The 72,089-nt window shown below is 39.8% G+C and overlaps 1 pseudogene across 1 annotated transcript; it reads left to right on the top strand.

Annotated features, from left to right (window-relative positions):
* The first annotated feature begins 21,474 nt into the window (after positions 1–21,474).
* Positions 21,475–25,262, top strand: LOC307105307 (protein FAM91A1-like; annotated as a pseudogene). The gene is made up of 3 exons: positions 21,475–21,904; positions 23,038–23,683; positions 23,876–25,262. The product of its transcript is annotated as a protein FAM91A1-like (transcript).
* Positions 25,263–72,089: the final 46,827 nt, after the last annotated feature.

Below are 72,089 nucleotides of genomic sequence, written 5' to 3'. Positions count from 1 at the left end.
AACAAATTCAAACAAATGGCGGCAGAATGGAGCTTGAGAGAGCAGGCCAGGGTTGCCGCCGGCAACAGGGGAAGCAAAGCTTTCCGCACACCCTGGCCAGGCTCACCCGCTTAAGGCTACAAAATTTCAATTGTAGAAGGTGAATTAACTGCCACAGAAATGGCTGCCGGAGCCCCAGGCTTGGCTCCGCTCCAGGCTACAAAGTTTCAATTGTAGAAGGAAAATAAATTCCAGATACCAGGGCCTCCCCTTGGGTTGCCGGGGGCGTGGCTGGCCTGCAAACCACCACAGGCCCCTCGCTCAGGCCACCCTATGCCCCAAGGGAACCCCTACCCTTATCTGTGACATCCTTCAGGGCAAACCAGCTGGCCCCCACCCGTGCACCAGTCCTCTATCCTATCTAATAAAAGAGTGATATACAAATTGACCATCACTGCAACACTCAATACAGCTGCCCCCATGTGGTCAAAGATCCTGCCCCCATGTGGACACAAGATGGCCACTACAAGATGGCCAGCAGGGGAGGGCAGTTGGGAGGCACCCGGCCTGCAAGGGAGGGCAGTTGTGAGGGACCAGGCCTGCAAGGGAGGGCAGTTGAGAGGGACCAGGCTTGCAAGGGAGGGCAGTTGGAGGTGATCAACCCTGCAGGAGAGGGCAGTTAGGGGTTACCAGGCTGGCAGAGGAGGGAAGTTGGGGGCAAACAGGCTGGCAGGGGAGCAGTTAAGCATCAACCAGGCTGGCAGCGGAGTGGTTAGGGGGTGATCAGGCTGGCAGGCAGAAGCGGTTAGGGGCAATTAGGAAGGCAGGCAGGCAAGCAGTTGGGAGCCAGCAGTCCTGGATTGTGAGAGGGATGTCCGACTGCCCGTTTAGGCCCAATCCCACCAGGATCGGGCCTAAACGGGCAGTCGGACATCCCTCCAGGAGTCCCAGATTTGAGAGGGTACAGGCTGGGCTGAGGGACAACCCCCTGCCGTGCACGAATTTCGTGCACCGGGCTTCTAGTTTTGGTTATAAAATCCTTAATTTGGGGTATTTGGTGTTTCCTTCAGACTTGAACCCATTTCAAATTGTTACCATGGAGCTATTGGCATTATATCTTGCATCATTATTATAGTGATAAATAATTTGGATTCTTAATTTGTAGAGAATTCATTTCTTTGAATTATGTGATGGTTGAATGCTATATGTGCTTTGTAAAGAAAAGGGAGAGTCTATTTCTTTTTAATAGACACAATGAATAAAGTCTGTTTAATACTTGAATGTAATCCAATTGTTCTCCATAGGTTATTTGATTTAATAAAGAAATATGATAAATTAGATTATTAGTTGATTACTTTAATTTGTAGTTATGTGTATATTTTTCTTCAAATTACTTCTGAGTTCCTTAAAGGCAGGACAATGTTAACAACTTGGTTTCAGTATACCTTGTGCTAGGTGTACCAATTAATAATGAGGATATTTTTCAAGAGATGGAGTTACACATATGTTAATATATATGTGATTTGATATGTATGCTATTTTGTTGTATTGACAGCAAGCTTCAAAACTTCATATGTCAAATTTGCTGAAGGTGTAACATCATATTTTTATGCTTAAAAATGTCGAATTTTGTGCCAAAAAAAGAGTCATCAGTAAAATGTTGCTTCAATGGCACAAAAGAAAGTCTTTTTTGCATCGAATTGTGACTGGCGATGAAAAGTGGATTTATTTTGAGAATCCCAAACACACAAAATCATGGGTTGATCCAGGTCAACCATCAACATCGACTGCAAGGCCAAATTGCTTCAGAAAGAAGACAATGCTCTGCGTTTGGTGGGATCAGGAAGGTGTGGTGTATTATGAGTTTCTAAAACCAGGTGAAATTGTTAATACTGATCACTACCAACAACAAATAATCAAGTTGAAGCACACTTTGATTGTGAAATGACCAGAATGTGCCAGAAGACACGGCAAAGTAATTTTGCTTCATGATGATGCACTATCACACACTTCAAAACCAGTTAAAGACATGTTAAAAGATCTTGCCTGGGAAGTATCAACCCACCCACCTTGTATTCACCAGACCTTGCTCCTTCAGATGACCACTTGTTCTGATCGATGGCACACGCACTTTCTGAGCAACACTTCAAAACATACGAAGAGGGGAGGAACCAAGATGGAGGCAAAGGTAAACAACTAAACTGCCACCTCGCACAACAATTTCAAAACTACAACTAAAAGACAAAACGTCTATCACCCAGAACCACGGGAAAGCTGGCTGAATGGAAGATTTACAACTAAGAAGGAAAGAGAAAGGAGCACAAATGCGGAAAAGCTGAGGTACGGAGGCGCGCGAATCGGGCTGGTGGCGGGCGACTGGGCGCGCAGCTTTTTTTCAACCCGAAGGGAGACAAGCTCCCGATCACTCTGAAATCCAGTTTCTGGGGACACGTGGGGGGCCCAGACGCCTATGGGGATAAGCTGGACTCTCGGCCATTGGGTCTGAAAGTGAGAGTGACTTTTTTGCAGAGGTGCACCCAGCAATCATTGTTTACTGAGCTGGAGGGTGAGACGCAGGGACTTGGAAACGAGGACAGGCAGAGATGGCTGAAAGCAGCCATCGCCCTAGCCTAGTGACGCCCTGAGACCCCGCCCCGCCCTGCCCTGAGACCCCGCCCCACACATTCTACAAACCAGCCCAGGCTCCACACAGTGGCTTTTGCATATAAATGGCCTGTTCTGTGGAAGCTTAACCAAATTAACTGCAGCTCCAGTCAGACTGCTCCACAACCGCCAAACCCCAAGCAAGGAGGAGAGAACTGTAGTTCTTGCTGTAGCTCCTGCTGGGTGGCCTCAGACAGTAGTTGACCTGCACCCCATTGGAGATCCAGACACTAGTGTATCTAGTGGTCGGTGTGAGACGACACCAGATTTCAACCACTCTCATAAGGGACACATTCAAGAGGCTGATTCAGTGAGCACCAAAGCCCTACTGGAACAAGTCCTGCCCCATAATCGTATCTCCAGCACAGCAATTCTTCTGTTATAGAAACAGCGGGTCCTCACAGCCAATTGGCCTGGAGGTCAATTCCTCCCAGTGACACCAACAACAATCAAGACAACTACAATAAGGCTGTACACACAGTCCACAAAGGGGTGCACCAAGAGTGTCCACCTCAGGTAACTGGGAGGCTGACCCGTTGAACCAATAGGACACCTAGTACACAAAGCTACCCTACCAACTCAGGGAAGCAGCGAAAATGAGGAGGCAAGGAAACAGATCACAAATGAAAGAAATGGAGGAGAACAAATGAATGGACATAGAGTTCAAAACCACAGTTAAAAGGTTTTTCAAGAATTTCATGGAAAAGGCCGATAAATTTAATGAGACCCTCGAGGATATGAAAAAGGACCAACTAGAAATTAAACATACACTGACTAAAATAAAAAATATTATACAGAGACCCAACAGCAGACTAGAGGAATGCAAGAATCAAGGCAAAGATTTGGAATACAAAGAGGAAAAGGACCCAGAGAAGCAAGAAGAGAAGAGAATTCAGAAAGTTGAAGATAGTGTAAGAAGCCTCTGGGACAACTTCAAGCGTACCAACATCAGAATTATGGGGGTGCCAGAAGAAGAGAGAGAGCAAGACGCTGAAAACCTATTTGAAGAAATAATGACAGAAAACTTCCCCCACCTGGTAAAAGAAATAGACTTACAAGTCCAGGAAGCACACAGAACCCCAAACAAAAGGAATGCAAAGAGGACCACACCAAGACACATCATAATTAAAATGCCAAGGGCAAAAGACAAAGAGAGAATCTTACAAGCAGCAAGAGAAAAACAGTTAGTTACCTACAAGGGAGCACCCATACGATTATCAGCTGATTTCTCAACAGAAACTATGCAGGCCAGATGGGAGTGGCAAGAAATATTCAAAGTGATGAATAGCAAGAACCTACCACCAAGACTAATCTACCCAGCAAAGTTATCATTCAGAATTGAAGGACAGATAAAGAGCTTCACAGATAAGAAAAAGCTAAAGGAGTTCATCACCACCAAACCAGTATTATATGAAATGCTGAAAGGTATTCTTTAAAAAGAGGAAAAAGAAAAAAAAAGTAAAGATAAAAATTATGAACAGCAAATACATATCTATCAACAAGTGAATCTAAAAGTCAAGTGAATTAAAAATCTGAGGAACAGAATAAACTGGTGAACATAATAGAATCAGGTGTATAAAATGGGAGTGGATTGATAATTCTCAGGGGGAAAGGGGTGTCTGTGTGGGGGGTATGGGAAGAGACTGGACAAAAATCATACACCTATGGATAAGGACAACGGGGGGAGGTTGGTGCAGAGGGGGGCGGGTGGGAACCGGGTAGAGGGGAGATATGGGGGGAAAAAAGGAGAAACAATTGTAATAATCTGAACAATAAAGATTTATTTAAAAAACCAAACCCCCCCCCCCAAAAAAAAAAACATACGAAGAAGTAGAAAATTGGGTCTCTGAATGGTTCGCCTCAAAACAAGAAAAGTTCTATTGGGACGGTATCCACAAATTACATGAAATATGGGGCAAATGTGTAGCTAGCGATGGACATTACTTTGAATAAAGCACTTTTGATGTTTCTCTTGAAATTATCGTGTTTTCTTTGATTACAAAACCCGCATTATTAACCGGTGCACCTGGTATACAGTAGATGTTCATTAATACTTGTTGAATACACATTGGAAAATCATACTTTAAAATAAGCCCTGTTTCCAAAATCCTTTCTCTGTAAAAAATGCAAAGGTAGAGTTTCCTAGTCTACCAAAGTTATTGCTTGTTTCTAATTAGGAAAATTCAGACAGATCGTTTTATTAAAACTGCAGAAATGAAAAAATGCTAGTTTATCAAGGCACTGTATATGTTTTCTGCTTTTAAGGAATATTTAATAAGGTAGATAGCATGCTTTTCTAACATGTATTTTTATATCTGAAGCTAAAGCAAAACGTCCTGTGCACTGGGTGAAAAGGGCCGGCTTTAATGTGTATACTGATTGCAGTGAAAAATACTGTATTTATAACTTCAGACTTTGGAATTTGAACAGGTGCCAGTGTTCCTGCCTCTCTTCATATGGGAAACGAAAATTCCTTTGAAAATCATTTGAAGCTAGGACAAAAATTCCATAGCTGTATTCTGAGGCTCACTCGGGTGTCTTCATTATCCAGGTAACACAGGGGAAGCTTCAATTCAAACTTTTAGAGAAGACACTCCAGCTCTCATGATCTCATCGGCCAGGAGAATGTTGGTGGCAATCACAGTGCAGGCCTGAAGAAGCGGTTTCTTTACAGAATATTGCCCCAATGCCTACTTCTGCTCCCCTGTGTTCAAGTCCATCCCCACAAGTTGACCTGATTCTGAATTTCTGCTTGAACTTTAACTAGTGTTCCCTGGAGGTCAAAACCAGAATTCTGAGCTAGAACCTTGGGAATAATGAGCAAATGAGAACCAGCAAATGCTTGAACTCCAAGTTGGGCTATCTATCTATCATCTATCTATATCTGTTTATCTGTCTATCATCTATCTATCTATCTATCTATCTATCTATCTATCTATCTATCTATCACCATCATTATCTATCTATAATCTATGTATCTATCTATGTATCTATCTATGTATCTATCTATCTATCTATCTATCTATCTATCTATCTATCATCATCTATCTCTATAATTTTTTTGTTAATCCTTACCGAAGGATATTTTTCCATTGATTTTTAGAGACAGTGGAAAGGAGGGGGAGAGACAGAGAGAAACATCAATGTGAGAGAGACACATAGATTGATTGTCTCTAACACGAGCCTGCAGCCCAGGTATGTTCCCTTAATCGGAATCAAATCTGGGACCCAAACTGGCTAGGGCGAGCCCTGCTCTTTACAGTGGGCTAATGTTTAATCAGGGATTCTGCCATTGCCACTTCCACTGTACCAGCACCTGGAACTACACATCCATCAAGAGCATTTTTAACAGCCTCAAGCCTCTTGGATTGCACCTTTGATTTCAGTGAGTGTGTGCTCATTGGCCCTTTGACCATTAATGTGACAGACTGAGGATTGCTACATTTCTCAATAAAGGGGAACTTTCCTTTTCCCAATGTATGCTCATAGACAAGCCCTGCATGTCCCAACCAATCAGGACTTTAGTCATCAAAAGAATTTAGAGCTACCCCCCTGCAAGCAAGAGTCAGCCTTCCCATATTTCTCTGTTTAGCTCTGTGTACAGTTAGCATGCCTCCTTTTGCAAGAGCATTTAAAGAAAATGGACCAATTCCCTATTGATTAATAACAATAAATCCTTTATCTGAGTCACCACAGACTTTCTTAGTTCTATTATTTTTAACTTCACCTTCAATGAATTTTCTCTTAGCTTTTACTAGTTTCCCTCTTTCCTGCACTCTGGTAAAAAAGCTAGAATTTACCGTATTTTCCAGCGTATAAGACGACTGGGTGTATAAGATTTTCCTGGGTTAAAAAGTCGTCTTATATGCCGGAAAATACAGTAAATATCTATGCAGTTTTGAGCACAAGTCACTTCACCTCTAAGATGGAAATACCATATTTTCCAGCATATAAGACAACTTTTTAACCCAGGAAAATCTTATACGCCCAGTCGTCTTATACGCCGGAAAATACGGTACTTTAAGTTTTACATATTATAATGATACTAGGGGCTTGGTGCATGAAATTCGTGCACTGGGGAGTGGGGGTCCCTCAGCCCAGCCTGCACCCTCTTGCAGCCCGGGACTCCTTGCTGCTTACCACCTGCCTGCTTGCTGCTCCCTACCACTCACTTGGCTCACTGCTCCTTAGTGCTGCCGTGGAGATGGGAGAGGCTCCCGCCACCACCGCTGTGCTCACCAGCCATGAGCCCGGCTTCTGGTTGAGCAGTGCTCCCCCTGTGGGAATGCACTGACCACCAGGGGGCAGCTCCTGCATTGAACATCTGCCCCCTGGTGGTCAGTGCATGTCATAGCAACTGGTCATTCTGGTTGTTCCACCATAATGGTTGCTTAGGCTTTTATTATATAGACTAGAGACCCAGTGCACGAAATTTGTGCACGGTGTGTGTGTGTGTCCCACAACCCAGCCTGCACCCTCTCCAATCTGGGACTCCTCGAGGAATGTCTGACTGCCCGGTGGGATTGGGCCTAAACAGGCAGTTGGAAATCCCTTTCACAATCTAGGACTGCTGGCTCCCAACAGCTTGCCTGCCTGCCTGCCTGATTGCCCCAACCGCTTCTGCCTGCCAGCCTGATCACCCCCTAACACTTCCCTGCCAGCCTGATTGACGCCTAACTGCTCCCTTGCTGGCCCCTAACTGCCTTCCCCTGCCGGCCTGGTCACCCCAAACTGCCCTCCCCTGCTGGCCCGGTCACCCTAACTGCCCTCCCTTGCCAGCCTGGTTGCCCCTAACTGCCCTCTCCTGCAGGCCTGGTCCCCCCAAACTGCCCTCCCCTTCAGGTCTGGTCACCCCCAACTGCCCTCCCCTGCATGCCTGGTCATCCCTAACTGCCCTCACCTGCTGGCCTGGTCATCTTCAACTGCCCTCTCCTACAGGCCTGGTTCCCCCAACTGCCCTTCCTTGCAGGCCTGGTCCCGCCCAACTCCCCTCTCCTGCTGGCCTGGTTGCCCCCAACTGTCCTCCCCTACAGGCCTGGTCGCCCCCAACTTCCCTCCTCTGCTGCCTGGTTACCCATAATTGCCCTCCCCTGAAGGCCTGGTCCCCCAAACTGCCCTCCCCTTCAGGCCTGGTCACCCCCAACTGCCCTCCCCTGCAGGCCTGATTGCCCCCAACTGCCCTCCCCTGCAGGCCTGGTTGCCCCCAACTGCCCTCCCTGATGGCCTGATTGCCCACAACTGCCCTTCCCTGCCGGCCATCTTGTGGTGGCCATCTCGTGTCCTCGTGGGGGCGGCCATCTTTGACCACATGGGGGTGGCCATCTTGTGTGTTGGAGTGATGGTCAATTTGCATATTACCTCTTTATTATATGATATTGCATGTGAGGCTGTATGTATCTTTTACTTTTTTTTCATAGCTGGATGCTAATGGCACTGTCCATTTTCTAAGTGTCTGCTCATGGTTCACCACTGTAAACTTGTGTAAGAAGGGGCTATCGCACTCCAGTAGAGAACCGAATCAAGAAGTTTTAATGCCTGCGTTGTAAATTGTGTTTACTCTTAGGCTTTGTCTCTGTAGTAATACTGAGGAATAATCTCCTTTGTGTATCCAGGTTGCTTATGCTCTGGGGAGGCTGCTGGCTTGTTTATTTTCCCTTTTTTGTTTTGTTATTGTTTAGTCACCCATGTCAGACCTGTTTGTCACTGAGAAAGAGCTTCCTTTGTGAATGAGAGTATAGACACCTTTCCTTGCATGGGAAAGTAGAGAATTAAGGCTCAGAGAGCTTAACTGACATCCCTAAATAATTAATTAAAGAAGAGTAAAAAATCAGACAAGAAACACGTTCCTCAATTTTAAATCCAATTCTTTCCACAACATCATATCATGTCACTTGCTTACGGGCATTTTATGTGGGTCTTCAGACTGCCACAGAGCCTCCGGTCCCTATGTCTCACTCTCTTGATTGCCCGTCATTCAAAACACTACTTTATCCAAAAGGAAGTCTATTCCTCCCTACTTGTTGAGCCTGCTTCTTACCTAAGGGAAGGGAGACGTAGGAGCTCTTATCCGAGGAGCAGGAGCTCTGGGGAAAATTTAAGACTGCCAATTACCTATTTGTTCAGCTAGAAAAATGAAATGTAGAATGTATAGGGTAGCCACTCTCAATTGCTTGGTAGTCTGGGCGTGGGTTATTGTTCCCTAGGCCTGATATCCAGAGGACAAAGGGACTAGATGTGCTGGATTGTGGTTAGTGGGCTCTGTTCTGTTGCTCTCCAGCACTTTTAGCAAATGTTTATTGTATTTGAGTATCAAGGACAGTGACATGCAGCAAGTACTTCATGATTCCCTGTCCTTTCCTCTGCAGCTGGTGGTTCTAGAGAGATCTTTAGGGAGAAACAGTAGGACCACCATTCTCCGTGAGGCTATGGTAGACTTGAGGCATTGGTACTAGAGGTGAGGACTTCTTTCCTCTTGAAGCCTGGGGAAATCACCAGGATTTCCTGGTTCTTTGAGGGAGCGCAGCATGGGAAAACTGTGAAGCCCTTGGGAAAGGCTATTCTTTTCTGCTCATTTGCATTCCTGGGAGAATATTCTTGTTCCTGCCTGTCTTGCTGGGCCAAATTTCTCTCACTTCTTACAGTTAGGAAAAAACTGGTTGCAGGGAGACCCAGAAGCAAGGATCCTTTCTTATCGTGTCTCAGTATAAGAACAAGGATTTTCTATTTTGTATACAAATAGCAAATATGAGCCAGTGCTGATAAGAATTCCATGGGATAGTGATTGTCAATGACTGAGAAATCCTTGAATTTAATAGTTAATCTGATGACTTAAGGCAAATTATCCTGAACAAGTAAATAAAGAAAGATATTTCACTCAAAAACCATATGGAGGAAAACCAAGTTGAATGTCTAAAATATATTTTCTAGTAAAGTAGAACTAATTAAAATCTTAGATAAGATTTTTTTAAAAGCGAGTCAAAATAAATCTAACAAATTATTTGAATTTAGCATGAGTTTGGTGATGACATTTTAGATGTAACACACCAAAGACATGATTCATGAAAGAAATAATTGATAAACTGAACTTTATTAAAATTAAAAAAAACTTTTGTGAAAAACACCAAAAAAAAAAAAAAATGAGAAGAGAAACCACATAGTGGGAAAAGACAAATCTGATAATGACCTGCTACTAAAAATATACAAATAATTTTTTAAACAACAATAAGAAAAGGAACAACCCAAATAAAAATGGACAAAAAATCTCAACACCCGACCAAAGAAGATAAATAAATGGCAAATAAACATACGAATAGATACTCCACATCAAATATCATCAGGGAAATGTAAATTAAAACAACAACAAAATATCACTAACACTTTTTAGCATAGCCCAAAACGCTGACGTCAAGTGCAAGGATGTAGAGCAACAGGAACTGTCATTCATTGCTGGTAGAAATGTAAATGGTACAGCAACTTTGGAAGAGAGATTGTTAGTTTCTTACAAAACTAAACGTACTCTTACCATATGATCCAGCAAACCAAAGGAGTTAAAAACATGTCCACACAAAAACCTGCATGTGGATGTTTATAGCAGCGTTATTCATAGTTGCCAAAACTTGGAAACAACCAAGGTGCCCTTCAGAGGTGAATGGATAAATAAACTGGTACATCCAGACAGTGGAATATTATACAGCACTAAGAGAATATGAGCTATGATTTCAATTCTCAAGAATAAAAAGAAGAACAAACTGACCTCAGAGTTAGCAGCAGAAGAAAATAATAAAGATTAGAGCAGAACTAAATTGAATAGAAAACAGGAAATAATAGAAAAGATTAACAAACTAAAGTTGGTTCTTTGAAAATCTACAAATCTTTAGCTAGATTAACCAAGTAAAAAAGAAAGAGGATGCAAATCAACAAAATTATAAATGAAAGAGGAAACATTACATCTAATATCACAGAAATACAAAGGATCATAAGAAGCCCCTATGAACAACTATGCACCAACAAACTGGAAAGCTTAGAATAAATGAGAAAAACATACATTTTACTAAGACTCAAAATACTAAGAATAGAACTGTCATATGATTCAGCAATTCTACTTCTGGGAATATATCCAAAGGAAATGAAAACGACAATGCATCTGCATCCCCATGTTTATACCAACATTATCTGTTAACAGCCAACAGATGGAAACAACCTATATGTTCCTCAATGGCTGAATGGATAAAGAAGAATTCACACACACACACACACACACACACACACACACACACACACACACACACATACACACACACACTCACAGGAATATTATTCAACCATTAAAAAGGAAACCTTGCTATTTGTGACAACATGGTTGGACATTGAGGGCATTATGCTAAGTGAAATAAGTCAGACAAAGACAAATACTGTATAATCTCTATATGTGGAATCTAAAAAACCTCAAACTCATAGAGAAAGAGATTAGATTTGTGGTTAGGGGGTGGGGGAATTGAATGAAGGTGGTCAAAAGTTATAAACTTCCAGTTATAAAATAAATGAGTACTGGGGATGTAATGTACATGATGACTATAGTTAATACTGCTGTATGGCATTGAAAGTTGTTTAAAAAGTAGATCCCAAGATTTCCTATTGCAGGAAAAAAAATTCTTTTTCTTTTTGCATCTTTTTGAGATGAAGGTTGTGAACTAAACTTACTAAGGTAACCACTTCACAATATATGCAAATCAAATCAATATGCTTCAAACCTTAAAGATACACGTATGGGCTGTACATCAATTTTATATAAATAAAACTAGAAAAAAGAGCTATCAAGTAATGAAAAGACAAGGGGGAAATGTAAGTGCATATTACTGCATAAAAGAAGTCAATTTGAAAAGACTCCACACTATATGATTTCAAGTATATGATATTCTGTAAAGGCAAACTTTGGAGACATTGAAATTATCAGAGGTTGTGGAGAGGGAGGGATGAATAGGTAAAGCACAGAGTTTTCTAGGGCAACAAAACTATTTTGTGTGATACTGTACTGTAATGGTGAATACATGTTATACATTTGTCAAAACCCATAGAATGTACACCACCAAGAGTGAACTTAATGTAAAACTATGGGCTTTGGGAGCTATTGATAAGTCAATGTAGGTTAATTGATTGTAACACATGTACCACTCTGGTGCAGAATATCAATCGGGGTGGAGGGGGAAGCTATACAAGTGTGGAACCAGAGGATATATGGACACTCTGTACTGTCCACTCAATTTTTCTGTGAAAGGTAAAACACTAAGAATAGAAACACAAAGGAAAATAAACTTTGAGGTTAGACCTAGTTGATCAAACAAGAGAATACTAGGATGGACACGAACAACAGTGTGGTGACTGCCAGGTGGGGAGGGATAGGGGAAGTGAAGTAGGGTATAGTCGGGGGGAATAAATGGTGATGAATGGAGACTTGACTTGGAGTGGTGAATGCACAATACAGTGTACAAAAGATGTGTTGTGGAATTGTGTACCTAAAACCTTATAATTTTGTTAAGCAGTGTCATCCCAATAAATTAAATAAAAAGCAATTTTTCTGATGAAAAAGAGAATACTGGGAGACCCAGAAGGGTATAAAAGAACAGATGAAATAATAAATTAACATTTCCTGAACTGAAGAAAGACCCAAGATTATAGATTGAAAGGGCTGACCGAGTGCCAGTCATACCTTGGTAAAATTCTTCAATTCCAAAGATAAAGGCATAATTTTAAAGGCTTCTAGTAAAAAACAATAATCTATGTGTGATGGAAAGAGAGTATAAGAATCATCTGATTTCTCATCAGCAACACTTGAAGTATTAAGGTGGTAGAATAACATTAATATTGGTAATTTAGAAAATAGCTTTATAATCCAATAAACCTATACCCAGCCAAGGTTAAAATTCATTAGTCAGATAGAATAAAAAAATCAGGCACACTTTCAAAGTGCACACCATTCTTATGTGCTGTTTCAGGAAAATATTGGAAATGGACAATTTTAATAAAGTTTTCATGATAGGGGAAGAGGAAATGGTGCAGATCAACAAACTGGATACTCTCTTCATCAACCTTCATTTAATGAATGCTGAATTTCCATCCACTGGGGTAAAGTTCTAACTGATGCTCATGAGACTAATAGACTACTCTATACTTGGTCCATTAATTTCAACTCTCATCACTTCAGTCATATGCTTCATGAGAATCATGTTTGTTCTCAAAATATTTTGTGCCAGTTGTCCTTGTTTTGATATGCAATTTAGCAAACCAATGTATTATATTGGAAAAAGAAGTTAGTTCTATAAGAATGAATATGGAAAATAATTACCCAATAAGAATTCTATGCCTAGTAACAATATTCTACAAAATGATACCAGATTTATCATTCTTTTTAAAAATAAATCTTTATTGTTCAGATTATTACAGGTGTTCCTCTTCCCGCCCCCCCATAGCTCCCCTCCACCTGATTCCCCACCCCATGCCCTTACCCCCCGCCACTGTCTTCATCCATAGGTGTAAGACTTTTGTCCAATCTCTTTCCACACCCCTCAGACCCCTTCCCCCTGAGAATTGTCAGTCCACTCCCTTTCTATGTCCCTGATTCCATTATATTCACCAGTCCATTCTGTTCTTCAGACTTTTTATTCACTTGATTTTTAGCTTCACTTGTTGGTAGGTATGTATTTGATGTCTTTTTGTTGTTCATAATTTTTATCTTTACCTTTTTCTTCTTCTTCCTCTTCTTAAAGAATACCCTTCAGCATTTCATGTAATCCTGGTTTGGTGGTGATGAACTCCTATAGCGTTTTCTTATCTGTGAAGCTCTTTATCTGCCCTTCAATTCTGAATAATAACTTTTCTGGGTAGAGTAATCTTGGTTGTAGGTTCTTGCTGTTCATCACTTTGAATATTTCTTGCCACTCCCTTCTGGACTGCATAGTTTCTGTTGAAAAATCAGCTGACAGTCGTATGGGTGCTCCCTTGTAGGTAACTAACTGTTTTTCTCTTGTGGCTTGTAATATTCTCTCTTTGTCTTTTGCTCTTGGCATTTTAATTATGATGTGTCTTGGTGTGGTCCTCTTTGGATTCCTCTTGTTTGAGGTTCTGTGCGCTTCCTCAACTTGTAAGTCTATTTCTTTCACCAGGTAGGGGAAGTTTTCTGTCATTATTTCTTCTAATAGGTTTTCAATATTTTGCTCTCTCTCTTCTTCTGGCACCCCCAAAATTCAGATGTTGGTATGCTTAAAGTTGTCCCAGAGGCTCCTTACATTATCTTCATATTTTTGGATCCTTTTTTCTTTTTGTTTTTCTGGTTGGGTGTTTTTTGTTTCCTCATATTTCAGATCTTTGGTTTGATTCTTGGGGTACGTTGATCTACAGTTGACTTTCTGTATATTCTTTATTTCAGACAGTGTATGCTTAATTTCTGACTGGTCCTTTTCCATTTTTTGGGCATTCTCATTAAGGTCCTTGAAGGTCTCATCAAGTTTCTCAGCGGTTTTTAGAAGATTCTTGAGTAACCTTATAAATGTGGTTTTGACTCTATGTCGTTCCCTAGTTTGCTTTCCTCCATTTCTTTCATTCGTGACATGTTTCTGTGTCTCCGCATTTTGGCTGCTTCCCTGTGTTGATGGAGCAGCTTTGTGTGGTAGGTGACCTATAGGGGCCAGTAGCTCAGCCTCCCCAATCACCTGAGGTGGACGGTCTTGGTACACCCCTTTGTGGGCTGAGTGCAAAGTCTTGGTATAGTTAAGCCTTGATTGCTGTTGGTACACTGGGAGGAATTGTCCTCCAAGCCAATTGGCTGTGGGGACCCCCTGTATTTATAATGGAAGAACTGCTGCGTTGGAGACATGCTTATGGTGCAGGACTTGTTTCAGTGGGGCTTTGGTGCTCACTGAGTCTGCCTCTTGAATGTGTCACTTATGGATGTAAGGAGTTGAAATCTGTGTCTCACACTGACCACTAGGTACACTGGCTTCTGGATCTCCAATGGGGTGCAGGTCAGCTACGGTCTGAGGCCACCCTACAGGAGCTACAGTGAGAACTACAGTCCTCTCCTCCCTGCTTGGGATTTGTAGATTATGGAGCTGTCTGAACCGGTTTGCAAGTTTGCTAGGTTAAGCAGCGATAGTGAAGGCCATTCATATGCAAAAGCTGCTGCTTGGAGCTTGGGTGGGTTTGTAAGTTGTGCGGGGCGGGGTCTCAGGGCGTCACTAGGCTAGGGCGTGGCAAACAGCAATGGCTGGCAGCACACCATCCCATGCCTCCGACCGCGCCCCCGTGTCTTGCGCCCTAGTGCAGCAAACAATTATTCCTCTGCGCAGCTCTGCAAGCAAGCCACCCTCACTTTCCGACCTGATAGCAGACGTTCCAGCTTCTCCCCGTAGGAGTTTGGGTCCCGCGCATCTCCCCAGAAACTGGATTTCAGAGAAATTGGGAGCTTGTCTCCCTTCGGGTTGAAGAAAGCAACGCCCACCACCAGCCGGGATCTGCCGCCAGCCTGTATCGCGTGCATCCCCGTAACTCAGCTTTTCAGCATTTGTGCACTGAATACTCTTTTCTCTTTCCATCTAGTTGTAAAACTTCCACTCAGCCAGCCCTCCCGTGGCTCTGGGTAATAGATGTTTTGTCTTTTAGTTATAGTTTTGAAATTGTTATGCGAGGCAGCAGTTTAGGTGTTTACCTATGCCGCCATCTTGGGTTCCTCCAGATTTATTATTCTTACTAATTCCTTCATTTCCTAATGTGCAGAAGAAGTATTAGCTTTGCTATCAAAAGGGAATTATTAACTTCATTTCACAGAGCCTTTGTGTGTCTTTTTTCCCCTTTTTTTTTTAAAAAAAAACTTTATTGTTGAAAGTATTACATATGAGTGGCCAGATTATTATGCATACAGAGATCATAATAATCTGGACACTCAGTGTATGTCATCATGACCAAGTTTGGTTTATTCCAGGAATGCAAGATTAATTTAACATTCAGAAGGTGCAATCACTGTAGTTGATCCTAATAATGGACTAAGAATAACATGCACACACCCACACACCCCAAATAACAAGTATGGGATCATCTCAATAGATATAGAAAAAAGCATTTGATAAATATAAAATATATTCATATTAAAAAGTAAACTAGAAATAGAAGAGAAGGCCAAAGCACAAACAGCAAATACCATACATATGACTGAAATGTTGACAGTTTTCCCTCTGCATTTAATAACAAGATAATGATTGCCACTGCAACTTTAATTCAGAGCTCCTAGCCAATGCAAGAAGACAAAAAGAAATAAAATGCTAAACATGGCAATTGCATTTGCAGAAGAAGAAATAAAACTCTCAGTGTTTGCAGATGACCTGGTTGTAAACGTAGAAAATTAAAATTAATGTGTATGCAAATTATTCAAATAATAGATGAATTTATCAAAGTTTCAGTATATAAAATCAGTATACAAATTTTATTTTAAAAACAAAACAAATGAATTTTAAAAGGACATAATTTACAACAATGTCAACATTTATTAACTTACTAGGGTAAATATAATAAAAGTGCAAGACCTCAACACAAGAAACTATAAAACCTTACTAAGAAAAATTAAAGGAGAAGGAACCAAGATGGTGGTGTAGGTGAACACCTGTACTCACAGCTCCCCACAATCACATTTAAATTACAACTAAAATTCAGAACAGCCATCATCCAGAACTGCCTGAAAGCTGGCTGAATGGAAGTCCTACAACTAGAGAAGTAAAGAAGAAGCACACTGAGACTGGCAGGAGGGGCAGAGGCGCAGATCGGGCTAGACCAGCACCCATGTGGGCTGCTTTTTTAATCAAGAGGGAGATCGTCCTTGTGGAGGCCACCTGGAGGAGTAAGGGCTCCCAGCCCCACACCAGACCCCCAGCCCAGGGTCCCAGAGCTGGGAAAAGAAGTCCCCATAACTATGGGCTATAAAAACCAGTGGGGGTTGGGGCTCAGTGACACAGAGGCTGCTGGAGACCCAGCTAATCCTCTCAAAGGGCCGGCACAGGGACTGAACTCCCTCTGAGCTCCAGCACCTGGGTGAGGCTCTGGGGAACACAGACACTTATGAGAGGAACTGGATTGTCCGGCATCGGGGCAGGAACTCAGGGGTGGCTTTCTCCCAGATGGAGGTACTCCCAGGGGGTCATTGTTCCTGTCCTGGGACCTCCCCAGTCGCAGGGCTGATTGGCAGCCATTTCTGTTTGCCCCACCCTGGTGAATCCCTGGGGCCTCGCCCCTTCCAATTTGCAGCTCCACCCAACCTGCGTGCAGCAGCTTTTCCATATGAATGGCCTGTCCTGGATCAGGCTTCAGACTCTGCTAAAATCTCCCAAATAAGCTGCAGCTGGGTCAGGGAGCCCCAAACCTATCAATAAAAGGCCCAAGACCCAGAACTAACACCAGCCTGCCTTGCTTCACAGCTGAGCCTCGCCTCAGCACTTCCAAACCCAATACAAATAGGAGGAGTCTGCAGATCTCTCTGTAGCTCCTGCTAGGTGACCCCAGGCAGTGGCTGACTTTATACCTCCCTGGAGACTCAAGAGCCAGGGTACCTAGCAGTCAGCATCTGACAACTGTAAAAAAAAAAAAAAAATAGTGTCATTGAGGAGGCAACTGCAGATTTAGCAACTAAGCAAAAAGCAGTTTGTTTATATATGAAACAATTAAAAAAAAAGAAAAATTAAAGAAAAATATATGAGAAGAAAAAAATCTTACTAATGAGTTGGAAGACTCATTATTATAAAGATGCAAATTATTCCCAAATTAACTACAGATTCTATGCAAGTCTAAACAAAATTCTTGCAAATTCTTTTCTTTTCTTTTCTTTCCTTTCCTTTTCTTTTCTTTTCTTTTCGTGTGTGTGTGTGTGTGTGTGTGTGTGTGTATGTGACTTAAAAAGTTAATTCTAAAATTTATATGGAAATTTAAAGGCCAAGAATGGTCAAGACTATTTAAGAGAAACAAAAATGTAAAAGAACTCTATTAGTTACCAAGACATTATATTACAGTAATTATTATTGTGAGATATTGATGCAAAGATTAAAAAAAAAAGATCAATGGAACAGAAAAGAATGCCAGAAATATACTAACAGTTGATTTACAACAAATGCTACAATACAAAATTACTGGTTATAACAGTCTTTTCAAATGATTTGATTTAGCTGAATATATGGGAGAAAAATACGTTTTCAGTTGGATAATAGATCTAAATGTATTGAAGGTAAGACAATAAAACTCCTAAAATATAGCATAAGAGAATATTTTCATGGCCTGACGGTAGGAAATAATTTCCAAAATAGAATATTAAAGCATTAATAATCAGAGAAATTCATGATTGGGGTCACACTATAATTAAGAACTTGTACTCATCAAAAGTTCAAGTGTCCATCAGTGGACAAGTGGGTAAAATAGCTGTGATACATTTATTCAATGGAATATTACTCAGCTGTAAAAGAAAAAGAAGGAAATATTACATTTTGCAACAGCATGGAGAGACCGTGAGGGTATTATGCTAAGCAAAATAAGCCAGTCAGAGAAAGACAAATACCATATTATTTCACTTATATGTGGAATTCCAGTGAATAAAATAAACTGATGAACAAAATAGAAATAGAGGCATGAATACATGGGTCAGACTGACAGAGGTCAGATGGGAGGGTAATGGGGGGCTGGGTGAAAAAGGTAAAGTGATTAAACAAAAAAAACCATCCCAAATGTACAGACACAGACAACAGTATGATGATTAGCAGAGGGAAAGGAGTTGAGGGAGGTAGAAAAAGGTTAAGGGGAGATAAATTGTGACAGAAGATTTGACTTTGGGTGCTGAACACACAATGCAATATACAGATGACACATTATAGAATTGTATACTTGAAACCTATATAATTTTATTAACCAACTAGATGCCCGATGCACGAAGATTCGTGCAAGAATGAGCCTTCCTTCCCCTGGCTGCTGGCACTGCCGGAGCCGCCTTTCTGCCTTCACTCTGGCCTGGAGCCACATTTCCGCCTTCCCACATGCCCAGAGGCCTGGAGTGGCTGGGGCAGTGTGGAACGCCTGTGTCGTCACCAGTGCAACAACGCAAGTATCCCGCCCCCCGCCACTCTGCGCCTGAGTATGCAAATTAACCCACCATCTTTGTTGGGTTAATTTGCATACTCACTCCTGATTGGCTGGTGGACGTCACAAAGGTATGGTCAATTTGCATTTTCTCTTTTATTAGTGTAGATGCCACCCCAATAAGTTCAATATAAACTTAAAAAGTTGAATGAAAAGGTAAGCCAGAGAGTTGGAGAAAACACATCACATAGAGGTGACTTAATTAGCTATAAAAGAAAAAACCCACAATCAATAAGGAAAAGATAGACAACCCATTAACAATGGCCAAGATGCTTGAACTGGTACTTTAAAAAAAGTTAATTTAATTTAATATTTTCCATCACCTTTTATCCCCTCTAGGACCTTGAACTGGTACTTTTTAAAAGAGGCTGTCCAAATAGCTATCAAACATATAAAAAATGCAGCAATCACAGAAATGCATTTTAAAATGATAATGAAAGATTTCTGCTTTTAGTCATGATGGGGTAAGAGAATGGATTTTCATTCCCACAGTAAACAGCTAGTAAAACTGAACAAAATAGATATAAAAACTGTTTTCAGACGTTGAACAATAGGCAGCATAGAGCTGTGATTCCTGAGAGTCGTGAAACAAAGTAAGCCTTGGGATTCCAAACTTTACTACTGAAGGCACATTGTTGACTATAAAGCAAGGAAAGGAGGTATCAAGCATGGAAGTCTTGCTGAGTTGCTGAGTCTGAAATCAGGGTTTGGGGAGACTTCCTGAGCTGGAAGTTGCTGGATAAAGTTCCAGAGGGAAGAGATCTATGCAGAAACAGAGCTCCAAAAATATGCATGGAAGTCCCTTGAATCTTAGCTAAATACTGAGACATGTATAGGGCAAAACTCCATGAGGCTAAAAGTGACTGGGGAATTAGGAGTGGAATGGTTCCTAGAGCTCACACTAGAATGGGAAGATCTGAGTTCCATTTGTCAGAACGGAGAGTTCTCGATCTCCCAGAGCATTCTGTAGAGACTCAGATTGTTAGTAGTGAGGTTAAACTATCAGGATCAAACTCAGCTGTACCATACCACTTGCAAAAACAAAGCCTACTTTCTTTAAAAGAACAAACAAGCCCTAACTGGTTTGGTTCAGTGGATAGAGCATCGGCCTGTGGACTGAAGGACCCCAGGTTCAATTCCAGTCAAGGGCATGTACCTTGGTTGCAGGCACATCCCTAGTGGGAGGTGTGCAGGAGGCAGCTGATCAATGTTTCTCTCTCATGGATGTTTCTAACTCTCTATCCCTCTCCCTTCTTCTCTGTAAAAAATCAATAAAATATATTAAAAAAATAAAAGAACAAACAAAATCCAGGCAATAATGGAAGACATATATTATTCAGCATTCAATCCATATTTACTAGGCAAAATAAAGAAAATATGACCCACAACCGGGAGAAAAATCAGTAGGAACAGACTCAGAAATGATAGAGATTCAATTACTGAAAAAGATGTTAAAACACCAATTAGAGTTATGTTCAAACATTTAGAGAAGAATGGGAACATTGTGAGGAAATTGAACTAATGTAGAATGGAACTAATGTAAATAATAGTGACAAGTATATATGAAATAAAAAACTGAATAGGATTAACAGCAATTAGTCGCAGCAGAACAAAAGATCAGTGAACTTGAAGATATCACAATAGTTATTAGGCAAATAAAGCACAGAGAGAAAAAAGAACAGTCGGACAGCATTGAACAGTCTAACTGATGTATAGCTCTAGAATTATAATTCCAGAATTACAGAAATGAGAGGAAATGGAGATGGAGACAGAAAAAAATCCCGTATAATAAAAGGGTAACATGCAAATCTACCGAATGGCCAAACAACCCGTCACTATGATGTGCACTGACCACCAGGGGGCAGACGCTCAATGCAGGAGCTGTCCCCTGGTGGTCAGTGTGCTCCCACAGGGGGAGTGCCACTCAGCCACAATCCAAGCAAAGGGCTGGTGAGCACAGCGGCCCGCCTCTGTGGCAGTGCTAAGGATGTCCTACTGACCGCTTAGGTCCAGAGGGCCTAAGCCTCAGTCAGACATTCCCCAAGTGCTCCCCCGGACTGTGAAAGGGTGCAGGGCGGGCTGAGGGACCCCCCCTCCCCTGTGCACGAATGTCGTGCACTGGGCCTCTAGTACTTAAAGAAATAGTAGCCAAGATTTTATCCAGCGGGCGAAACTAGGAAGAAACTTGAAGCTGCCAAGGCTTCCCTGTGCCCGTCCCAGCTGCTCCTGGGCCCCGTGGTTCTGGCCAAGGGGCTGTGCGGGCCATGGGCGGTGTGAGCGGGTCCTGGCCAAGGGGCTGTGCAAGCCATGGGCAGTGTGAGCGTGGTCCTGGCCAAGGGGCTGTGCGGGCCATGGGCGGTGTGAGCGTGGTCCTGGCCAAGGGGCTGTGTGGGCCATGGGCGGTGTGAGCGTGGTCCTGGCCAAGGGGCTGTGCGGGCCATGGGCGGTGTGAGCGTGGCCCTGGCCAAGGGGCTGTGCGGGCCATGGGCAGTGTGAGTGTGGTCCTGGCCAAGGGGCTGTGCGGGCCATGGGCAGTGTGAGCGTGGTCCTGGCCAAGGGGCTGTGTGGGCCATGGGCAGTGTGAGCGTGGTCCTGGCCAAGGGGCTGTGTGGGCCATGGACAGTGTGAGCATGGGCCCCGGGCACCCCCCGCCGGCCAAGGGATCAGGGCATCATGAACATAGACGTGGAGTTCCACATGTGCCACAACTACCCCCGGAGCAAGTGCCGGCCAACATGAGGCAGAGTCTTGGAAATTCACAGAATATGAAAAGCAGGTTGTCCTGTACAGCATCCGCAATCAGTTACGATATAGAAATAACTTAAACATGTCAAGAAAGATGAACGCAGAAGCTATGAGGACCTACTAAAGGACAGTCGAGACCATCTCATGCTGTACCCTTGCCATTTATCAGATATTATGGGAAAGGGCCTGAGGACGACACCATTTCCATGTTACACTGGGGTTATGGAGGACATTGTGAACAGTGAGAAAAGTTCTGATTCTCTGCCCAGTTTTACTGCTGCTGACTGTCTACTGTAAGGCTTCTTGGCAGAGGAAGAAACCAGTACATCAATCTAATGAGTCAGTGTAGATCAAGCATGTCTAACTCGCAGCCCACAGCGAATATTTTTGCGGCCCAGTCAATATAATGGTATGCAAGAAGGGGTTTAATACAAATTTTGTAACTTAATTTTTACAATGTCCTGTTATACATAATCTATACTATATATAAAAGGCTAAGTGACCGTCACATCCAAAACAACTGAACAGACGACTGAACAGGCTGTGTGGGGAGACCAGGCCCGCAGGGGGGGGGAATTTGGGGGCAAACAGGCTGGCAGGAGGGGGGCAGTGAGGGGCAACCAGGTTGGCAGAGTGGGGCAGTGAAGGGTGACCAGGTTGGCTGGGGGGGGGGGCAGTTGCGGGCAACCAGGCCAGCAGGGAGTGGCACTAAGTGGCGACCAGGCTGGTGGGGGGGAAGTTAGGGGTGACTAGGCCAGCGGGGGGGGGGGGGGGTGGGGCAATTAGGAGCAATTAGGCAGGCAGGCAGGTGAGCAGTTAGAAGCCAGTGGTCCTGGATTGTGAGAGGGATGTCCGACTGCCAGTTTACCTGATCCCCAGGATTGGGCCTAAACTGGCAGTTGGACATCCCCTGAGGGGTCCTGGATTGGAGAGGGTGCAGGCTGGGCTGGGGGAACCCCCCCAACCCCCCGCCCCGTGCACGAATTTTGTGCACCGGGCCTCTAGTTATTAATAACTAACTACAACGTTTGCTAATGACTGATTACTATAATTGTGTTGCATTCATTTCCCTTAGGCACCTTAAGTGCAGGCGCACCATTTCTCTCCACTAATACTGGCAGAGAATATTTTAGCAGCCGACTGCCACATCATTAGTCTTGGACTGACTTGTTTGGTGTGCACAACAGGAAATATTTCGCTTCTAAGAACAAGAAAAATAGGTTTATTTACGTTACGCTTATTACTTTGTGCAGTTATTCAGTGTCTGGTAAGTTAGGGTTCAAGAAAAAATATTAATTTTTATCAAAATGTTCTATTATTTTATGTTAATGATTACTCATTTATTTTAGCCCTTTGTATTCAGCATGTCTCTATCGAAATAAACCTACGTTTCTATTAAAATTGAAGCTTTTGTTTTTTTGCGGCCCGCAAAAACTTACACCTTGTTTATTTGGCTCATGTTAGCCTTTTACTTTGACATGCTTGGTGTAGATCATCAAAAATTTTTTTCAGAAGGAAAATAGCCTGTGATCTTCTACCAGTAAAGCCGGTGGGAATTGCCATAGAGATGTGGTGGGTGGTGCAGGCTGGATATATCTCGGAAGAGGACATGAAGATATGCACTTTGCCTGAGAAATGCGCTATTGATAAGGTCATCAATGCAGGCCCTCAGCTCTCTGGATCACTAGATTACAATGTAGTACACAGTTTATATAACAAAGGATTTATTTATCTGGATGTACCAATATCTGATGACAGTAATATAGCAGTTCCTCCTCTTGAAGGTTTTGTAATGAATCGAATGCAAGGTCATTATTTTGAAACTCTGCTCTATAAGGTATTTGTTTCAATAGATGAGCATACTAATGACGCAGAGCTTGCAAATGTCCTTGAGAGAGACTTATCTCGGGTTAAGAAAGCTGTTTCGATGTATTGCCGATTGGGCTTTGCCCATAGAAGGGACAAGTAATACATTTGGATCAGCTTCACTCACCGTGGAGAAATGTTCCTTCTATAAACAGATTAAAAGGTACATTAGATCCTCAGAAGATGCTCCTGTCCTGGCACAGTGGGGAGAGCAGGAGTCCTGTACAGGAAGCGCCATCGGCTACTGACACTGATACAGTCAAGAGCAGGGGTCCTCAAACTTTTTAAACAGGGGGCCAGTTCACTGTCCCTCAGACCGTTGGAGGGCCGGACTACAGTTTAAAAAAAACTATGAACAAATTCCTATGCACACTGCACATATCTTATTTTGAAGTAAAAAAACAAAACGGCAAAAACACCCGCATGTGGCCCGCGGGCTGGAGTTTGAGGACGCCTGGTCAAGAGGATGCAGCCAACGCAGCCAGTGTAAGCAACTTGTTTATATATGAAGCATTTCTGTTTGACTCAACTCTCACTGCCTTTTTAATGATGGGAAATCTGTCACCAAACTTGAAAAGCCATGCAGTCACGTGTTCGAGGTTGTCACTCTCAGATGAGTCTCTGGACAGCTTTCTTACAGAACTGGGCACGGTTCGGAGCACTGGCGAAGGAGCACAGAGATATTTGACCACGCACTCACTCTGAGAAACACGCTACTGTTTCTTCATCACAATGAAGACCTATTTGCACAAACTGCGCAGCCAGCCCAGCCCAATTATGGTTTTCCTCTGGACCGCCTACGCTGTGAAAACCTCCTGGGTTTGGACCCTGCCACTGGCTGCAGAGTTCTAAACAAAAGTCACACACTTGTTTCCCTGCTCCTCTCACCGATGAAATTCGGCCTGTCAGCAGCTGCCCTCCTCAGCGTATTGGACCAGCTATCCCAGCAGTCAGCTCTGTCTGGTTTAAACTGCACATTTACCATGTCACCGGGCAGGGACACCATCCCTTTTGCTGTCCAAAGGTACAAGACTTCGAAAGCTGCCAGATATTTCCCAGGCTTCTGATCGGTTACTAATAGCATTTGGGGTCATGATCCTGGGGTAAATGTGCTCACGATGTTGACTGATGCTTTAAACATTCGGGGTTTTGATTCAGGGACATGGTTTCCACAGGACAGAGAACCTGTCCACATGCCATTTCCATTGGATGAGACAGAGCTACAAGGAGAGTTACTCATGTCCATAGGGGTGTTCATAAAGCATTGGAAATACTAAGGGACAAGGCGGACTTGCAGCATTTCTGTGGACATATCACCATGTTGAATGCTTTGAGCCACTTGCAAGCAGAAAACTCAGTGACGCTCCTGGTGAGAGAGGTGCGCCCGATTTGGCCCCTGGCTCGGATGGAAATGAAGTACAGAGTCATGTGAAATGGTCATGGAGGAGGCAACTGCAGATTCAGCAACTAAGCAAAACTCCGGTGCCACACAGAAGTGGATGGGGTTCCTCTCGAGCTGTGCTTGGAATTCCACTGATTCGTTCTGAATGACACCGGAAAGTTTGTAGAAAAATTGCTACCCACGGCCTTTGCAGGGAAGAGAGTCTTCGAAACCTCTTACGTTCCAGTAGAAACCTTCTCCATGAGCCCTAGGCTGTTCACTCATTCCAGGAAGGCCTTCAGCGCTGGATACGCACCCAGAGGCCCGCCTTCCATCTGCTCCCCAGTCACCCGTGCAGATCTGGGAGCCCACTTCCCCTGAAGAATGCAGTATGTACAGGTGGCATCTTACCGGAATGAGGGGACGGTCACCCTCCTCACTGCGCATCGCTAGTCTGCATTTGCAATGATTTGGTTGCACCGTTTGTTGCTCACACTTTCTGCCTTTTTTCTTTCTGAAGGTTAGCTTTATAGCGCCAGCCCTGGAAAGCATCCTGCCGCCGCTTACCTGGTGCTCAAAGTTTGGGGAACACGTTCACGGTTTCTGAAGTTCTCCTCATTGCACCTCCTCATGCAACCAAGAGCTTTTTGGCAGCCTGCACTGTATTTTTTACCTTAAGACAATCTGCGTTTCTTTTGTAAAACAGGATCTGCTTTAGGGGCTTTATGACGACTGTATGTTTATAAGCAGTCACTATGAATACTGCAGTGTAATTTTATGTTAGGTTATCAAACGCAAATCCTGTTTAGTTTTATATTTTGTTACCTGCTCTTTAGGGGATCATGGGAAGAGTGGAACTCTTCCTCTTCAAAGGCTTCTTGGTACTTCAAGGAGCAAAACTATGAAACATGGACACCCGGGACTGAGAGATGATGTGGCGGGGCATTAAGAACCCCTGTGGCTGCCTGTAAGTTATGTATGTCAGTTGAACATTGCTGAAGGTTTGTAAAGCAGCATAGTTCTGTAGAACTTACCCTTAATTTATAAGGTCTTAACTCCAACTCTGACTCTACATTAACATCTCATGAGAAGCTTTGGAAAGCATTCTATTTTTATTTTATTGTTTAAAGTATTACAAATAATAGTACATGTCTCCTTTTTCCCCTATTGACCTCCCTTCAACCTCCCTCACCCCCTTAGTGTCTGTGTCCATTGGTTATGCTTATACTAGAGGCCTGATGCACGAAATTAGTGCAAGGGGCTTGGCCCTCGCAGCCGTGGCGGCTGCCCTCGGCCCTTGGAAGATCGTTCAGCTGTCCAGTCTAATTAGCATACTACGTTTTTATTATTATATATGCATGCATACAAGTTCTTTGGTTGATCACTTACCCCCACCCCCACCCTCTCCTGCCTTCCTGCTGAAGTTGGACAGTCTGTTCGATGCTTCTTTGTCTCTGTATCTGTTTTTGTTCATCAGTTTATGTTGTTCATTATATTCCATATATGAATGAGATCATGTGATATTTAGCTCTCTCCAGCTGGCTTATTTCGCTTAGCATAATGCTCTCCAGTTCCATCCATGTTGTTACAAATGGTAAGAGTTCTTTACTTTTTTTTTTTTTACAGCAGCGTAGTATTCCATTGTGTAGATGTACCACAGTTTTCTGATCCAGTCATCTGCTGACGGGCACTTAGGCTGTTTCCAAATCTTAGCTATGGTGAATTGTGCTGCTGTGAACATAGGGGTGCATATATCCTTTCTGATTGGTGTTTCTGATTTCTTGGGATATATTTCTAGAAGTGGGATCACTGGGTCAAATGGAAGTTTCATTTTTAATTCTTTGAGGAAACACCATACTGTTCTCCACAGTGGCTGCACCTATCTGCATTCCCACCAGCAGTGCACGAGGGTTCCTTTTTCTCCACATCCTCGCCAACACTTCTCATTTGTTGATTTGTTGATGATAGCCATTCTGACAGGTGTGAGATGGCACCTCATTGTCGTTTTGATTTGCATCTCTTGGATGATTAGTGACTTTGAGCGTGTTTTCATATGTCTCTTGGCCTTCTGTAAGCATTCTATTTTTTTATTGTTTAAAGTATTACAAATAGTAGAACATATGTCTCCTTTTTTCCCTATTGACCTCCCCCCAATTCCCCTCCTCTCCCCTCCCTGGCACATGCCCTCATCCCCCTAGTTTCTGTGTCCATTTGTTATGTAAGCTTTCTATTTTAAGACAACATTTATATGTGGACTTCTGTTGTCACTCACTTTGGGCTTTATATTTTCATAGAATCTTTCTGGAAAAAAAATTTTTATTTTCTGTTCTCGTAGCTGTGGCTGCTGCACATTTCACCATGACTTATTTTTTGTTTGTAGCTTTACCAATTAATTGTTATAAAATTGAATTTGATGTTCTCAAACAAAGGGTTGTGATTTTAGGTTAGAATTATATAATAGAAGCATTAAAGCTATGTCTTCTGATCAAAACGCTTTAGTGAAAAGCCTACTTTGAAGATATATTCTTAGGTAGTTTGGATCTTAAGTTTATGTGAATAGTTTGGGGAGGAAACGATAAAGGAAAATTGTGTAATTTCCAAATGTTTCTTGAGTCATTGATTCTTTTAGTGTCTCCAATGTTAATTAGAATAATTGGAATCACTTTTTAGATTTTTCAGGTTACCTTGGGAAGTTTGTTCAGTGTTATAGTTTAGTTTAGCTCTTCTCCTAGGATAATGATTTGCTAGTTTAAAACTGTAACCAAATGAACTGATCAAAGAACATATATCTAAAACACTTAAGGCATTAGAAAATTTGGGAATGCTAAAACCTAAACATTTTTGCTAATAATTTTTGTTATTTATAGAACTGATACTTGTGGATTTTAACATACTTCTGGAAATATATTCCTTTTTAAAAACTGTTAACATAGCCATGCATTCAGCCCCATGGCCTACCCACAGAATTGGATCTTTTGGAGCAGGTTACCTGTGGCAAGTCAGTGCCGTGTTTAGGTAAATGCAGCTAACTTTTAGTTTCCTACTTTCTCTTACATGAGACAGAAATCAGTGTATCTTATAAATGTTTGTCTATAAAAGGAACAATACACACTAATATTAAAATAATTTCTTATGACTGTGAATCACTCATTCTCCTACCCCTAATAATTGATATTGGACATTCCTAGTGCTATTAGGTATGTACGTAACTTTTACAGTTTTTCAACTGAAAATTGTAAGTATTTCATTTGATCAGGGCTCTTTAATCTCATTTGCTTTGTTTGAATTAATTGTAGTTATTTTATTTATTCCTATATTACCAATATAAGCCTATTGTGGTGACATGTACACTAATAAAGAATAAAATATTTGTAAAATAAATAAACAAATAAATAAAAAGAAATAGTAGCCAAGAAATTTTCGAAGTTGAGAAAAATTATGACCCACAGATCCAAGAAGCGCCATAAATCCCAAGCAGAAAGAATATGAAGGAAGCCACACCAATACACACCATAATCAAATTGTTGAAATCCAGCAATAAACAGAAAATCTTTAAAGCAACCAGAGGAAAAGTTAAATTTCATACAGAAGAACAAAGTAAGTGTTGTCATAGACATATTGTCAGAAACTCTTTAAGCCAGAAGACAATGGAACAGCATCTTTAAAGTCTTGAGAAAAAGTCCACCTAGAATTCTATTTTCAGAAACAATATCTTTCAAAACTGAAGGTGAAATGGATTATTTTTTCTGAGATAAAAGCTGAGGGGATTTGTCTCTAGCAGACTTTCATATAGAAAATATTAAAATAAATTATAAAGCCAGAAAAAATCACACCAGATGTAAATTGGGCTCACACAGGAGAAAGAGAGCTCCAGAAATGGTGAATATATGGGTACATAAAATGTCTTTTGTTTTCTCATTAAAATAATTGACTATTTAAAAATTTTTTAACTATTTTGTTGTTTACACTATTACATATGTCCCTATTTCCCCCTAATATCCTTTGACCTGCTCCACCAATTTCTAGCCACTTCCCCTCCCCCCGCCACCCCTGACTCTGGCCGTCACCACACTGTTGCCTGTGTCCATGGGTTATGCATATATGTTCTTTGGCTAATCTCTTCACCTTCTTTCATCCAGTGCCTCCTCCCTGTCCCTGCTGCCAGCTGCCAGTCTGTTCCACGTATCCATGCCTCTGATTCTATTTTGTCCATTAGTTAGTTTATTTTGTTCATTCGATTACACAAATAAATGAGATCATATAGTATTTGCCTTTCACTGACTGGCTCATTTCACTTAGCACAATATTCTCTAGGCCCATACATTCTGCAGAAAAGGCCGCATAGCGTTCCATTGTGTAAATGTACCACAGCTTTTTTATCCATTCATCTACTGATGAGCACTTGGGCTCTTTCCAAATCTTGGCTATTGTAAATAATTCTGCTATGAACATAGGGGTGCATACATTCTTTCTGATTGATGTTTTGGGATTCCTAGGATATATTCCCAGAATTGGGATTGCTGGGTCAGAAGGAAGTTCCATTTTAATATTTTTAGGAAACTCCATACTGTTTTCTGCAGTGGCTGCACCAGTCTGTGTTCCCACCAACAATGCACAAGGGTTCCGTTTTCTCCACATCCTCGCCAGCACTTGTGGTTTGTTCACTTATTGATGGTAGTCCATCTGGCATGTGTGTACTGATATCTATTGTGGTTTGAATTAGCATCTCTCTGATGATTAGTGATGATGGCATCTTTTCATATGCCTATTGGCCATCTGAATGCCCTCTTTGGAGAAGTGTCTATTCAGGTCCTGTGCCCATTTTTAAATTGGATTGTCTTCCTGGTGTTGAGTTGTATTTGGAGATTAACCCCTTATCAGATGTATCATTGGCGAATATGTTCTACCATACAGTTGGTTCCCTTTTCACTTTGCTGCTGGTTTCCTTTGCTGTACACAAGCTTTTCAATTTGATGTAGTCTCATTTGTTTATTTTTTCTTTTGTTTCCATTGGCTTATGAGATATATTGACAAAAATTCTGCTACATGAGATGTCTGAGATTTTACTGCCTATGCTTTCTTCCAGGTTTCTTATGGTTTCATGATCAACATTTAAGTCTTTTATCCATTTTGAGTTTATTCTTGTGTATGGTGTAAGTTGGTGGTCTAACTTCATTTTTTTTTTTTTTGCATGTAGCTATTCAATTTCCCAGTGCCATTTATTGAAAAGACTGTCTTTACTCCATTGTATGCACTTGCTGCCTTTGTCAAGTATGTTTTGTTCCATTGATCTATATCCCTATTCTTATGCCAGTACCAGACAATTTTCATTACAATGGCCTTCTAGTGTAGTTTGATATCAGGTATTGTGATCCCTCCAACTTTGTCCTTCTTTCTCAAGATTGCTGAGGCTATTTGCGGTTGTTTTTGGTTCCATATAAATTTTTGGAATATTTGTACCAGATCTGTAAAATATGCCATTGGTATTTAATAGGAATTGCATTGAACCTATAGATTGCTTTGGGTAGTATGACCATTTTACGGATGTTAATTATTTCAATCCATAAACATGATATATGCTTCCACTTATTTGTATCTTTCTCAGTTTCTTTCTTCAATGTCCTTAGTGTTCTGAGTACAAGTCTTTTACCTCCTTGGCTAAATGTATTCCTAGGTACCTACTTTTTTGGTTGTTGCAATAGTAAATGGGATTGTTTGCTTTGTTTCTCTTTCTGATAGTTCATTATTGGTGTATAAAAATGCCACTGATTTCTAAATATTAATTTTATATCCTATTACTTTGCTGAATTCACTTATTAGATCTAATAGTTTTTTTGGTGGTGTCTTTAGGGTTTTCTATGTACAATATCATGCCATCTGCAAATAATGACAGTTTGCTTCTTCCTTTCCAATTTGGGTGCCTTTTATTTCTTCTTCTTGTCTGATTGCTGTGGCTAGGACTTCTAGTACTATGTGAATAAGACTGGTAAAGTGGACATCCCTGTGTTGTTTCTGATCTTAAGGGAAATACTTGTAGCTTTTGTTCATTGAGTATTTTTTAGGTTTTTTTATATATGGACTTTATTATGTTGAGGTACGATTTCTCCATTTCCCCTTCGTTGAGAGTTGTTTTTATCAAAAATGGGTGCTGGATTCTATCAAATGCTTTTTCTGCATCTATTGATATGATCATGTGATTTTTAACTTTTATTTTGATTTTGTGATGTATTGCATTTATTGATATGTAAATATTGTACCATCTTGCATTCCCAGGATAAATCCCACTTGACCATGGTGTATGATCTTTTTAATGTATTGCTGGATCGGTTTTCTAATATTTTTTTGAGGGTTTTAACATCTATGTTCATCAGAATATTGGTTTATAATTTTCTTTGTAAAGTTTTTATCTGGTTTTGAAATTAGGATAACGATGGCCTCTTAAAAAGAGCTTGGGAGTATTCTGCTCTTGATTTTTTTGGAATAGTTTGAGAAGGATAGGTGTTAGTTCTTTGAATGTTTGGTAAAATTTGCCTGTGAAGCTATCCAGTCTGGGACTTCTGTTTGCTAGGAGCCTTTTGATTAATGCTGTAGTCTCATTAGTTGTAATAGGTCTATTCAGTGTAGGAAGCAGTTATAGGGTTAAGCCTCGGACTGACCTGCTGGCAAAGTCACAAACAAGTCCCAAGCTTGGAAGGGCACAGTCCTCTAAGCATAATTAAGCTTGATCCTGTAACTGATCCCTAGATCTTTCCTGGGTAGCTAGTGGGCTGTGGGAGGGGCAGCAAGTGCTACCAAAACAAGTGAAACTTACAAGAACATTGTAGATTACCTTGTTTGTCCTGATTATAAATAAAGCACCAGCTTTGCTGTCTGGATCTGTTCTGTGGCCTCAGCAAGGCACAGAAAGATCCACCCAGCTCCCAGCTTTATGAATCTATTTCTGCGTCTTGTTTTCTTTATTTCTAATATTTCTCAATCTCTGGCCGCCTCCATTTAGAACCGGTTTGTTCATCTCTCTTTCTGCGCAGGACGCAGAAAAGGGAGATCCCCGTCATGTTTGGCCCCCGCCGCTTCAGGCCCCGCAATTCAGGATTTCTGATTCTTTCTGATTAAGTTTGGAAGATCGTATGCTTCTAGGTATTTATCCATTTTGCCCAGGTTGTCCATTTTCTTAGCATATAGGTGTTCATAGTACTTTTTTTTTTTTTTTTTTTTTTTACAATCCTTTGAATTTCTGTGATGTCAGTAGTTGCATCTCCTCTTTCATTTCTGATTTTATTTATTTGGGTCTTTTCTCTCATTTTTCTTGATGAGTCTGGTTAAAGGTTTATGAATCTTGTTTATCTTTTCAAAGAACCAGCTCTTGATTTCATCAATCTTTTGTATTGCCTTTTAGACTCTATTTTGTTTATTTCCACATTGATCTTTATTATTTCCCTCCTACTTACTCTGGGCTTTGTTTTCTTTTCTCGTTTTCATTGTAGGATTAGATTTCTTGAGATTTTTCTTGTTTCTTGAGGTAGGCCTGTAATGCAATGAGCTTCCCCCTCAGAATTGCTTTTGCTGTGTCCCATAGATTTTGGATTGCTGTGTGTTCATTTTCATTTGTTTCCAGAAATTTTTTTATTTCTTTCTTGATTTCACTGTTAACTAATTAATTGTTTAATAACATGCTATTTAGCCTCCATGTGTTTGAATGTTTTTGAGTGCTTTTATTGTAGTTGATTTCTAGTTTCATGCCATTGTGATCTGAGAAGATGCTTGATATGATTTCAATTTTCTTGAATTTGTTAAGACTTATTTTGTGTCCTAACATGTGTTCTATCTTTGGGAATGTTCTATGTGTACTAAAGAAGAATGTATATTGTGCTGCTTTGGTATAAAAAGTTTTGTAGATATTAAGTCCATCTGATTTAGTGTGTTACTTAAGGTTACTGTGTTTTTTTGTTGTTGAATTTTTGTTTGGAAGATCTATCCTTTGATGACAGTGAAGTATTAAAATGTTCTCCTATAACTGTATTGCTGTTAATCTCTCTCTTAAAGCCCACCAAGATTTTCTTTATAAATTTAGGTGATTCTATATTGGGTGCATATATGTTTACAAGGGTCATATCTTCTATTTGATTTTTTAGTATTATGTAGTGACCTTCTTTGTCTCTTGTTATGGCATTTATTTTGAAGTCTATTTTGTCAGTATAATTTTGCCACCCAGATTTTTTCCTCATTTGCATGGAATATTTTTTTCTATCACTTAACTTTCAGCCTGTGTGAGTCTTTTCTTCTGACGTGGGTCTCTTGTAGACAGCATATATATGGGTCATGTTTTCTTATCCATTCAGCTACCCTATGTCTTTTGATGGGAGCATTTAATCCATTTACATTTAAGGTTATTATTGAAAGGTACTTATTTATTGCCATTTTTTCTTTATGTTCCTCTCTCTATTTCTTCTTAAAGCAGTCCCTTTTTGCATTATTGGTGCTAACTAACACAAAACAGTAGTAATGTATGATAGGATTTAAAGCATATGTAGAGTGAAATATGCAATAAAAATATCACAAAGGACAGAAGTAGGAAATGTATCTTAAGAGTCTCACATTATACATGAAGTGGTATATTATTATTTGAAGGTAAACCATATTAAGTTACACACACACACACACACACACACACACATTAAACCCTATAAAAACACCAAGAAAAAGAGATAACTAGTAAACCAATAGTTGAGATACAATGGAAACATCAAAGTACTAAATTAATCTGAAAGGAAGCAGAAAAAAAGAAGGAAAGAGTCTAAGAGCAAATGGGCTAAATAGAAAGCAAATAGTAAAATGGTAGACATAAATCCAGCCATGTTAATAATCACATCATATACAGATGGCATAAACACTCTAGGTGAAACAGGCTTAAGACTGGGTTAGAAAAAAGCAAGACCAACTATATACTCTCTAAAAATTAAAAAAAAAATTTAGTGTTAGTCCTAACCTGAGGATATTTTTTCCCATTGATTTTTTTTTTAGAGAGAGTGGAAGGGAGGGGGAGAGTCAGAGAGAAAGAAATATTGATGTGAGAGAGACTCATTGATTTGTTGCCTCCCACAGGTGCCCTGACTGGGGTCCGGGATCATGCCTGCAACCGAAGTATGTGCCCTTGCCTGGCATTGAACCTGGGACCTTTCATTCCTTGGGCTGATGCTCTATTCACTAGCTAAGCCAGGACAGGCCCTAAAAATTAATTTTAAAGATGCAAATTAGAAGGATTATATTATATTATATTATATTATATTATATTATATTATATTATATTAGATTAAAAGGTACACCATTCAAAAATGAATCATAAGAAAGCTGGAGTGACTATATTTATATCAGACAAAGTGAAATCAAAACAAGGAATATTTACTTGAGTTAAACAGGGGCACTTAAGAGTGGTAAAATATGAAGAAGACATAATATCAGATGTTTATGTACTAGTAACAAATTATTAAACATATATCACAAACTAACAAAACTGAAAGAAGAAATAAATTAAAAATTAAGATGGGAGATTTCAATACTCACTTATCACTAATTGATAGAACAAGTAAGCAGAAAATCAGTAAGTATGCAGAAGATAAGAACAGCCCTATTAATCAACTGAACCATAATTGATATTTATGGCAAAGCTACCTAACAACAGAAGAATACACATTCCTTTAAAGTACATTTGGAAAATTGGCTAAGATTGGCTATATTTTTGGCCATAAAACATGTCTCAGTAAATTAAAAAGATTGAAATTATACAAGTTCTGTAACAACAGAATTAAATTATTAATTAACAACAGAAACATGTCTGAGAAAAAAATCCAAAATATTTGGAACCCATAAATCTTTAATTTCTCAAAGAAATTACAGAGATATTAGAAATTATTTAAAACTAAATAGAAATGAAAACACAGCATATCAGAATTTGTGACATGCAGCTAAAACGATGTCAAGAAGGACATTTACAACCTTAAATTTTATATTATCAAAGAATAAGGTAAAAACTAATAATTAAATTTTCCAACATAGGAAGCTAGCAAATATGCTCAAAACAAACAGAAAGGAAGGCTTAACAAAAGAGCAGAGATTAATGAAAAAAAGCAATGTAATCAAAAGCTACTAATGAAATTGATAAACCTCTAGAGTTAGATTATTAAGAAAAGAGAAGATGACAGAAGTTACCAATATCAGGAATGAAAAAGGGGTGATCACTACAGATACTACAGACAGAGGGATATTATGATCAACTTTTGGTCAATAAACCTGACAACTAACGTGAAATGGACATATTCCTTGAAAGATGCAAATTATTAAACTGGGTCAATCAATATATAGAGCTAATTGAGTAGCTCTATAGTCCTGATTCAAATTACGTTTGCAGCTGGAAGCATTCCTACAAAGAAAACTCCAGGCCTACATGGATTCACTGTGAATTCTATCACACATTTGAAGAAGAAATAATACCAATGCTACAGAAACTGAATAGAAAAATAGAGGAAGAGTGAAAACTTCCTTACTTTACCAAAACCAAACAAAGGTTTATTACAGGAAGAAAAGACTACAGACCAATATCCCTCATGAATGTAGATGCAAGAATCCTTAATAAAATATTAGCATTTCTGAATCCAGCAATATATGAAAAGTTTAATATACTGTGACCTAGGAATGTAAAGTTGGTGTGGCAGTTAAGAATCAATCAATGTAATTCTCAATACTGAAAGGAGAAAAATTATACGGTACTCTCAATAGATGTACAAACAGCACTTGACAAAATTGTTGACAGTACACTCGAATTAGAAGGAATGCTTAGTACTTTTGGGCTGTAAGAGTACAGAGCACGGATTACAAACTCTAATCCGTGGGTCAAATGCAGCTCACCAGAGGCAAAATTCAGGCATGCCCAATGGTTTGTGTATTGCCTATGAGTATGTTTGCACTATAATTATAGAGTTGGATTGTTACAACAGAGAATGTATGGCATGCAAAACTGAAAATATTTATTCCTGGCACTTTACAGAAAAAGTTTGCTTATCCTACTATAGAGCAATTATCAAGAGACCCTGAAGTGATTAACAAAAGAATAAAACTAGTAAAATCCCAATAAGAAACTAGGAGGATCAAACAGAACTTCTGGAAGTGAGAAGTATTAGTAATGGACTAAAAACTCAATAGGCTAATCAGAACATTGGACACTGAAGAGAAAATGACTAACTTGAGAAAACTACCTATAAAATATTGCAGAGAGATTCAAAAAACGTGAAAGCAAGGTTAACAGAAATAGAGACTAGAATGAGCAAGTTCAAGATCAATTTAATATGAATTCCAGAAGAACATAGAAAACATGAGGAGCAAAATTCAAACAGATAACAGATAATATGTATGAATTTTTCAAAGTCGATGAAAAACATGATTCTGAAGGTTTAAGATGCAAAATTCCTAGTTCTAACAAAAATCAAATACAGTAGTAATTACCACAAATGTAGATGACTAAAACTTTAAAAGACATATGCTCTATTGGGAAAATAAATCAGTTATTTTCTATTCCCATGATAATTTGGAATCTGAAAAGTGAAATAATAGAAAAAGACATAGTAAGGAAAATAGTAACCAAAATAAAACTATCAATTAAAGTAGAATTTAAATCAGAAAGCATTAAGATAATATTTCATTCAATATTAATAAAATAAATGGTTCTTCAAGAAGAATCTGGAGCTTATATACACCTAACAGCACATGTTCAAAATGTATAAATGTAAGGTGTGTAAAGCAGAATTTTCTGTATTTACAGAAGTATATTAGAAAACCTCCTAATGGTTAAAAATTATTCATATTAACATAAAAGTCTGGTAAGGCATATGAATCAAGATAAATATGCAAAGTTAATATCTTTTCTCTATACTGCTTACAACTAAATAGAAAGAAAACTTAAGAAGTCACATTCACGGTTACAACAAAACTGAGTACCCAGGAATAAATATAACAAGAACTAACAAGAAGATAACTGTAAAGTGTTGTGAAAGGACCAAAATCAAGACTGAAACCAATGAAGATTCATATATTTCTAGGTGGAGACTTAAATAATAAATAATAATAAAAATAATACAAAATGTTCCAATACTTATAGAAATTAAACATTCAGTCAGAATGTTACGTTTATTTGGAGGGAGCCAGGTAAATTATTTTGAAGTTCACATGGCAGGATATATGTCCAAAAGAGGCAAGAAAACAATGAAAAAAGAAGAGTAGAATAGGACGTTTCTACTAGATAGTCAAACTTTCTACAAAGCCTATTTAATCAAAGCAGCACAATATTGGAAATTTTTTTATTATCACCCCTCTAAGAATATTTTATCTTCATTTCTCTAATAAAATTTTAATACCACAAATATACAATATATCTGTTTATGTATTTTATGAATATTTGTGATTTATCAATAAAGAGAATATGATTTCTTTATCCTTGAGAACTGATTTTTGCCTGTGGAATGCAACATTGCTCCCATTGAGAATGTGTGATACAATGGAAAAAGGATGGCTTATTATACAAATGCTGCTGCTGATAAATTTGATCTCTATCTGCAAGAAAAGAAAATGAAGCCCCTAGTTCACTCCATATGGATTAAATAAGGATGAAAGAGAAAAATTTTAGAGAAAAAAACTCAATATATGTATCACAGTAATAGTGGAGACACTTTTGAAAGCCCAGAGTTATTAAGGATGAGACAGATGCATTTGACTAAATGCAACACCTTTTTGTACAGTAACAGGTACTTTTATTTTATTTCACAGATTTTTGTTGCGCATCTGCTATGAGTGAGACCCTTTCTAATCTCTGGAGCCTCAGCAGTGAACACGGGCTCCTTAGAGCTTACATTCTGATGGGTCACCCAGTTAATAAACAATCCAATAGACACGTGATGGGAAGTGGTGATAAATGCTGGGACGAAAATAAACCAGGACAAAGGGATAGAGAATGGCGTGTACTGTTTTAGTCAGGGTGGTCATATTTTAGCCGACATGTTAAAGAATTGTGGGGATGAGTTGTGTGACTATTTGAGGGAGAGGGCTCCAGGCCCATTCTGAATTAGGATTGTGGTTGGCAGCTGTGAGGCACGAGGAGGCCACCGTGGGAGGGACAGAGAGGGAGGGAGAGGGGGAGGCCAGGGGGAGGGGAACCAGAGCTGGGCCTGTAAGGCCTCCAAGCCCATAAGAACTTTGGATTTTTACACTGAGGACTGGAAAGCCTTTGGAGGGTCTTGAGAGAAGTAACACGATCTAACTGACATTTTAAAGGTGTGATTGTGACTGTAGGAGAGAGTGGCATCAGGAGCTCAGTTTGTGCCTTTATAATTATTCTGAGTGTGCATACGTTTTGGGGGGACACCCTGTGTATCTGCAAGGTAACTTTTTAAAGTGGATTTCCTGGGCCAAAGAATATCCCCTTTAAAACTTCTAGAGCTATTGATAATTAGTGTCCATAAAAGCTGCATCAGTTTACACCCTCACAAGCAGAGTATGCGGTTCTGTTTTGCTAGTCTACCACAGGCTGTCAGGAAAGTGTTTGGTGTGTGCAATAAAAAGCCTCATGTTTGTTTGGATGAAAACATTTTGGAAATAGTACATGTTTCTCTCTCTCTTGTTAAGCTGAAGGATGCTCCCTGGAATTTAACCTTTTCTTTATTGATTCAGGTTCTTTATTAAAAAAAAAAAAAAGAAGAAGAAGTTCAGTTTGGAGACTACCACAGCAGTGCAGGTGGGGTGTGGTGGTGGCTTGGATGGCCTGATGAAGGAGGTAAGTCAGATTCAAGATAAAATTGTAGGGGAAATGAATGAATTGATGCAGAGAAAAAACTCGCAGATTTGGAAAACATTTTTTAACAAAAATGGCAGATAAGACATTAATGTAAAAAATAAAAATAAAGCACCTATAAACAATAAGAAAAGGACAAACTACCACTTAAAAAAATGAGTAATTCACAGAAGAAGAACTCCAAAAGCTTAATAATGCCTATGAAAAAATGCTCATTCTCACTGGTAGTCAGGAAAGCAATGAAAGCAAGAGTTGATGCCATTTTTTCTCATTAAATAGATAAAAATTTAAAATAACTACTGTTTACAGTGTCAGTGAGAGAGTGTGGAAAGCCGAACTCACACATTCTGGTCAGAATGTGAATTTTCAGAAATTTTTGGGAAAGTGATTGGGTAATGCCTATTAACATTAAACATACACATCTCCTTTGACTGGCAACTCCACTTTTGGAAATCCACCCTAGAGAAATAAAATTCTTATCATGTACAAAGGTGTTTATTACAGCACCATCCGGCAATTGTACCACGTGCCGAAGGCAAAATCCTGGAGACAAGTCAAATGTCCATCTTTGAGGAAACAAATAAGCAGTAATTTATCCACACTGCTGGGTGCTGTGCCTTGACAACGATGCTGCTGACTGTAGCGATTTACTGGATGTACTGTTACTCAAAGAAATCAACTTGCAGAATAATGTATGTAGTTTGACCCCATTTGCATATGTGTTTATGTAGCATGGATTTAAGATAGGATTCACAGGAAGTTAACATTGATAAGTGACATTGTGAATTTTTAATTTTTGAAGAGTAATTTAATAAAGATTTAAACAAAATATTTTTGAGACCTGGGTTACAGAGCGTATAATCTATAGTGTGGAATCCTTAGGTTTGACTTCCCAGTCTTGGCAGATGCTCAGGTTTCTGGATGATGATGAATAAAAGCATCTTTACTCCTTAAACACTAGAAAAATAGGCTTATATTTCTTGGGTGGGGATAAGGGGGAGAGATCAACCAAAGGACTTGTATGCATGCATATAAGCCTAACCAATGGACACAAACACTAGGGGGATGAGGGCATGAGTGGGGGTAGGGGGTGGGGGAGGCAATGGGGTGATAAGGACACATATGTAATACCTTAATCAATAATAATAATAAAAAAACCTTCCAGCTACAGAGTAGGGACATTGGTCATTCTTTCTATTCTTAACTGTTTTAAAGAGGGAGAGTAATGGAATTTCATTAAATATAAAACTGAATAGTCTAATCAACTTTTCAGTTTATCCTTTTATCTCTTTGGATCCTGTTTTTAAATTCTTTCCTTTTTCCTTTTTACCAGCTCCCTGCATTTACTTCTTAGGTACATCAGTTATAACCTGGGGTGAGAGATTTTTTTGAGGCAATGAGGGATCACATTTTTAATGCAATTCTAGGCTAGGAAATCTACTTTTCATTTAAAAATATATTTTTTAATTAATAGCAGTCACACTGATTTTATATAAACTAGAGGCCCAGTGCACGAAATTCGTGCAAGGGGTGTGTGTGTGTGTGTGTGTGTGTGTCCCACAGCCCAGCATATACCGTCTCCAATCTGGGACCCCTCAAGGGATGTCCGACTGCCCGTTTAGGCCCTATCCCACCGGGCCTAAACAGGGCCTAAACATCCCTCTCACAATCCAGGACTGCTGGCTCCCACCCGCTCGCCTGCCTGCCTGCCTGATTGCCCCTAACTGCTTCTGTCTGCCATCCTGATCACCCCCTAACTACTCCCCTGCCAGCCTGATCGACGCCTACTGCTCCCCTGCCAGCTCGATTGCCCCTAACTGCCCTCCCCTGCTGGCCTGGTAGCCCCCAACTGCCCTCCCCAGCTGGTCCAGTCACCCCTAACTGCCCTCCTTTGCCAGCCTGGTCACATCTAACTTCCCTCCCTTTCCAGCCTGGTCACCCCTAACTGCCCTCCCCTGCCAGCCTAGTCACCCCCAACTGCCCTCCCCTGCAGGCCTGGTTGCCCCCAACTGCCCTCCCCTGCTGGCCTGGTTGCCCCCAACTACCCTCCCCTGCAGGCCTGGTTCCTCCCAACTTCCCTCCCCTGCTGGCCATCTTGTGGCGACCATCTTGTGTCCACATGGGGGCGACCATCTTTGACCACATGGGGGTGGCCATCTTGTGTGTTGGAGTGATGGTCAATTTGCATATTACCCTTTTATTAGATAGGATTGCTGATTTCCTAATATCTTTGCATTTCTTATTCATCTTTTAACTCACTTTCCAGCTTTTATTTCCATCTTTATTCCTTTATAATTGACAAAAACCATATATATTGTAGGTGTAAGACTTGATTTTCCCCTTCTCCAGGCTTATTGATATAACTGACATATAACAATGTATAAGTTTAAGGTGCAAAAATATGTTACATAGGTTGTCCCAAAAAATGTATACATACTTTAACAGCTGATAGCTCAATTTTGAAAATGAAATATATTTCAATAAACACTGCTTTTATAATTATTCCAAGTGTGTGTATACATTTTTGGGACACCCTATATGTGCATATTGTGAAATGATTATCACAAGTTTAGTTAGCATTCCTCACCTCCCATAGTTACAAATTTTCTTTTTTTTCCCTTGTAATGAGATTTTTTAAGGTTTATTTTCTTAGCAAACAACCTGAAGTTTTTGATGTATGTTTCTGTTTGTTTTGTGAACAGGGTGTTTGACATTTGTATTATTTTATCTGTAAATTAAATTTTTTTGGCATTAGTTTTTTGTTAAGTTCTACATTTCTACCTTTATATTTAAACTGTATTGAAAGTACATATACTTATTAATTTTCTTAATATTTGCATCATTTGCTAAACATGGCATAATTTTGATAGTTCACCCTTATTCTTTCATTTTTCTGGAGGCCCTTTATATTTCCATTCTTGAATCTTTGGTTTTGGTGGCCATTAAATGGTTCACGCAGTTCTCACAGTTGGAGTTCCTATTCCATGACTTAACTCGCCTTCAATGACCTAATGGGAATGGAGATGTTTTCACTGCAAGTTAGACACTAAGGAGGTGCTACAGAGAGGTGTCTATGGGTTCATCTCTTTTGAATCCTTGGTTCAATGGGATTTGCATTCAGATATGGAGTCACCTGAGCGGGACTATTGTTTTTTGGTAATTGCTTTTGACAGGGTCCCTGCTTCTTAACAGAAATCTGAGAGAAGCTGAATTTCTCATAGCCTTCTGAAACCTACTAGCTAGCTGGCAGGTGAACCAAAGAGAGCTATGGAGAAGTGAGTTACGGGTCATGAAAACCTGAATGTTTTTAACTATATGAAAAGCCTTCTTGTCACATTTCCCCCTGATAATAGCATAATATATAGGAAAGATAAGTCAACTAAGGCTGGCAAAATCTCTAAATGTGAATGTTCCAGAGTTGTGGAAGTAATTTACAATATAAAAATGCCATGTTCCATATTTTTATCCTGCCCCCCTTATTTGCAATGCAGTCTTGCTAAATCTATGTGGTTCACTTGTGATCTCTAAAATGAACTTAGGCTTCCCCTGTGGCTGGGCTGTGAGCATGTGGCAGGGATCCACATAGTGGTTTGAATTGTTCTAGAAGCTGTAGAATGAGCCATTTATGAAACATTTTATACGTTGGACAGGGACTAAAGTATGGGCTCTCTTGCTAAACCTCTCTAAAGAATTCTAGCATATCAGATTAGTTTGAAAAAGTTCCTTGGAAGACATCTGGTGAGTCCAAAATAATTTTATACTCTAAATTATAGACTCATAAAATAATCTATTCCAACCACTCAGCTGATTCCTAAGAATCTCTTCCGTAACACATCCACCAAAGATCGTGCAGTCTCTTATTGATTTAGGGAGAGAGGAAGAGCGAGAGGAAGAGAGAGATAGAAACATCGATGAGAGACATCGACCAGCTGCCTCCTGCATGCCCTACTAGGGATCGAGCCCACAACCCGGGCATGTGTGATGACTGTGAATTGAACCTGGGACCTCTTGGTTCATAGGCCTACGCTCAAACACAGAGCCACATCGGCTGGGCTGAACACGCAGTCTTAATCTCTTCCATTCTTAAACACTTCCCTTATGTTGAGACAAAAAGCTATTACCTTGAACCTTTCATTCATTGGTGTTATTTCCTTGGAGCCATACAAAATATTCTAATCCATGATGGACATTCATATATTTGAAAATAATTCTTATTGTCTCCTTGTATGTTTTTCTCCCCCAGGTGAAACTGTGGAACTTCCTACTCTCTTGAAATGATTTGGGTCCCCTTACCATCATAATCTGTCATCTGAAGGTACTTTCGTTTATCCATATCCCATGACAACAAAAATGAATACAATATTCAGAGAAAAGACTAACCAGCACAGAGTGAATAGTATAAAAATAAAATTCCTGAAAACCTCATCACTACCTGTTTTTGGAAAGTGCTCTTTACAAGTTCATCAGCTATCTACCAATAGCGCCTGCAATGGTGTCTTTCAGTCCTTATTCTCCTTGAAGTCTCGGCTATCCTATAACCATCCTTTCTTTTTGCAACTCATTCATTGTGCAGGTTTTCCCTATATCTTCCTGCCTCAGTCAGTTTTCTCCTCCAACCTACTACGTATCACAGGTGTGGTTCTTGCACCTGCACTAGCTCTACTTCTGCTAGCTCTGTCCTTGCTCCTTTGGGAAGCTCCTACTCTTAGGCCTTCAATTGTTACCGCCGTTGGACTGACTCCAGATCTCTCTTGAAAGATAAATATTATTGCTTGCCCTTTCAAACTCAATTTGTTGTTTCCTCCCTGTCCTACAAACTAGCTCCTAGTTTGTTACTGATTTTCTGTCAGCCAGTTTCAAAAGTTATGGAGTCATAAATTTCCCCCCTTACTCATATGTAGTCAGTCATCATGAAGTAGTGATTCTTCATTGAAAAAATACCTCACATCTCATCCTTCTGTTTATTCTCTTCCCACCACTTATTATTCCAAGCACCTCTTAACTAGATTTACTGCCTATGATGTTTTTCCCTTTCACTCTTATTTTGCACAATCACAAAATTATCATTTTAGTAATGCAACCTTATTCCCTTGACTCTCCTTCACAAATACCTCAGAAAGCTTCCATTTGCCTGATGAGTATAATACAGATTCCAAGCTTGTGTTGCAAATCCTTTCAGAATCTTCTTTTAACCCTCCTTTTCAAAATTATACCCCAGAATACTTCCCATAAACCTGCTGCAACAATTCCGTTGCCTTCTCCCCTAGAGCATGGCACAGCAGTCTTTAATAAACCCTTTGCCTTGTTTTTTGTCTTTTTACATTATCAACATAGCAACATCTTGTCCATCTTTTGAGACATGTCATATACCATCATTCCCTTCCCCACAAAGATAATCTCTTTATCTTCTTATACCAAGAAGTTGATAACTTTTATTATATTGTCCATCTAAACTACATTCTGACACTTCAGTCTATTTTTTAAAAATTGTCATATTATGTCACTATATATGTTACAAGCAATTTAATTGCAGGAACTCTGACATTTTTTCCGTATATCCCTTATTGCTAGAACAGTGCCTTAAAACATTAGGCCCACCATGAAAATTTTTGGTTGGTTGGTTAGGCTATCACAAATATAATATTTGTCAAAAAATATTATACATGTATTTAATAAAAATGTTTTATTTCAGAAAGTATCCAGGCTTTCTTGACTAAGTAATATAAGTATCAACTTATAAAAAGGTTGGAAACAGGTTTGTGGCTGAGAGGTCTAAAGATGGTGAAACTTTTAAAGAGTAGAAACTCTGCAGATATATAGATCATAAGCATTCTATAACTGTAATCCATTTAAGCAATGGCTGGGACGTGACTTGGTTCTGGGTGATAGGATCCATAGTAATCAGCTTTCCTTTCCTTCATCTTCACTCTCCCTCCTTTCATTGCACTTCCTTCGTTTAATTGCCTGTGTCCTTTTTTGCTTCTGCTTTTTTACGCTTGACTTGTGGTTCTTTCTTTCCTTTAACTTGGTCCTTTCCTTCACCACTTTTCTTGTTTTGGGCCTCCGTTTCTTTTGTATCTTTAGTCTCTCCTGCATCTTCCTTTCCTTTGACCTGGTTTCCTTTAGCTCCAGAACTCTCGGCTTTTTCTTGAGCTTTTTGTCCTTGTGGTGTCCCACCCTCACTCTTTACTTTCCCTTTTGGTCCTTGTGGTGTTTTGACCTCACTCGCCTTCACTTGAGATTCTGGTCCTTGTGGTGTTTCGGCCACACTCGCCTTCACTTGAGATTCTGGTCCTTGTGGTGTTTTGGCCTCGCTCTTCTTTACTTTAGATTTTGGTCCTTTTGGTGTTTTGGCCTCACTCTCCTTTTCTTGAGATGCTTGTCCTTGTGGTGCTTCCACCTCGCTCTCCTTTACTGGGGATGCTTGTCCTTGTGGTATTCCGGCCTCTCTCTCCTTTTCTTGGGCTTCCTCTCTTTTTGGCATTCCCATGTCACTCTCCTTTACCTTGGCCTCCATGTCTATCTTCCCTGTGTCCAAATCAGTGTCCTTTGCTTTTCTTTCTGACTCTGTTTCGTGCACCAAGGACTCATTCGTATCTGGGAGTGAGATTTCCTTCTTTAGTGCTTCCTTGTTTTCTTCTTCGCTACTCTTAGACTTTGCGGTGCCTCCACTTTTTAGAATCGAGGCTCTGGGATCTGATTTCTTTGCAAGTTCTCCTTCCATGTAACCTGGAAATATAACTGAGCACACAACAAAAGTGCACAATTCAGGTAAGTACTTTCTCTCTATTCCTACTTTCCCCCCTGATACTGGTTTCTTTTCTTTCTTTCTTTTTTGTGTGTGTCTTAAAACTGACAGACTGGAGATAACTTGAGTTTTTCCTGAAAACATAAAATGGTGGAACGCTACACATGAAATGATATTAAGTGTTGATAACATTCCAGACTCTTTTGATAAATTGGAAGATTAATGAAAGATAAAGTAAAATGTAGTATAAGCGAGCTGACATTTGTTCAGTATGTTCTAGCAAATGAATTAATGCTGAATAATAGCTAAAGAAGGATGTATTCTGAAAAGAAATATTTAATTATATTAATTGTTTCTAAAGAAGCAATTGTGGAAAGAAACAATATTGTTTCTTAAAATAGAAAAAGGAAATTCAAAATATACTTTTTATATTAAATAAAAGCTCATCTCATTGTGCAAAAGTAATAATAGTGCTAGTTGATATTAACTAAGTGCTCACCACACACCAGGCACTCACTGTTCTGAGCACTTTATACACATTAACTTATGTAATCCTCACAATGACCATTTAGGGTAAGTACTATTATTACCCCCATTTTACAGATAAAGAAACTGAGGCACAGAAAGTTTAAATAAATGTGAGTATGGTCACAAAATTAGCAGGTGGTAGAGCTAGGATTTGAACTGAGTAGTTAGACTCCAGAGTTCAGTTTTTAACCACTACTAACTACTAGACGGTTTCTTGCAATATTGGCTAACTCACTTTGCAAAAATTTCAGGTCCCTTTTATTATGTGTAGGCAAATCAGCTCTGCTATGTCTTATTTATGTGTTACCTAAAATGATTGAATTTGTTAGCTAGCTTTTAAAATTTTATTATTATTTTTTAGCAATTTGATTGTCTGAATTAAGAAAAACAAAATCTGTGCTACCACCAAGGAGAATTGTGTGGATTCATGCTATGGAGCAGAGGTGTGTCTTGCTTTGAAAAAAGCTAACATTTAATATTAATATAGTAGAAAGAATACTGAATTTAAAATCTGAGTCAGAACACCTGGGTTTAATATTCCTGCCAGCAGGGTTTATTTAGGTAAGTCAGTTAATCCCCAAAGACTCACACCTCATATTTAGTTTGTTTGCTCTGCCCACTTTGTAGAGTTAAGTTTTCTAGACAGATAGTTTAGGGAGGATGGCCTTTAGAGTCAGACTAGTTCATATCTCGGCTCCATATCTAACTATGGTGGGTGACCTTTTGCAAACTTTACTTTCTTATCTGTAAAATGGGAGCAATAGTAGTAACTACTTCACAAAAGTGTTGTTAGGATTAAATAATATCATCTAAGTAAAGCACTCAGTACAGCGCATGGAACATAGTAAGTAGTCAATAAATATTGGCTATTACTACAACCAAATGAGACAGTACAGGCAAAAACCTTCTCTGAACTATTAAGATGAGTTATCTTAGTTCCCACCAAATAATTTAGAGGAATGATATATTACATTACAGGAAGACTTCTTGCATAATAACTAATTATTTGACTTTTTAAATATTAAATGCTTTTTGGTACATTTAGAGTTTGTTGTTTGAAAAATTGACATATATAGAACTGTATTTTATTAAAAGTAAAAAGTGAGACACACCTGTATTAGATAAGGAGGTAACTATGAATCAAAATGGATGTCGTAGTCCAGTGTTTTCTATTTGACATTTTAAACTTTTGACACCAAAATAAAAATTATATTTGAAACTGCATTAATGCTTTTTGAACTTTTTTTTTGGTGTATTTTCCTCACTAGTTCTTGTTCATTAAGATATGGAAACTAGATATTTTATTTTAGACAGACTCATTTCCAATTTTCCAATGGAAGTCAGTTGTACTATCTCCCTAGTCCTTCTGTACTGAGAAAAACAGCCCAGGATATCTTGCTATCTGTCAGTATCACCAGTGGACACATTGTGTTTGGGGTGTGGTGTAGAGTGAAGAGAGTGTATTTTTCCACCAAAGCTTCTAACTTTATGAATTCGATGGAAGGTACTTTGAAACAAACTGACTTTTCTTAGTTTATGAATAATTTTTAGTTTTACCATCTCTTCGGGGTAATTTGTTTCTTGTTTACTGTCATTTATACCACTGCATTACCCATTTTTAACCTAAATTTATCTCCTAAATAATATAGATTCTGTCAATCAAAATTAAGTATTATAGGTTTTAATGAAACAATCAGTGTCTATTTTAGCTACAATTTTGTAGAATTTATAAAATGTTTATTATTTTTCCCATTACAAAATACTTCTAGTCACTTCTAATAGGATCTTCATACCCTTGAGTGTTTTAATATTTTTGCCGCATGTTTTCCATCTCCAACTAAATGAACAGAAATTATATTTGCTGGGGATTTATTTTTTAGGAATCTAGCTATCCCATAAAGTGAGGTTCATTTTATTTCAATTTTGTATTATAGAAGGAAGGCACAAATCATCATTCCACCAAATCCTAAATTCCTCTCTCCCTTCTTCCAGATTTCTAGATGGTGCATCAACCTTTTCTTCCCCTTGGTCCTCATAAGCTCCATAATGCAAATCTTTGAAAATCCTGGCTAAGTGTCCATTCATAGCAGGTGCTAGCTTATACAACAAAATTCTAATAAAATTGAAAGATTTAATCAAGACCTTGACAATCATTGTAATGTATTCAGGCTGATTAAAAAGTTTAAACTGAAAAAATATTTTAATTGGATAAGTTTTGTTAAAGCTGAAAGATAACAAGAAATAACTATCACATTTAATAATTCTAATTGTATGATTCTTAAATAATGTAGAAAATGGACCAGGGGCTTCATTAGGGAACTAATATTATTTGGTTCTTAATCGGGTGCCTGCCAGGGAGAGCACAATCAGCTTGGGACTGTAGAAGATTTGAGAGATGAATCATACTAGTTCTCAGGCCATAAACCAACATTTAAAAAGGTCACATACTTATTAGCTGAATACAGAGGAGAGAAAATAAGGGACTCAACTCGAGAGATGATGAAGTCTGATGGGCTGATTTGTCATAAATCTGTCTTTGAATAAAGGAATTCAACCTTAACCCTCTTTTATTAAAAATATTAGCTGGGAAGAACATGTTTGAAACACTGTCAAATAACAATAGATCTTTTAAAGTAAAGAAGTGGAAAAGTTAAACTGATTGTATTTCTGGCAATTAAAAAACATTTACTAAGAACTAATTCATTTCTAGGGAGGGAGTTGGCCTGTGAGCCTTTCTCATCGCCCCCTTCCTTTTTAAGGGAAATGCACTGTCTTATCACCTTCCCCATGTGGGGAGGGCACTTGAGGGAGCAGGCACCTCATGACTGCTCTGAATGCCCATCTCCCCCAACCACAAGCCAACCCTCATTCCAGTGGAAACGGAGGAAGAAGAGTGAGGTTTAAATAAGGAACATGTTTTGTGTTTGTCAGTGGTTAGAATGTTTGAGATACTTGAGTGTATCTCACTACATTTCAGTCTTGCTTCTTATGATATGTTTACAGAGTTTTAAAAATTACTTTTCTCTTTCAGTTCATCTGATTGATTTCCTTGAAGAGCTGAGCCTACATTAAATAATCCTGACATAGAGAAATTTGAATTTAGAAAACAGTTAAAAGCCAAGCATCAATTTACATGGATGCCTTTTATTTTTAACCTTTTGTGTACATTTAACTTACAGCTTCTCTAGTAGATGCATATTTGTATTTACAAGTATTTGCTTTATAGATACGGTTTCAGGAGTAATCACAGCAGAGGCATTTGTGGTTCCGTATACGATGCAACATGTAGAGGTAGAAGGTGTGTTCACGTTGGGACAGGAAGCCCTGTGTTTGCATCCTGCTTTTTACCAACTCATTAACCTTGGGTAAATGTCTGAGCCAGTTTTCTGATCTGTCAAGTGGGGGATAATAATAGCTACCAAGCAGGGCTGTGGTGAGAATAAGAGATACTTACGGGGTTTGAAAATGCCTAGCACAGGGCACAGGATATAGTAGGTGTTCAATAACTATTATCCCTCAAAGTAAAGTTACTTAGCGGCAATAGAAAATAGATAAGATTTTGTCCTGAACTATTTTTTTTATTAATATGATATAGTAGGCTTTTACTTACAACTGAAAAAGAGTTTTAAATTACCGGCGAGGAACTAATGGAGTTCAGAACCCATCTTTCTTTCATTGTGTTTTGTTGGGAGTCAGTGAGGAGACTCTTCCAGAGCCAGGAAGGTGGCCAGAGATTGTGCCAGTCTTTTGTATGAACTGCATCTCCTCTATAGCAATCTCTCCAGAACTAGTTATTTAAAGTATTGCTTCATTTTGGAGAATGGGGACATTTAAAATGGTCTTTGAAGCACAAGTATGTATTTTGGGAGTAGAAACAGACAGGCCAGAAAATAACTATAAACAATGTAAAATATCACAAGAATAGATAAGGAACTTACCCACAGGCGATAATGCTAAAAATAAAACACAAAAGAAAGATTAGTGGGAATTTTCTAACTCAAGGAGAACCCAGCTCTAACGATACCCTTTGTAGGTAAATGTTCTGCAGGACCAGCAGGGGATGTGGAATCCTCCAGTAATGTCAGCCCCAGGAGTGCGGCTGGCCACGCTCCACATCCTGTCCACAGCGAAGGTGGTCTTTAGGGTGTCATTTAGTTAGTGTGTGGGACTGAATCCTTGATAAGCAATATCTGTTTTACTAATTTCCTACCTCCCCATTGTAATTTCCTGCTTTCATTGTTTTTCACAAGTCAGTTTTTTCCCCATTCTCCTTCAGATCAATTTGAAATGTGTGTTGTTGGTCAATTATCAAAATTGTGTCTTGTCCTGACACCTATTCTTTTTTTTTTACATCCATAGCTAATTTATATCCTTTATTAATCTTTATTGTTGAAAGTATTACAAATGTCCCCTTCCCTCCCCCACTGACTCCTTCTAGATTACACTCGCTGCACTTCCCCCTCCCCCCCAGGCGTTTACCATCCTATTGTCTGTGTCCATATATGCATACAAGTCCTTTGGTTAATATCTTCCCACCCTCCCCCCTTTCCCTCTGAGATTTGACAGTCTGTTCTATGCTTCTATGTCTTGGAATATATTTTGTTCATCAGTTTTTGTTCATTAGATTCTACATATAAGTGAGATCACATGATACTTTTCTTTCTTTGACTGGCTTATTTCACTTAACATACTCTCCAGTTCCCTCCATGCTGTCTCAAAGGGTAAGAGATCCTACTTTTTTACTGCTGGTAAATGGTATAAATGTACCACTAGGAATATGTCCTAAAAAACCTGAAGAACCAATCAGAAAGAATATAGGCACCCCTATGTTCACAGCAGCACAATTTACAATAGCTAAGTTCTGGAAACAGCCAATGTGCCCATCAGTAGATGACTGACACCTATTCTTTTTTAAAAAAAATATATTTTATTGATTTTTTTACAGGGAGGAAGGGAGAGGGATAGAGAGTTAGAAACATCGATGAGAGAGAACCATCGATCAGCTGCCTCCTGCACACCCCCTACTGGGGACGTGCCACAACCAAGGTACATGCCCTTGACCGGAATTGAATCTGGGACCCTTCAGTCCACAGGCTGACGCTCTATCCACTGAGCCAAACCGGTTAGGGCCCGACACCTATTCTTTACATCAGTTTTAGAGGATTTTCTTTTTTAGTACAAATTATTGATTGCCAGATTATAGCACAAGGAAAACAGGCTGTTTTGTGGTAGACTTGATGGGAATATATGCCAACAATCTTCTTGGGTAGTAAATAACCCAAATCAAATACAAGACCATTCTATTTTGTTATAAAATAAACATAGATAAGAGAGAATCAAAGTATGAGAATATCATTTAAGAAATATAGACTAAGTTAGAAGAATGTGGAATACAGAAAAAAATGGAAACAAAATCTCAAAGGTCCTGGATACAGAAATAGGTAAGGTAAGAAAATGATCCAAACTTACTGATTTTTCCAGAATCGTCAACTGAAAGAGATAAAGACAAACACATCAGTAGATACTGGGCTTTCCTATATTTTCCATCCCAGGCCAGCAGGGGAAGGCAATTGGGGGTGACCAGGACGGCAGGGGAGGGCAGTTGGGGGGTGACCGGGCTGGCAGGGGAGGGTAGTTGGGGGCGATTGGCCAGCAGGGGAGCAGTTAGGTGTCAATCAGGATGGCAGGGGAGTGGTTAGGGGGTGATCAGGCTGGCAAGCAGGTGAGTGGTTGGGAGCCAGCAGTCCCAGATTGTGAGAGGGATGTCCAGCAGTCAGACATCTCTCAAGGGGTCCCAGATTGGAGAGGATACAGGCTGGGCTGAGGGACACCCCCACCCCAGTGCATGAATTTTGTGTATCAGGCCTCTAGTTTAATATAATATGCTCAAGGTTCATTTATGTTGTTACAAATTGCAGATGTCCTCCTTTCGCATGGCTGAATAATATTCCATTGTGTATATATGGCACATCTAATTGATTCATTCATCAGTTGATATAGACATTTAGGTTGTCTCCATATTTTGGCTATTATGAAGAATGCTATAATAAGCAAAGGAGTGCATACACCTTTTTAATACCCCATTTTCATTTCCTTTTTAAAAAATCTAACTTTATTGTTGAAAGCTTTACAAATGTTCTTCCTCCCCCCAATAACCCCCTCCTTCCCAACTCCTGGCCCCTCCCCAAGGCCTTTCTTTGGTGTACACTGGAAATTGCTGTACCATTTGGAGAACCTATTTTCTGGTGTTTTTTTGGTTTTGTTTTGTTTTGTTTTGTTTTGTTTTGTTGTTGTTTGTAAGTTTTATATCTTTGTTCAACAATCAGCATTAGCTATAGATTTTTGAAAGTGGTAGCCAACATATAGACCTTGTTTAGTGAATCTTCATCCTCATTACATGTTCTGGACTACCACACCCAGATACATAAGGGACATTCCTTATTCCTTTGGCTGAGATAGCCTTGTTGAGCTTGGTGTCAATGCACACATCTGGAGTTTCCCATCTCCTTCATGGCAAATTTCCAGATCTCTCTGAGTTCCTGAGGGGCACACTTCTTGAAACCCACTCCACGGATGAGCTTGTGAGTGTTGATAGTGTGTTCTCTGGTCACTACCTTGTTGATGCCAAAAAGCCCTTCTTCTCACCCCTCTTCTAGGTGGGAGCCATTTTGCTGGGTCCAGGTTGTGAAGATTCTGGTAGTTTTATTTTTAATTATTGAGGAGCCTCAATATTGTTTTCCTTAGTGGCTGAACCAATTTACATTTCCACCAACAGTGTATAAGATTTTTCTTTTCTGCACATCTCTTCAACACTTATCTCTGTGTTCTTGACAATAGCCATTCTAACCCATGTGAGGTGATAACTCATTGTGGTTGGATTTGCATTTCCCTGATGATTAGTGATGTTGAAATCTTTTCATGTACCTGTTGTCCACTCGGATATCTTTGGCAAAATTTCTCTTCAGTTCCTCTTCCCATTTTTAAATTGGATTGTTTTTTGATATTGAGTTGTATGAGTATTCTATTCTATTCTATTCTATTCTATTCTATTCTATTCTATTCTATTCTTTCTGTTCTGTTCTATTAATTTTTTCTTTCACCATTTATCCCCTCTATTCCCTCATCCTCCTCCCTTGTACCTTCTGTCCCCCCACAATCACCACACTTTTGTCCATGTCCATGAGTTCTCTCTTTTTTGCTCAATTCCTCCACCCTCCATCCCAACACCACCACCCCTCCACCAGAGGTGTCTGTTTATTCTTTATCTATGACTCTATCTCTATTTTTCTTGGTAGTTCAATTTGTTCATTAAATTCCACATATGAGTCAAATCAATATTAACCCTTTATCTGAAATTAGTTTGTAAAAAATTTCTCCTATTCTGAAGGTTGCCTTTCATTTTGTTATTTCTTTTGCTATGCAGAAGCTCTTAAGTTTGATGTAGTCCCACTTATCTGTGTTTGCTTTTATTGTTTGTACTTTTTTTTTTTAGATGATAAGCCTCTTCACAGGTTTAGTGAAGCAATTCAAAGAAAACAAAAACAAAATTTATGTATATATTTAGAATATGGACCTGGCATACAGTAGCACTCAATAAATATTTTCTACCCAAAATGTCCTCCCAAATCTTGAGTTTATTCTTGGTGCTTTGGTACGTATCATGTCATCTGAAAATAATGGCAGTTTTATAATGTCCTTTCTAATTTAGATGCCTTTTATTTTTTCTTCTTGTCTGATCACTGAGGCTAGTACTTTCAGTACTATGTTGAATACAAATGGTGAAAGTTGACAACCTTGTCTTGCTCCAGTTTTTAGGGGAAATGGCTTTAGTTTTTGCCCATTGAGTATGTAGATTTTTCATATATGGCCTTTAATAGATTGAGATATGATCTCTCTATTACCACTTTGTTGAGAGTTTTTAAAAAAAATAAAAAATGGGTGTTGGATTTTATTAAATGCTTTTTTTGCATCTATTGATATGATCATGTTTTTTTAATGTAATGTATCACATTTATTAGTTTGTGGATATTGTACCAGCCTTGCATCCCCAAAATAAGTCCCACTTGGTCATGTTATATGATCTTTTTAATATATTCTTGGATCCATTTGCTAATATTTTGTTGAGGATTTCAGAATCTATGTTCATTGGGTATCTTGGTCTATAATTCTCTTTCTTTGTAGTGTCTTTATTTGATTTTGGAATTAGGATACTGTTAGCCTTGTAAAATGAGCTTTGGAGTCTTCCCTTCTCTTGAATATTTTGGCAGAGTTTGAGAAGGATAGGTGTTTATTTCTTCTCTGAATATTTGGTAAAATTCACCTGCTAAGACATCCAGTCCAGGACTATTGTTTTTTCGGGAGTTTTTTGATTACTGCTTCAATTTTACTCATTGTAATCTGTCTATTCAGATTCTCTGATTCTTCCTGAATCAGTTTTGGAAGATTATATGTTTCTAGGAATTTATCCATTTTGTCCAGATTGTTCAATTTGTTGTTGTATAGTTGTTCATAATATTTTCTTACAATCCTTGAATTTCTTTTGTCAGTTTTACTGCTTACCTTTCATTTCTGATTTTATTTATTTGAGTCCTCTCTGTTTTTCTTAAGCTGGTTAAAGGTTTGTTTTTGGTTTCATTGATCTTTTTTATTGTTTTGTTAGACTCTTTTTATTTCTGCTCTGATATTATTTTCTGCTTAGTAGTCACTTTGGACTTTGATGTTCCTTTAAGTATAAAGTTAGATTTTTGGGGAAAGCTTTTTCTTGTTTTTTGAGATATGCCTGGAATGCTAAGAATGTCCCTCTTAGAACTGCTTTCTTTGTGTCACATGGATTTTTGGTTGTTGTGTTCTCATTTTCACTTGTTTAAGGTAGCCTTTAACTTCTTCCTTGATTTTGTTGTTAACCTATTTAGTTTTTAGTACTCTATTATTTAGCCTACAGGTCTTTGGGTGTTTTCCAGTTTTCTTCTTGCAATTGATTTCTAGTTTCATATGATTATGGTCAGAGATGCTTGATATGATTTCAATCTTCTTACATTGATTTATATTTATTTATTCAATTTGACAGGAGAGAGAGAGAGAGAGAGAGAGAGAGAGAGAGAGAGAGAGAGAGACAGAGAGAGAGACATCAATGTGAGAAAGAAACATTGATCAATTGCATCCCGCATGCACCCTGGCTGAGGATTGAATCAAACCTGCAATAGTGGTATTTGCCCTGACTGAGAATTGAACCCTCCATCTTTTGGTGCACTGGATGATGCTCCAACCAATTGAGCCACACTGGCCAGACTATTTATTTAATTTTTATCTTTTTCTGCTTGAAACACTGAGTGAATTCTTTTTTTTAAATTTAATAAATCTTTATTGTTCAGATTATTACAATTGTTCCTCTTTTTTCCCCCATAGCTCCCCTCCACCCGGTTCCCACCCCACCCTCTGCCCTTACCCCCTCCCCCCCTCCCATGACCGTCCTTATCCATAGGTGTACGATTTTTGTCCAGTCTTTTCCCGGACCCCCCACACCCCTTTCCACCCGAGAATTGTCAGTCCCCTCCCTTTCTATGTCCCTGATTCTATTACATTCACCCGCTTATTCTGTTCATCAGATTTTTTTATTCACTTGATTTTAGATTCACTTGTTGATAGATATGTATTTGTTGTTCATAATTTTTATCTTTAACTTTTTCTTCTTCTTCCTCTTCTTAAAGAATACCTTTCAGCATTTCATATAATACTGGTTTGTGGGTGATGAACTCCTTTAGCTTTTTCTTATCTGTGAAGCTCTTTATCTGACCTTCAATTCTGAATGATAACTTTGCTGGCTAGAGTAATCTTGGTGGTAGGTTCTTGCTATTCATCACTTTGAATATTTCTTGCCACTCCCTTCTGGCCTGCATAGTTTCCGTTGAGAAATCAGCTGACAGTCATATGGGTGCTCCCTTGTAGGTAACTAACTGCTTTTCTCTTGCTGCTTTTAATATTCTCTCTTTGTCTTTTGCTCTTGGCATTTTAATTATGATGTGTCTTGGTGTGGTTCTCTTTGGATTTCTTTTGTTTGTGGTTCTGTGCACTTCCTGGACTTGTAAGTCTATTTCTTTCACCAGGTGGGGGAAGTTTTCAGTCATTATTTCTTCAAATAGGTTTTCAGCGTCTTGCTCTCTCTCTTCTTCTGGCACCCCCATAATTCTGATGTTGGTACGCTTGAAGTTGTCCCAGAGGCTCCTTACACTATCTTCATATTTTTGGATTCTTTTTTCTTTTTGCTTTTCTGGTTGAGTGTTTTTTGCTTCTTTGTATTTCAAATCTGACTTGATTCTTGAGATCCTCTACTCTGCTGTTAGATCTCTGTATAATATTTTTATTTCAGTCAGTGTATGCTTAATTTCTAGTTGGTCCTTTTTCATATCCTCGAGGGTCTCGCTAAATTTATCTGCCTTTTCTAGGAAATTCTTGAAAAACTTTATAACTGTGGTTTTGAACTCTATGTCCATTCGTTTGTTCTCCTCCATTTCTTTCATTTGTGATCTGTTTCTTTGTCTCCACATTTTGGCTGCTTCCCTGAGTTGATAAGAGTGGCTTTGTGTGCTAGGTGTCCTATAGGGCCCAGTGGCTCAGCCTCCCCAGTTACCTGAGGTGGACCCTCTTGGTGCACCCCTTTGTGGGCTGTGTGCATAGTCTTGTTGTATTTAAGCCTTGATTATTGTTGGTGTCACTGGGAGGAATTGACCTCAAGGCCAATTGGCTGTGAGGATCAGCTGTGTCTACGCTGGGAGAACTTCTGTGCTGGAGACACCCTTATGGGAGAAGACTTGCAAAAGCCTCTGTGCTCAGCTTGAATGGGGCAGAGTCTCAGGGCAGAGCAGACAGCACTGGTTTCCCGTCAGCCCTGCCCTAATAGACCCGTGTGTCTTAATGTTCTGTGGTAATCGCTGCAAGCAATTCTGATAGAAAGCCACCCTCGAGTTCCGCCCGCTGTCAGATAGTCCAGTTTCTCCCCAAATAAGTCTCGCTTGGAACTGGAGTTCAGTGCAGTCTGGAGCTTTTGTCTCCCTCACTCTTAAGAAAGCCAGCCGCGTACTCAGTTGCCCGCCCTCTCTGCGCCTGTGCCTCGGTACCTCTGCCTTCCACAGTTCCTCTGAGTCTCAGTGTGCTTTCCTCTTTCCTTCTAGTTGTAGAATTTCCACTCAGCCAACCTTCCTGTGGTTCTGGATGATGTTCGTCTTGTCTTTCAGTTGTAGTTTTGAAATTGTTGTGCGAGGCATCAGTTTAGGTGTTTTTACCTATGCTGCCATCTTGGTTTCCTCTCTATTTATTGATTTTTTAATCTTCATCTGAGGTTGTGTTCACTAATCTTAGAGATAGGGGAAGGGAGAGAAACTTTGATGTGTGAAACATTGACAGATTGCCTCCAATATGCATCCTGACGGGATTAGAACCCACAGGTATGTGCCCTGACTGGGAATTGAACCTACATCCTTTTAGTGTGTGGGACGATGCTCCAATAAACTGAGTTACACCAGACAAGGCTCTTCTTACATTTATTGAGACTTGTTTTGTGTCCCAACATGTGGTCTATCCTAGAAAATGTTCCAGGTGCACTTGAAGAGAATGTATATTTTGTTGCTTTTGGGTGAAATGCTATAAAGATATCAACTAAATCTATTGAATCTGGTGTGTCATGTAAGGACACTGTCTCCTTGTTGATTTCTGTCTGGAAGATCTATCCATTGATGTCAATGGGGTGTTGAAATCCCCTACTATGACTGTATTACTGTCAACTTCTCCCTTTTTGTCCACAAAGATTTGCTTTACATGTTTAGGTGCTCCTATGTTAGGTGCATACATGTTTACAAGAATTATATTCTCTTGTTGATTGCTCCCTTTATCATTATGTAGTGTCCTTCTTTGTCTTTTACTATAGCCTTGGCTTTAAAGTCTATTTTGTCAGATATAATAAGTATTGTCACCCAGCTTTAAAAAAAAAATTCCATTTGCATGAAATACCTTTCCCATCTCCTCTGAGGTGCTTTGCAGACAGCATATATATGGGAGTTGTTTTCTTATCCATTCAGCTACCCTATGCCATTTGATTGGAGTATTTAAGCCATTTACATTTAAAGTGATTATTGATACATAAGTATTTATTGACATTTTATTTTAAGCCACCTCCTCCTTCTCCTTCTTCTCCTCTTCCTCCTCCTCCTGCTCCTCCTCCTCCTCCTCTTTACAAGCCCTTTGACATTTTTTATAATACTGGTTTGGTGGTAACAAACTCCTTTAGCTTTTTCTTGTCTGGGAAGCTCTTTATTTCTCCTTCAATATCAAATGATAGACTTGCTGGGTAAAGTAGCCTTTTTTGTAGGTCTTTGCTTTTCATTTGTTTCAATATTTAATGCCAGTCCCTTCTGGCCTGAAATGTTTCTGTTGAGAAATCAACTGACAGCTTTATGGGAGCTGCCCTGTAGGCAACTAACTGCCTTTCTCTTGTGACTTAAGATTTTATCTTTGTCTTTAAACTTTGCCATTTTAATTATGATGTGTCTTGGTATGGGCCTCTTTGCGTCCATCTTGTTTGGGACTCTCTATGCTTCTTGGACCTGTGTGTCTTTTTCCTTCACCTGGTTAAATTGGTTCTCGATCCCTTGCTCGCTCTCTTCTTGTTCTGGTACCCCTCTGATATGGATATTGTTGCACTTCATGTTGTCCCCAAGGTCCCTTAAACTATATTCATTCATTTTATTTTTGCTGCTCTGATTGGTGTTTTTTCTACCCTGTCTTCCAAATAGCTGATTTGATCCTCTGCTTCATCCAACCTGTTTATTCCTTCCAGTATATTCTTGATTTCAGATATTTCATTCTTCATTTCTATTGGCCCTCTTTTATGGTTTATATATCCTCTTACAAATTATTGAACTTCCTTATAATTATTACTTTGAACTCTATGGCTGATAAATTGCTTGCCTCCACTTAATTTAGCTCTTTTTTTTTCCTGGAGATTTCTCCTGTTCTGTCATTTGGGCCTCTTTCTTTGTCTCTCCCCTTTGGCTGCATCTTTGTGTTTGTATGTATTAGGTAGATCTGCTAAGACTCCCAGTCTTGCTAGGGTGGTCTTATGTAATAAGGTGCCTTTTGGCACAGTCTCCCTGATCACCTGTGCTGGGTGCTTTAGGAGTGTTCCTTGTGTGGGTTATGTTGGCCCTCCTTTTGTAATTGAGTCTTGATTGCTATTTTGTGCATGGGATTGACTCTAAAGCTGGCTGACTGTGAGGCTCAACCTCCAACATGGCATGCAAGCTGCTGTGCAGCTGCTGAGCATATAAAGCAGAATTCACCTCAGCAGGCTTTGAGGTTCTTGCCACATACACCAGGCCCAGCAGAGGTGGTCACAATATGTGGGTCACTGATAGTTCCAAAAGGTTGCCAGAGCTAGTCACAGACAGCACCTGCCATTAGCCTGTTTCAGAGTCACCACCAAGAGGCCCAGACCAATAGACTCAGTGGACAGATTCAGACAACAGAGCAGGATCCAATAAGTTTCTCAAGCAGCACAGGTGAAACTTATTGGATCCTGCTCTGTTGTCTGAATCTGTCCACTGAGTCTATTGGTCTGGGCCTCTTGGGGGTGACTCTGAAACAGGCTAATGGCAGGTGCTGTCTGTGACTAGCTCTGGCAACCTTTTGGAACTATCAGTGACCCACATATTGTGACCACCTCTGCTGGGCCTGGTGTATGTGGCAAGAACCAAGCTATGCACCAGTCTGGCTTTTACTAGCACTGGGTCTGGGGGCAGGTCCCCAAAATCTCAAAGCACCTGGAGATCCACCTCCTCCTTCCCCTGCAAGTTGCCTGTTAGGCTCAGTCACTAAAAGAGCCTTTGGCTTTACTCCTCAGCAAGTACAAGCTTCACAGGGTAGGCCAAGAGGGATCCCAGAGGGTTGGGCTATTGTTCTCCCACCTCCAGCTGATGCCACATGGAGGCATGTGCTCTGCTGGAGAAAGATGGCTTCGTCATATGTTTTTATGTTGCTGATTAGTGTTTTTTCATTTAAGCTTGAAGAATTCCTCTCAGCATTTCTTGTAAGGCAGGTCTAGTGTTGGTAAATTCCCTTAGATTTTTTTTTTTCTGGGAAAGCCTTTATTTTTTCATTCATATTTAAAAGATAACTGCTGGACAGTATTCTAGGCTGGCAACTTCTATCTTTCAACTCTTTGAATACACATTTCACTTTCTCCTGGTTTATAGAGTTTCTGCTGAGAAATCTGCTGTTCGATTAATGGTGGTTACTTTGTAGTTTACTCCTTTTTTTCTTTGCTGTCTGTGAGAGATTATTTCTTTATCGTTGGCTTTTGATGGTTTCATTGCAATGTATCTTGGAAAGTCTCTTTGCATTGAGGCAATAGGATGTTCTATTAGCTTCATGGATTTGTATGTCCAATTCCTTCCCAGGGTTTGGGAAGTTCTCAGCTATTATTTCTTTAAACTCTCTGTCCTCAACTCCCTATCTTCTTCTGTCACACCAATTATTCTTGTAGTTGCATTTTTGATAGAATCTGATGGCTTTTGTGGAGTTTCTTCACTTTTAAAAAATCTGTTTGCTATCCTTCTGTAACTGAATTATTTTTATATTCCTATCCTCCAAGTCTTTTATTCTTTATTCCGTTTGGTTTGCCTTGTCACATACTAGTATACGCTCTACTGCTTCCTTCATCTTATTTATTACATTTTCAGAGCTAGAATTTATTCGGTTCTTCTTTATAATTTCAGTTTCTTAGGTAAATAACTTCATCTGTTCATTGATTTCATTCCTAAGTTCATGGAATTGGTTTTCTGAGTTGGAGTTTTCTTCTAGCTCAGTAAATTTCTTTATAACAGAATTTTAAATTCTTTATGAGGTAGAACGTAATATTTTGTGCCTTAGAGTTTGGTTGCTGAAAAATTATTATTCTCTTTTTTTGTGATACTTATTTACTTTATTTTACATAGTGTTTAATGATATGTGCTTCTGCTTTTGCATTTGAAGTAGCAAACACAGCTTAGTTAAGAATTTATATTTACTTTGTTTCTTACAATTTAGGCTGGCAATTAGAAACTTCCTTTTTTTTTTTTTTTTGCCTGTGGCGGGGGCAGGCTAGAAAGGGTCAATGGGGAAAAATGGAGACATATATAATACTTTCAGTAATAAAGATTTTTAAAAAATAAACCTTAAAAAAATTTTTTTTTAATTCTAGAAGGTGATGCTATAACTAATTTGTGGTATTTCCTCCAGGACCTGGCTCTGGGGTCTGCACTTGGGAACACACAGGAGCTTTTAGCAGAGTTGGGGAGATGTGGCTTAACACCTCTCTGGCTTTGGAGAGTGTCCATGGGCTGGCAGGGGGTCCTTGATTGGGGCACTCCCAGGGGTCTGTAGCCCAGCAGCCACCTCTTACACTTCCTGTCTGACCAGGTCACTCCCGTGCTTAAGACCCACCAGTGACTGGCCATACCTTGCTTGACCAGTCGAAGCCATTACAGCACCTTTCAAAGGAAGACCCCAGGAACGCTGTCCCCCATAACTCTTTTTTTTAATGTAAAAGAAATGTTTTATTTATAAGTGGATAACACGCTCAAGGGAAAATAAATAAAAACATGACAGGTCAAAATCCCCTATAACTCTGATGGCTTCTCTTCACCTTATTTTTCATTCTGCTCCAGCCTCACTTGCTTCCCCTCAGAGTCTGAAAATATTTCTACACCAGAGTGGTTTACTTATTGTCCTCTTTGCTGGAAATATTCTCCCCTCAGATACCTGCATGGCTAATTAATTCACCTCTTTCATGATCTATCAATTGCTGAGAATAGGATGCTGAATTCACCAGCTTTAATTTTGAGTTTTTTTATTTTTCTCTTTAGTTTTATCAGTTTTCTCTCCAATGAATTTTGAAACTCTATTGTTTGGAACATACACATTTGGAATTTCTGTGTCTACTTGGTGTGTTGATTGTCCTTTGAATAATTATATAATGTCCCTGGTAAATTTTTGCTCTGAGGTGTACTTTATGTGATATTAATATAATTCACAGCCAGCAGAGGACCTTTGGGTGATTTCTGAGACTTTGTCATGGTTGATGGCTTTAAATCCTGCCTTTCGCATTCCCTCTGAAAGACAAGTGAGGAAATGCGTCATCCTCTTCCTATGGGGAGAGGAGGGAAAGCTCCTGATAGTCCCCGCCTGGCTCGGCAGTTGGAATTGCATTTGTGCCTTGCATTTCCCTAAATTCGTCTGGATTTTCAGCGAATAATTTGTTGCGTGAGCCGTAGCAGCTGCCCAGATGCTATCCTTTTCCTCGGGAGTGGTTGTGGAAGTGAGAACAATATAGACAGCTTGAGAAGTCAGACTATAGTTTGAGATAAGTATTTAAATTCTTTTGTAAATTTGGTTGGGTCATCCCAGAAGGAGCCTAATCTCTTCTCTGTTTGTGCGAGATCTGAGAAGGAAAACGGGACGTGGACCCTCATGATGCCGTCGTCCTGCAACCTCCCGTAGGGGCCACAGACCCAAGGGGAGCTTTGGTCTCAGGGGGATGGGACCCCAAGACCGAGTATGGATGGGGGTGGGATGGCCTGGAGGTTTGAGTGGAAGTGAGGACTCTGTTGGTGCAGGGCAATGGAGGATAGAGGATGGGTTGAGAAGGGAGACGTGAAGGGAGCAGAGGGTGAGGTTGAGGAAGGAGAAGACGGCGAAGAGGGGCTTACATATGCAGCCCGCAGGGTCAAAGGAGGTAACATTATCGGGGTGGGGGGTCATCGGCTGGTGTGTGTTAATTACCGGAGGGGACTGAGTTTTAGGAGGCTGTTCCTTGAGATGTAGGATCTGGAAGGAGGTGACGGACTGACAGAGGGAAGGACCAGATCGAAGTGTCCAGAAGGCCTGGACATGTGGAGCCTCGGGCCACTTGCCGTAACAACGAATGAAATTGTCCAGATCAGTTAGGATTTGGAATCAAAAGGCCGTGTTCCAGCCAATGGCTCTGGTTATCTGAAGATGTTGTGGCCAGGCCACGTTGGGAAAAAATGACATCATGACAATTTTGAGTCTTCCTATCCATTAGCGTGAAATATCTTTTAATTTATTTAGTTCTGCTTTGGTTTTGTGTTTTATTAATTTTTGTTTTTTAATTGGTACATTTAGACCAACAGTGTTCTTTAAAACACAAAGGTTTGTTGTTTGCCTGAGCATTATTAAAGGCAAGTACCAACTCAATTTATTCAGGGAGAAGAAGTCAGAAAAGGCTTTCTGGTGCTGCTCCTAGCCCTTACTCTCTGAGCGACAGTGAAGGTCCAGGCTGACATCTGATAAACTTTACGGAGAGGGCAAAGGTCAGCCTCTTTTGTTTTCCACTCTGTTTTAGTGTTTCCCTTGTTTACATTGTGCAGTCTGTCCCTCCTTATACTCATATCTTCTCATTTTATTTTCTCACCTTTTATGTTTTGGGATTTTATTTTGTGACCCTGTAGCTTCAGACTGAAATATAAATTTCTTAGTGTGTTATTTCCTTGGTCTTTCCTGTCTCCTGACCCCAAAATTTGCTTCTCTTCCATAACCTAATTCTCTAAACAAACGAACAACTTTGTTTTCTCTGTTCTTGACACATTGATTCCTGTTCCTATGGGCCTCTGACTTACCAAACCAAAATTAAAAGGAAACCAACCTCCCACCGCCCTAATCCCAAACAGCTGTAACTTGAAGAAGTACGAGAAAACATGGAGGAAAAGAGAAGGAAAGGAACCTGACTCTCTGGGTTCAGTGTTGTCAGATGTCCGAAGTGTCAGTGCAAACAAAGGGACCCCCATGTAACAGGACCAGAGGAAACCGAGACAATGAACTTACCAGCTGCTACTGGGGCGAGTGCTGAAACAAAAACAAAACCAATTGTTATCTTTCCGAATTATGCAGTCAGCTCTCATTGATTAGCAATGCACGGCCCTTTCGCTTTGTGTGTGTGAGCTCCTGGTTCATAGGTCTACGCTCAACCACTGAGCCACACAGGCCAGGCTTTCCCCCCCAACCAATTGATATCATGAAAATTGTTCCTAAGGGCACATCTCTGGATTGGAATTATAAATTTAAAGGATACTATATTCTATGTATTTTGCAACATACTGCAAATTTCCTTTCTGAAAGGGTTAGATTAATTTAAGCAGGATCAATGATGTACGAATGTATAAGTTTTAGCAAAGCATTGCTTATTATATTTAAATTTTTCTCTTCACTAGGTAAAAAATACTACGTCAGGGTCTTAATTTTATGTTTCTTGTTCAAATTTTTTGTCGCCACTCACTGGCCATATTATAGTTTCTGAATTCTTTAGTAACTTAAGTGTACTATATAATAAGTGCAATATATAATAATAAGTGTACTATATAACATAATTATCCAGGAGCTGGACAATGTGAGCGTGAAATCCTCTCCATCAGGGAAAATGTCTAAAGGACACTGGGATTAGGAAATAGATGAATAACAACTTACCAATAGGTATTGTTGTAACTGGCAGAACAACATGAAATAAAAACATATTAGCAGAGTTTTTGGATAAAGGATTTATATATACATCCCTTTCTTATTGGTTCCAAGGCACTAACAGAAAGAGCTTTGGGGGGCGCCAGACCTCCCCCGGGGAGATGTCCAGTGGAACCAGAGTGGTTAGCATTGGTTTTGAGGGGAAGGAAGAGCCCAGGCTGAGGGGGCGGGCTTCCGTGTACTTCAGTGTGGAGAAAGGCACAGAGCTAGTGCACATGTGCTCAGGCCCTTCTCCTTCTGTCTGACCTGCTGCAGAGGATTTGCATTTTTCAACAATTACAAATTTGAATGCTAATTGCAGGTGACCTCTTTCCTCTTCCCACACCACACATATCTTCCTCTATTCCTTGTTGTCATCTCCACATTGTTATATCCCACTCTATATATCTTTCTTTTTTGCAGAATGAAAAGCTTGTTATTAAAAGCTATTTGAACATTTTTTAGAAAACAAAGTATTTCTTTTAAACTTAGTCTTTTATTCAGATGTTTATTATTCCTATTGAATAATTAATAACTCATCAAGTTGCCAAGTAAGAGGGACAGGAAATATTTATAAGTAAAAACATTAAATGGAATTGGTCAGGATTAGAAAAAAGTTTCTCCACTTTTTTGGGATTCCCAGTTTGTACCAGATTTAAGAAAGAAAAAGGAACTTATTGATAGGTACTGCCACATGTGCTAGAATCCAAACACATTATTAGTATGGGTTGACACTGGTAACAGAATTGACATTGACAATAGAATTCTTACTGATACTGTTTCCAGAAAGGAATTTCTGGAATGAAAAGGATGAGCAAACTCCAAAGCCTTTTACCTGAGCTATTTGGTCTCTCTTTTCTAGTAGTATAGTCACTTTGAAAGGGTGGGAGGGAGGTCCGTTATTGCCCTTTTATCATCCAGCTTCTCTCGGAAATTGAAATACCACAGAATTGGAAAACCCTAATTTCCTTTAAATTTTGCTTCTATTTTCATTCTACTCCCTTTTCTCATTGCTAACTTTCACGAGTTTTTCCTTGTCATCTCTGCCTTATATTTTGTTGAAAAGTTAATAGGGCCAGTCCTAGGAGATTTTCATCCCACTCATAATTATTTCTGTTCGTCAGTCCCATTTTTCAGGTGCTAGTTAGTAATCTGAGGGGAGAAGGGGCCGACGTGTGTGCCAGATGAGTGAAGGCCAGCAGTGCCAGCTCAGCCGGAAGTGAGCGGAGCTTCCCTCTTCCTGCTCCTCCTCAGTCACTCTACTCTGTCCCTACCACGAGTGCTTTTCAACCGGTAAAATCTCATTTGTTTTTAGTGGGACATTTTAACTTACTAGGAAAAAAATCAATCATTTGCCCCCCAATAATCTTTGTGGTCTATGCTTTGTATAAATTAATAAATATTCTAGCAGAATTTTGGGGAAAGGGTATCAGAAATGAAAATGTCAATCTTTCCTTTGAAACAAAAACAGCCATGTTTAGGAAAAAGCCCATAGTAGGTGCATAACAGAAATATCAGGCAGAAAGTGAATTTCTTAGGCATCATTAAAGTGGACACAGCAAACGTGGCTTTCATTGATAGCATTCAGGGAGTGAAGACAGACATATATTCTCAAGTAACTACCAAACATATTTTTCAGACACAACAGGTCCATTTCTAGAAGTGGGATAGATGAACTACTTTTTCTTTCTATTCTCCTCAACTTCTGTGGATGAGAAACATGTCAGAAATGTTTAAATTCACATGTAAGCTCTGAGAGTGTCTTCTGTTTTGGTTTTTGTTATATTCCCAGTGCCTGGCACATGCTATGCCCTCAGTAAATGTATTTAAAAAAATACGATATCAATTACTTTAACTTTGCCAATTTAATTCCATTTCTGTCATCTCCTACATTTCTATTTCCTACCAAAAGCATTTATAAATTCTAATAACAAAAATATTAACAGCTAGCATATTTTTCTATAGATGACAATTTACAAAAAAATGTTGAAAGCATTATTTCTAATTCCAGGTCACCTTCAGTCATCTCATTATTTGATTTCCCATTAGTGTGCTTTTTACTTTCTAAAATATTCACCAGTAACTTTAGAGAAAGTTATTCAATATAAAAACAAAAAAGATGGAAAAAATTGAATGTCAAGATCTTGCAAGTTCAGAAAAGGATACAATCAATACAAGAATCAACCCCAGAATTGATGAATATCTATAGAACTTACGTGGCTGCTCTTGTTTTACTGTGAAAAACAAGTGAGATAAATACATGAATGAGAGGTTTCTGGATAAGGAACAGGGTTACTTCTCAAACTTTTTGTACTGAAAGTTTTAGAAACAGGACTTTGAGAGACCAACAAACTCTATTTAGAATCAGTTAAATATAGTGGGGAATAAATGTCTTCAGATACTCCACTCAAGCTACTCCTTCCTTTTGACTTCTGTCTGCTAATTCAAACTTTCAAAAATCATTGACAGGAGAGTAGTATACTCAGTGAAATAAGTCAGTCAGAGAGAGACAAGTACCATATGAATTCACTTAGATGTAGAATCTAATGAACAATATAAACTAACAAACAAAATAGATAAACATCATTGACTGGTAAGACTTTATTGTCTTTTTCTTATTATTCCTCCTTTTTAATTATTTATTTGGGATTATTGTACTGGTTTATTATGATCATTATGATTCTTGTTTGCTAATTACTGCTCTTTAGGTTAATTTTAGAAATGTTTTTCTTTTTCCTGCAAGCATGAATATTTGAGGGCTGGTTGGCCACGTTTCCCACCATCTGACTGGGACAGAGGCACTGCTTGAATTTAGACTCAGGTGAATAGAACTGAATCTGAATCCCAGCCGCTGCTTTCATAATTGTGAGATCATGGGCAAGTTACCTAGTCTCACTATTTCCTTCTCTGTATAATAGGAATAACAAGCCTTATCTGATATAATGTATGTTTATGTATAAAGCCCTGAGCACAGTGCCCGGTACATTGTAATACATATTATTTATTATTTTAGTACCACAATTAGTACCCATTAGTTTCAATATAGCCTCCAAATTACATTGATAGCTGAAATGGAGCCAGCTACTGAAAATAGGAATAGGGAAATAAGAAGCTAGAAGGAGAGGAATGCTGAAAAAGATTAATAAGCCATGGAGACAGAAATATAAATCTTGTCTTGGTACATTCATACTAAAAACAGGGCACAAAGGGGCTTCTAGGAACCACCAAAACCAAAGATAGCAATAGAATTGAGAGCAGCATGGGACTTACCTTTATATATCCCAGGTCTTGCTTCAAATAAAAAAGGCAAACAAACAAATTAGTGTGGTTGTCTGATGAAACAGAAACACATCTCCACTGATGTCCTTTCAGGATGAGCATCACACACTGAACAACAGTGGGCAGAAGGGGATTCGGCGAGGACTGCGCTGCCTCGGGACGTGCCCAAGGAAGGTGCACAGCTAGTGATGGAGCGCCTCTTACCTGTCCCATCCAGGTCTCTGAATCGGTCACGTCACCTCCCCCACCTGTTTCAGTGGAGCTACGTTCTTGGCCCTCCTTTCCCATTTTTCTCTTCTAATCTCCACCAACGTTTTAGATTTGCCCAGGTTGTCACTCCCTTGTCTGAAAGCAGGTTCTCTGTTCTCCATTACTCGCACACTTAGCCTGGTCTCTGAGACCCGGCACTTAAATGTGTGCTGAATCAGAGAAGAAATTCTCCAACCGTGGCTGCAGCAGAGCACTCGTCCTCTCCCTGTGTGCTCCCCAGGCACCACTGGTCAGGAAGATGTTGTGTTTATAGGGAAACAGGCAGGGGCATCTGCAGACAGGAAGTGATCCCTGCCACGCCCTGCACGACTGAACAAAAGAGACTGCTGGGGAGGGGTGTGATCACATGGCATTTTGTGCCTAAGCGCTGGCAGAATTTTAGCTATAAGGTTTTGAAAACTTGATGAGGCTAGGAATAATAATTTCAAAGTTATAAAGAATTTCCTGTTTGCAAGAGGAGAAATAATCTATCCTACCTAATAAAAGAGTAATATGCAAATTGACCGCACCTTCGCTACGCCCAAGCCACGCCCACCAGCCAAAGCCACACCCACCAGCCAATCAGGGTGAGTATGCAAATTACCCAACAAAGATGGTGGCTAATTTGCATATGCTGAGAGAGGGAGGAGAGAAGACTGAAGACAACTTAGAAGGAAGAGGGAGGAAAAGCGGAAAGCAAGGTGGCTGCCAGAGGGAAAGCTTGGGCGGGGCGGAGCGGGGTGGAACTGGGCGGAGCGGGGCAGGCAGCAGTGGCGAGCAGGTGCAGGCACGGTGGCCGCAAAGGCGGCGGCAGCGGCAGCGCACGCAGCCGCAACAGCCGCGACCGCAACAGCCGCTTGCAGGATTTTCCTGCAAATGGGCTACTGGTATATATATAAAAGTCTAAGCGACCATTTGACTATTTGACCATTCGACCGTTCGACTGGTAGCTATGATGAACACTGACCACCAGGGGGCAGACGCTCAATACACAGGCATGGAAACATGGAACAGATTGATGAATCTCAGAGAGAAGGGGGAAGGGGGAAGGTTGGGAAGAGATTAACCAAAGATCATATATGCATACTAGAGGCCTCGTGCACGGATTTGTGCACTGGTGGGGTCCCTTGGCTTGGCCTGAGGGTATCAGGCCAAACCAGCAGTCAGACATTCCCTAAGGGGTCCCGGATTCTGAGAGAGCGCAGGCCAGGCCAAGGGACCCCACCAGTGCTGTCTGTCAGATGTTGAAATTCTAACTCTGTCTCTGTGGTGCAGTTGCTCCCTCTGCCCTCATTGCTCACGATTCTTGCTAAGGGGATTATCTTCAGCTTCTCCTCACAATGTATTCCTATTCATTTTATGTCCCTTGGAAGTCATTCTAATCTCCCCTTTTATGCTTAAGCTTGGCTGTGTATCTTATATAATAAAAGGCTAATATGCAAATCGACCGAATGGCAGAACTAACCACCAGGGGCCAGACGCTCAATGCAGGAGCTGCACCCTGGTGGTTAATGCGCTCCCACAGGGGGAGCGCCGCTCATCCAGAAGTTAGGCTCACAGCTGGTGAGTGCAGCGGTGGTGGTGGGAGCCTCTCCTGCCTCCATGGCAGTCAGACATCCCCTGAGGGCTCCCAGACTGCGAGAGGGTGCAGGCTGGGTTGAGGGACCCCCTGAGTGCATGAATTTCATGCACTAGGCCTCTAGTTTTTAATTAAAAAAATTAACAGCCAAGTCAGGTGGCATATTTCCTACTTCCCTTGGAATACCCTTTTCCTCCTTCTAATCCCTTGGGTCTTGTATTTTTACATCTCCTTGCCTGCTCATCCTTTCTGATGCCTCCACTGAAAAGAACACTATTTATTCAGTTTAGATTCTGGGTTATGATTTCTATCTGCAGGACCAATAGTCCTGATGCTGACATCAAGTAGGCCTTGGTCGCTGTTCCCAATTATGGGGCGTATGCCTAAACGTGGATGTCTGAGGTTTTCAACCTCGCCTTTGAGTTTGCATCATTGACTCTGTAGACTAAGCATTTTCATCTGTGCAGGGAATATTTGGCTAATCAATTTCCTAGCTTAAGACTCAGAAAGAATGTGTAGATGGGGACTTCAGAAGGACACTAGATCATTCTGAGTTAACCGTTCCAATTCTCCCTTTTCAAATACCAACCCCTGTGTCCTAACATTATTGAAATGATTAAAAAGATAATATTATAAAATATATTCAGCATGTTTATAGGTGGAAGTGTGGGGTGGATGTATATGAGTATGTTTGTAATCTGTCTGAGTGATCAAGATGTCCATCATGTCTTAATCATTGGGACATTTTACCTAAAGTCAGGATTAAGATAGATGCTGTGGTAACTCTAGCTCTGCATTCTTGCATGGAGAGATTGACTGGAGCTGAGTGGCAGCTGCCCTTTAGACTAATCTGCTCAGTTCCTAGGGGATGTGACCCATCTCAGTCATTTCCGTTACCTGCCTGGGCTCTGTTGATGCTGAAATTTTAACCAAGATAGGAACTTGGTGTTTTAATATTAATGTGATTTAATTTCAATCTGGGAAACCCCAGGGAATAGTGGGATTGCATAAAAATCATTTGTAACATACATATGAGATTTCAATTATGGAAAATTAGTGCACAGTGTGAAAGTGACTTCCTGAGTTCTGTATTCAATATCACCCGGTCAGTGCTTGATCTGGTTTAAATATTGTCATTTTTGGTGTCTGTTACCTGGGAAACTGAGTTAAGAACTGAAATAATGGTAAATCCTACAGTTATGAATCAAAGAGATTGTCTTGCAGTTCTAATCTAGAGGCCTTTGGGTAAGGTGGATGTGAACAAATATGAGAAACATGAGTCTCACTCTCTTGTGTACTTAGACATAGAAACATCAAAGCTCAGAAAAAGTCCCACATATGACAAGCTGATAAATACGGAACTTACTTGATGTTCTCTGTGAAATTGCTAAAAAATAAGCAAAAGAAATCCATGTAATTTTTCTTAAACAGAAAAAACAGTATGTCTAATATAGTCTACTGGCATCTGTGAGGGGAGGACTTGGGTGGGCATAAGAAGAAATTGTCCCAAAGTGTTCAATGCAAACTTAGGTATACGATTAAGCAGTGATGATGTCATGAAGAAGCCAACAGGGTTTCCTTAAAAGGCCTCTTTATTTATTGGACCTGAACAACTTTGGGTATAGTCTCAGGTGAAGACCCTGGATCTTTCTGTTTCCTTTGAATAGCACTGTAACACTCAAAGGCCTCTCTCCATTTAAATATCATTTTTGGACTTCTTGTCTCTCTATCAAACATTCCATATACTCTATGATCCTATATAATAAAGAGGTAATATGCAAATGGTCGTTACGCCATGACACATAATGACCAATCATCAGGAGGGCAGGGCAGTGAGCTACGTGCAGCTGAAAGCTACAGTGGCGGTGGGTGGGGCGGCCAACTGAGGCAAGCAGCAGTGAGCTACTAGCGCATGGATTCATGCGCAGAGCCACTAGTTTTAAAAATATTCTTCAGTTTTTGTTGTTGACCAATGTTAGCTTAGTCCTTCTTTTAATCAGTATTCTCTTAAATTATCTGCAACATAGGGGAAGCTGGGTCATAAGGAAGCAAGAGAGAAATGAGAAACTCATATCACTTTAACAGAACTAAGTCCCTCCGACTTTGACGGCTAAAGTAGAGAGGCAGATGTAGTACTTACTTATGGGTGCCGGGGGTAGACCTGAAAGAACAAATTAGATATTGTTATATCCCTGATGGAAAGAAACAAGTGTAACAGGATTATTTGTGTAGGGGAGCAGCTTGATAGTGACACAGCTCTTTTGTTCAGATTATGCTTCTGTGACTGTGTATTCTTAGGCAGGCATGTGGCCTCAGTTTCTTAGCCCTGACAAAGCGGTCAGTGGAGTTACTCTAAAGATTAAATAGTCCCATCATATTTCTATTTTGTGCTAACATTCTAAATAGGTTTCACAGGTTAGAAGTGCTGTATGATTACATCATGCTTGTCAGGCTGTTCAATTAGTGGTTCATTGAAGAGGACAATGCTAATTCCAGCAGGAAGTATGGAATGTAAAAAATGTATATAAAAATGTTGAAT

This window comes from Cnephaeus nilssonii (genome assembly GCF_951640355.1).
Source record: "Cnephaeus nilssonii genome assembly, chromosome: 9".
Classification (NCBI taxonomy): Eukaryota; Metazoa; Chordata; class Mammalia; order Chiroptera; family Vespertilionidae; genus Cnephaeus; species Cnephaeus nilssonii.
This window is presented reverse-complemented; position numbering and strand designations above follow the sequence as displayed.